At 42.9% G+C, this 72089-nt stretch overlaps 2 protein-coding genes across 2 annotated transcripts; one reads left to right on the top strand and one right to left on the bottom strand.

Moving 5' to 3' along the window:
- The first annotated feature begins 24394 nt into the window (after nt 1-24394).
- On the top strand, nt 24395-31590 carry TMEM179 (transmembrane protein 179). Its single transcript, XM_069016034.1, has 4 exons — nt 24395-24696; nt 28620-28757; nt 30279-30357; nt 31294-31590. The coding sequence occupies exons 1-4, from the start codon at nt 24395-24397 to the stop codon at nt 31471-31473; spliced, it is 699 nt and encodes a 232-aa protein (XP_068872135.1). The 3' UTR covers nt 31474-31590.
- A 10192-nt stretch (nt 31591-41782) lies between these two features.
- On the bottom strand, nt 41783-50933 carry C5H14orf180 (chromosome 5 C14orf180 homolog). Its single transcript, XM_069018412.1, is given in 5 exon segments — nt 41783-43639; nt 46383-46409; nt 48171-48297; nt 50617-50831; nt 50834-50933. Coding segments are annotated over 5 exon segments (657 nt in total). The 5' UTR covers nt 50919-50933; the 3' UTR covers nt 41783-43436.
- Between the last annotated feature and the right edge of the window lie 21156 nt (nt 50934-72089).

The following is a 72089-nucleotide window of genomic DNA, read 5'->3' as shown; positions in this document are numbered from 1 at the left end:
GCAGCATTTACTCCAAACTGCAGATTGTCCTTTAGGGTCATATTAGAGGCTGGCTCTTGCCCTTGCACAGATAACAAGAAATTTCATGTTTAGGATTATCAGATTTCCAGCTACTCTGCAGAAACAGCTGTCAGCAAATCTGTGACAGCAGATGCTGGGATGTTATTCAGTGTTCTGTGTGCTAATCTGCTGCTCTGCCCTCCCCAGTTACAGTCATTTTTAGCTATCACAGAAGGAAGCTTGGACAAATACTGTGATAAGAATGTGCATCAAAGTAGTCTGGGTCCTTCCAGACTGAGGAGCCTTAGGCAGATACTCACTTTTCCAGTCAATTGACTTTATTTAAAGAGTTCTGTCAAGACAATCCATGCTTTGCTTTCCCACTACTCCGTGGGCATTGTCAGGGTGGATTGCCTCAAAAGAATAGGAAAGAAACCTGGGGGGACAGGGACTTTTAAGAGGTGACAGCAAAAGGAACACACAGTTGAACTGCACTCCAGTAATCTTCAGCTACCTAGGCCTCCAGTTTGCAGGGAGATTGGTGTAAATTGTGGCAAAACTTGCAAATACCATATTTTTGTATGCAAGACATCTGTTATGCCTTTGGGTACATGTGAAAGGATCTGCCAGCCAATCTGCAGGGCTAGCTGCTGACGAAATCCTTTGACATCCCAGCTGGAATTTTAGCTACAGCAACTGTGAATGCTCAGCCATTAAAACTCAGACTCAGAAGAAGCACTTAATGTAGTCCAGTTTTGTGTGCCTCTCTCCACAGCAGTGCTGGTTTGAGCAGATCTCCTGTTTCAGGCTTTGAATTTTATAAAGTCACCATTTGTAAGAGCATCTTCTCTCTTTCATGTCTGGAAATATACAGAGCTGATCTTGCTAAGAGAAATTCACTGGTGGTCTTTGGGACTAACGCCCCCTTGGACATGGTGTCCCTTTGTTTCTCTGTTGGATGAATGTAACTCCTGAGTGAAATTGTACATGGACAAACCCAACACAATTTCTGCTTGCTGACCTGCTTGCTTGACCACATAATTGGACAGTCTGAATCTGAGAACAAACCATCTTAGAAACCTCAGATTATTTTTTTATGTCTGCATTTTTTGAATAAAAGCCAAAATGAGCAGAAAGAAAAGTAATAATGGATTTTTACTCAAATTAATGTCCTGTATTGTGGGAAACCCAGCCATTAGAGTACTGACAGGATAGATGTGAAATCAGAAGCAAAAATGAAGCTGTTTCCTGGATTTTCTCTGTCCAGTAAAGACTCTTAGAAAAAGTTGCCTGACACCTGGCCCGTAATGTCTATGTCTTCCTCAGAGCTGGTCATGCAAGGCCACAGTGAATAGAAAGAAGATATTTAAGACCAATATAATAATTGGTCATATAATCTATTTTAGAATGAGATGAGTGATGTCTTTAAAATGTTTCTGTGCCTGTAGACAGTGTCAAGGTTACTTGCTTAGATACAAAATTCACATTGCAGATTTTTTTGGTAAGAAAAATCCTAACTGGGTATAGAAAAGTACTGTAGCAAAAAAAAACAGAGAAGGAAAGTCTGTGTTCATATTGCACTGCATTTTGTGGTCAGTTATTATTAAAGGCAAATGCACACTTTGAAAAGCAACTCAGGTCTCTCAAACAAATCATCTGTGTGAGCTGACAGGAAAGGTTTACAAAGCAGCATTTCATCATGTTTTCATTGTGTCTGGTGAGGATGCTGTGCAAACTCATTGTTTGCCTTGATCTGGAAAGACCTGCCTCCGGAGAGGAAGAGGAGGAAGTAAGACACAATAACTATGGTTTCTGAGAAACTCTGCAAGGAAATTAAACAATAACAGAGTAGAGGGTTGACAAGTCCAGGTAAACAAAATGTCAATATGTTGATTTGACACATGGGAATTTTCATCTGTATATTATTAAACTCCCATGGCTAATGCTGTGATTTGTTTTCTCCTTTCAAAACAAGTTAAAGATTAGCTGTAGTCTGTAGAAGGGATTGATCAGAATTCCCATATTAAAAACAAAAAGATATGATTCTCATGGTGACATTCTGCATAGAAAGCCCATTTCTTTTCAATTTCTGTGTGTAAATATACCAACATGTTTTTTTGTTTCAGCAACACCTGGGATAAGTCTATACCACAGAGGAAAGACATTGGCTACCCCAAAATTAACTCCTTTGCTTGTTGGAGTAACTACTGCACTTCTGCTGACTCTTGCAGTTTTTTCCCACATTCACATTTTCCTTCATTCAAAAAGTTTTCAGCTCCAGTGGAAAACAAAAATCTATAGTTTCAGCTTCTACCCCCTCCCTGCTTTGTGATCATTGTGGCCAAAATGGTGATTTCCTGCTTGGTTTCTACCCCTGTAGAATTTAGGTCTAGAAAAATAGTTTTGCTGAGGCCATAAACAGATGTTGCTCTCTTGCATCATGGTTGTCATGGTCCTGACCACCTCCTGTTTCAGAGATGGGCATCGAGTTGCAATCCCATCTCTCAAGCTGCGAGCCTACAACAAATGACCATCACAGCCCATGAGTGCACAGAGTGCTCATAAAATCAGAGCTGGAATTCGTAAACTGGCCATAGGTGGTCCCCTGACTGTTGCAATGTGCTCATCTGTCTGACACCATGGATATACACCTTAAACCTCTCCCTCTCCCTTGGGCAGACAGTCACTTCTTCCAGGATCCACAGAGTAGCACTTACACTGAAATTTGTTCTATTTTATTCTGCTAAGCTCACTTGACGCTCTCTCTTGCACAGAATACGAGATTACCCTGAAGAATAAAATAAAGGAATTAATTGACATTTTAATTAATTGCAAGTTTTAATTAATATTCACCAGGGTGACAAGTGTTCTGGAATGCAAAACAGGAATAATTTCTGAGGAAAAGGGGGAAAGGCCCTGCAGTTTTTGTTCAGGTTAAATGAAGACCTTGTAGCTGAATATGTATCAGGTATCTGCTGACTCCATTCAACGCCTGAAGTTTCACTCATTTTGAAACAGCACAGACAGATCTTTATTAACAATATCGGGAGCTGTGAGTAGGGCTCAGGGATGGAGGTCACTGAGTAGAGAGCACGATCTATAACTTAATCAATTCCACGTTTAAAAACCTTGCTTGAGCTCAGGCACCACAGAGAGAGAAGTCAGGGGATGGACATGGCAGGTGCCTTCACCTTCTCCCACTTTTGGCAGCCTGTCTTCTCCCATGAGATGAAGTTGTTCCATGTAGGAACATGCTGGAGACTCATGGCCTGTCAATGACTCTGCAGGATCTGAGGCTGTTGTAAAGTGTTGCACGGATGTGCTGTGTTTTATTTGAATAGTGGGGATCCCTTTCCTCATTTGCTATAAAAACTTCCCTATAATTTTCTCCCGGGCATGAACTATAGCCTATGAGAAACCTGTGAAACACAGGCTCCTTTTTCTCACTGGTGGTAAAGAGGGAGGAGTGGAAATTATCCCTCTATATAATTTAATATTCATCTTTAGTGCAGTTTTTATGCTAACAATACTCCCCTGATTGCTAGGGATTTCGTGCCTACAGGTTGTGACCCTAAAGGATGGGACAGGGTTGTGCTACAGGGGGGATCAAGTGTTTGACAAAAGAAAGAAACCATTCTTTATCCCCCCCCCCCCCCCCTTCCCCCAGTGTTTAAGCAGCTATAGATCTTCCTGGAAAAAAGAGATGAACTAAGAGCAGTGAAGAGTTCCTGTTCTGCCTTTGCAGTATAAATATCTGTGTCTTTTGCAGAGATAACTACTGAAATGGAGTATTCCCCAAAATTATCTTACTGCCAAGAAATAGTTCTTAGTTCATTTGACTTCACAGTAGATTTGAAAGCATGAAGGTGGAAAAGACTTTGCATCCATTGGCTGTACTCTGAAACAGAAATTTCCCTTCCCCAATGGAAGGCATGATCACACAACACAGTCAAGCTGACCCAATTATTACTTTTCACTAAATAAAGAGCTCTCCCTTCTTCCTCTCTCTTCCTTTCCTCCTCATGCTTACCTGCACTCCAGCAGCAGACCTGGTCTGCCAGCCTGACCCTTGCATGAGTCAACACAACCTTTCCTGCTGCATTAATTTTCTGCCAGGTTGGTGAGTTCACTGAGTCCAGCAAGGACCAGGAAAGCCACCCCAGTCACAAAGAAGCAGGAACACACAGCTGGGAGAATGGTAAAAAGAAAGCAGGTAGGCTGCAGGGACAAGGACTGACCTCTCTCAATGCAGTGACCATTGGAGTCAAACTGAGGTACTGTAACATTTTATCTGGAAAAACTCTCCTGGGCTGCCAATGATCTGTTTCTGTACCAAAGCAGTCCTGGAAGAGGCTTGACTGGCTGCTTTGGAGAGTGTTGTTCAGTCATGCTCTTTCATTGGTGGTGGTGATAGCTTCCAAGATGCCTGTGAATTGTCTCAGTCCTCTGGTGACCTCCAGGTTATAAAAACAGAACCCTATTTGTTTAGAGTTATGTCTTCATTCATGTGCTTTGGAAATGGTTTGGATGAAGCTGGGGACCATTCTGGAGCCTCTGTGCTGTTGTTTGTGTGATGTTACAGTGCAGGAAGAATAGATGGAGTGGGACTTCTCTGTCCTTCTGGCAGCTAAGCTGTAGGTTATGCTCTGAGGCAAAGAAGACTTCTTGACTCCTACACTGGGAGGAAAAGAGGAAGCTGAAATCACTGAGGAAGTGAACAAGAAAAACAGTCACCAAACCTGATCTTTTGGCCACTACAGCACTCCAGAAATCAAGAAAACCAACTGACTTCAGGATGAAAATGGGGTTCCCTCTGTGCATCAGCTATGCAAAATCAGACCCTAAATAGCAAAAGAATTTACTGTAATCCCATCTTTGCCAATTAAGTGTCTTCTGCTTCTAAATGGAAAGAAACTTCAATGTTAATTTTAAAATATTGCTGGCATTTATCATAGCAATTACCTTAGCCGTGTAAAACTCCAGACACCATAAATACTGTTGATACTATGGATTAAATGCTCCCAAGGCACGTGTTACTGATGCTACAAAACACACATGGAAACAAGGGTATTCTCCAAGCTCAGCATTTGCTGGGCTCATGCAAAGCCATTTGAGCACACAGTTGCCTCATCAGATTTCTGAAAATGATTCATGTTCCTTGTCAAAAGCCATCTATCTTTATCAGTGACTGTAGTTTGGAGGAGCACACCTGGGCAAACGCACTCGCAAGCTCTGATATGGACACATGCTTCACTGCAATTATGTTTTCCAATCAGTAACTTTTAAAGATGGGAAAAGTTTATTTCAGGGACACTGAATTGCCATGATCTTCACTTTCCAAATTCTCAGACTCTGAAAATCAGATCTCTTTGATCTCTTACATATATTGTGGGTATATAACCCATAAATGAATGGGTTAGAATCAGCTTAGAAAATGTCTATTCTAGTCTACTTCTGTGGACCTCTCCACCAAAAAGCAATGAATGGTGTCTGTGTAGGTAGGAAAAAAGAGAGTAATGCCTGTCTGCATGTCTCTAGTAGACCAGCTTGGAAAGCTGGAGAGGGCAAGAAGTTAGGGATATCAGCAATCGGCTGGAATCTGGTACCATATCAAATTGTGAAGTAGTTGAAACCAGAAATTGTCCGACTTTACCCAGGTAAAGTGTGACGATTTTTGTAATAATGTGATGCCAGTATTATCTGTAATACTACTGATTACAGGCACATCTAACAGGGAAAGATATGCTGCCTTTCTGTGAACATTACTGAAGAGTAACGTCTCCAAAGAAGTGAAAGAGGTTTCTGTTAATTTGGCTCTGGTCTCTCCCTGCAGAGAGCCTGCCCCTTCACCTGGTGATGGCACTGACAAAGGGGTTTTGGGGTTGTGCTTTCAGCAGGTTTTCATGCTCACAGGAGGAGGCTGAGTAGAGCCTGCATGCAGCAAGAGCTGGCTGAGTCCTTGGAAGCCACAAGATACATGCACAGTGATGTGTATTGAGTAAAAGACACATTTATCACTCCATTGCTTTTTATTAATAGGAGGAAAGATACTAAAAAATAACTCAACCCCAAGACACAGAATGGAGATAAAGCTGTTTTATAGCATCTGAAAGCATGTGGAAAAATTGTTGCGTAGCTGGAACTTATTTGGCACTAGGGAAAATATTTGTTGAGCTGCCAGTAAAACTGTAGAAGAGGAAATGCTTATAAGAAGACATCCAAACAAGCACTGAGCTTCCTTCCCATGAAAATCAAGGTCAAATAGAGCATCTGAAATCATTAGAAACACGTGAAAAATGAGCTCATACTGTCACTGGGAATGACGCAGACAGCAGTTGGAAACACGTGTTTGTGAGGACCCAAAAGCTTCCTACCGCCCATGCAACTACCCAGGATTTATTTCTTGGGCATTCTGACTGGCATAGCTTGGGCAGAGTTCCCAAAATTCAGCTTGTGTGGCCTGAAGGGTGAGCTCTGCCTGCATTACTGTTGCTGTTGCTCATGTTTAACTCAAGGGAGGATTTTCTTGCCTGTCACCTTCCATCCAGGAGATGTGGCAGCATGCTCTGGGACAAACTTGGCCAGCTGCTGCAAGGCAGGACACTGAAAGACTGTATGGCTGAGCTGACTGCTTTAAAAGATACATCTTCTGCTGAAGAAAACTGCATCCAATTTGCTTTCATATGGAAGCATTAGCTTAACCTTAGTATTTTGTGTCCTGCGGCCACAGTGGCTTTGTCCTAAATACAATATACAAGTCTAGTTGCTTTTAACCTTGATATAGAAAATATTCAGTGCCAGTAAGAAATCCCAGGCAGTCAGCACACTAGAAAGTTTAGTGCTGTAGGCTTTTGATTTTCACTGGTGTTACATTGGGGTTTTTTCAGATGACAAGCTGACTTCAGGAACAGAAAAAAGCCCAGTATATTTTGGCATTATTTACAACCTTCTTTTACTTTGTATTGCACTTCGTACAAGAGAAATAAGAGTTTTCTTTCTTGTTTCCAAAACAAAATATGAATTTTGTTCTTTTTCTGTTTGCTCTAACTAAGAGTGTTCTGTGATCATCTTTTGCAGCCAGTGTAGTGCTGGTTTTTTAAGAACTTGTGGTCATTATGGAAGATAAATGACAGTCCTTGGAGCCCATGGCTGAAGCACACATTAGTCACTAGTAAATGATGTATAAAAAATATTCAGCTTGCAAAAAGATAATGGTGGTTCCTATTTGAAAATGCAGAAAAATGCACATATCTGGAGCACAAAAGTGTCTCATCAATATTTCTGTGGGTAGAAAACTAACCTGTCAAGAAGAAAATGTGGAAGAGATGGGGATATTTATGCACTTGCAGCACTGATGATAATGATCTAAAGACTATTAAAGCAAACTTAAAACATTAGATGCTGTAAGTAAACCACTTGATTGTTTTTTCCATGCAACCTAGGAATGCTCTAAAAAAATTCAGTAAGGAATTGCTCATTCCACATCTTTGACCTCCAGCAATCCTGCCTTTCTTCATTTCGTTGTTATCCGTAAATTTAATAGCCATTCCTGATTTGACCTTTTACTAATAGCAAAGTCCTTCACCCCCTCCAGTGCTGGAGCTGAGGACTGGGACTGGCAGGGAGGGAAGCCCAGATGTCAGAAGCCTGTCTGGGTGACTCTGGCCCCTGGCCAGGGCTGTAGCAGCACCCACAATTCAGGGCTGTGGTGGCCTCATGGCTGCACTGCCGTGTCCCTCTTCCCCCAGATGGCAACTCCCAGATGAGACATCAGCCCTGCATTACACAGAAAATCTCATTGCTTCCCCAGAAGAGGGCAATTCTACCTTTTCCCTGGCAGGGAAATTGGGTGCAGTTATCCCCCAGCAAGGCTCCAGCCCCCAGGCTAGGGTTGGCACCAGGCTTTGTTGAAGGAGTCACATCTCAGGGTCGGGCTGTTGGTGTGGGGTGGAAGAGGCAGCCACCTGCCAAGAGAGGGGAATCCACTTCTAGCCAGTGGCTTAAGTCCTTGTGGACCTAATTTTCTCACATTCCTGTCTCTGTCAGCCAACCTAGTGGAGAGCCTATTCTGTATGGGTTACCAATAGGGCTGAACTGGCTTGCTGTTGCTGCTGTTGCTGCTGCTGGCAGACCCAGAGCCTACTTGATCCACTCATCTAAAAACCCCCAAATATTGATGTATATCTATAAATTAACAGGCTTAATTTTCTGCTGGTTATGTGAGATCAGCAAGAGATCCTCCGTGGACCAGGGCAGCTCAGGCACAGGAAAGGAGCGATGGGGTGGACACTGCAGGACCTAAGTCAGTGAACCATTAAAGCAGCCCATCTGTGCCTTTGAACTATCGTTTACCCACTTGGAGGGCTGGGACTCAGAAAGAAAAGTCAGTTGATCAGGTTAATTTTAATTTTCTTTTTCATTAGTAACTACTAAATCTGCAGGAACAGAGAAAAATGGCAATACAAACTCCTTCACAGGAGGCCTTTCTGCATGTGCAATGCTCTCTTGTCACTCTGTGCCTCTACTGACTGATCTCAGAGATAAATATTCACATTTAGTTCCTTCCTGACACTCTTTGCTGTGAAAGAGGTGGTATGACACCAAACCCTGAAGGGTTATATATTTCTCCTTTTATAGGAAAAAGCCTGTAAGGTGCAAAAGAAAAATTGTTCTGTGGCTCTGGACATCAGTAAATGATGTATGTCAGTCAGTCAGATGCTGCCCAACTGCTCAAAACAGGACCTGGGGTCTTCAGCTGCTCTCAGCTGTGCTTGAACAGTCTGTCACAGCTGTCCTGTTGCAGCAGAGATAACACTGACCCTGAGTGCTTCTCTTCATCCTTTAAAGCTGTAAAGTCTCTTAGAGCTTTGAAATTTTGATCTTCAGTCCTTTTTCCAACTTTTATAACCCATGAAAATCAGGAGATATTTTGCATGAAGGGAAGCCTGGAGAATTCTCCTGCCCTCTGCCATATCTGGCCCATGTCATCTGTGCTTGTGGAGGTTGAAGGTTTAACCCCCTCATCATAACAGAAAGAAGCTCTCTGGCACTTGCACACCGAAACAACAAATTGAACCTGCCCACCCTCTGACCTGTTCAGCTCTGTTGTAATGAGAAGCAGTCAAATTCAGCATGCTGCAACTTTATTATCAGAAAAGAGAAAGAAATCTCTTTAGCAACACGTTATTTACTTCAGAAATAACCTTGAGTTGTCAGCTGGAGAGAAATATGCTCCCTTTCTGTATCCACTTCACATTTCCCTGGCTTCCAAGGTTCAAATCTGAGGTAGTTTCTGCTGCTGTGGGAGGAACAATAGCATGTGCTGAGTGCCTGGTGAAGGTATTTATAGGTGTACATTTAGAGTCAAAGAAAATGCTGTAGCATTATGTTTTCTAGACACAAAGAACAGCTCCGTGTTTTTGGCTAAAATGTTTTTTATTTGAAAGGAAGACAGCACCATAAAAAGTACAAAATCCAGCTCACACTGAGGAAACTTGCTGAGCATTTTTCTTATGAACCCTGCTGCAGGAACAATGAAAACAAAATTGTCTCTTTGCCTGGAGTACAGGAAGATACCTTAGAAACTCAGTCCCCGACTAGCAAAGATAGTTACCTCATAGCTGCTTATTAGAGCAGGTTGGGAAAGGGTACTTGCTTTCATTTGTGGCATTTCTATTCTGAAACAGTGGGTAACAAAGACCCTCAAGTTTTTGTTGAAAATGGGGAAGGTGGGGGGGATCCATCCTCTTGTTCATATCTCTTCCCGTCCTCTGCCTCCCAAATGGGGGTTTTTACTGCCACACTGCTGGGGTATCTGGGGTGGAAACAAGCTTCGAGGCTGTCTTACTTTGCATGAAAGGTTTTATATTTGTGCCCTGCATCCTATGGAGCAGGCAAGATTTATACAAAGAAAAAGTGAACAGAAAAACAACTAAATAGACTGGAACCTGCCTGGATTACCTTATATAAAACAAACAAAAGCCCCAGATGTGTCAATTGGAAATATTTTAAATTTAATACATCCTTGTGGTTTGAGTATTGTGGTCTCTTCCACAAGCAGTTGACTGTGGAGATTAAAAAACTTATAAAACACAAAGCTCGGCCAACAGAAATCATCACTGAAATTGTTTAAAATGTTTCATATGTGGGGCTGAAGTGCAGCTATGTACTGTTATGGGGAAAATAAAAACACAATGAGGCAGGATGCTAAGGGAAGTCTAGTATGATTTTATAGTTTTTGTCTATGGCCAATATGATTTTATGAGGCAAATTTTCTATTGCACATCTTGACGAGTTGGTCCTTAGCCACTGACAGTCCTTGTCACATATTTCTCTCTCTTTCCACTTTCTTCCCCTCTAAGGAAGAGAAAAAGTGACCTCTGAAAAGCTGATTTGAGAAGACATTTGGGATGCTGGGAGGCAGCCTTGTGGTGGAGTTGGTTTGATAGCCAAGGAAATACACTGGGAAAAGATGCTTTACTGAGGCTTGTGGCCCTTTCTGGTCATAGTGAATCTCTCCTGGAAGGGCTTGGAAGAGAAGAACAAACTGTGTCCTAAAGGAGCTCTATGGGACCCTGCCCAACTTCACTGGATACACTGGAGAAAAGTCAAAATTTCTGAGCTTAGGCAAATGGCTTCTAGCCTATGATCATTGCCTGGAAACATAAAGGTAACAAGACAGACAGTGGCTTATGAAAAATAATGTCCTCTAAAATACTAAAAACTGAAGTTAATTAAAGCTACACCATCCTTTGGGAATGGGTCATTTGTATGTTTGTTCCAAGACTAAATTTGGATTTTGGTGGATGTTTGCCAGCAGTGATGAGTAGGTTATATGTTTGTTTTAAAACATCTCTAGGATTACATCTTAGAAATAGAAATGGAGAAAAGAGGCAGACTTTTCTGGAATAAATAAAACCCTGCAGTCTAATCTGTCATTTGAATAAATTATATTCATTACATAATGTCTTGGATTTTTTTGTGCTGGGTTTTGACAGGGTTGGCCTCCAAATAATAACCTACACTGGAGAAGTTATCACTAGATTGAAAACCCTGAGTCACATCAGCAAAGCATCACTACTGGCATCACATTTTTGTTAATTTCTGTTGCAAAGTCAAACAAAGCAGTAAAATTGAAGCATGGCAGGGGAAAGAAAGGCAATGGGAACAGCCTCTGCAGTACTCACACTGACCATTTGTAAAAATACCACCAGGAAGGTGGGACGTGTTTACCATGCCAGGTAATTCTTCTCCCAGTGGTCAGGAATTAACACAACAGCAAAGAAATGCAGGGTGTTTTCATCCATTCAAACAGCTTCCCACTCAATGCTCTCAGCTTTCAGGCGTCCCATTCCTCCCTGCTCAGAGGCAGTATGGACTCTCCTGTGGGGTAGGTAATCCCACTGATGGCTGGGCATCCAACACCTCCCTCAGAGTGCCTGGATCACTGGAACGCTTTAGGTCCTTCTCTTGATTTCTTAAAAAAAAAGTATTGACAACCTGAAATCCTGAATCACTTTAGCAAAACAAGAAAGAAGGTGAGGCTGCTTTGGTTTGCAGCTGCTTTCCTGGTGCACTGAGGGAGCAGATGCCAATTCATGCAGGGAGAGCATCCTTACCCATGTAGCTCTCAAAGAGAGACTGAATTAGAGAATCCTAATTGCAAAGTGTCATCAAATATCCACTGAGGTGGACCTGTTTTATGCTTGCCATGTCTTAAGACCTTCCTGCCTCCAGACTGGCAGCAGAGGGGTGATGATGCTGAGAGCTGGCATGTGCTGGGAGACTGGCAGCCAGCTCTGGGAGTGGAGCTGGCGTCATCCCCATGCTCCAGGGTGACGAGACTGGAGGCCTTGTCATGGGATAATAAAATATTCACGTGTTTGAGAAATGTGTATTTCCCTCACACTTGGGCACTGAAGGCCAGAGCTTGTTCTCAGTGGCTGAGGCACAAATCCCAAATAGCTGCTTTGCCTGTGAATGTGTGTATGAGATTCTTTTTCCACCAGTGTGAGAGGTATCAGGGAATCTGATGCCTCCTACAAACTATTTGGAAGCTGTTGGTTCAGGAGGAGACTAGCATTGTCAGGCTTTAGAGATTGCTATTTATACATGTATTTTAAACAGCAGTTGTTCTTGGAAAATCTGATTTAAAAATAGCATTATGCCTTTGTACTCCTCTGATTGCCAGATGAGATGCTGTGTGCTCCCAAGGTTTTGTTTGGGTTTATTCCTCTCTAAGTGCCAGCACTAGAAATTCAATCTCAGTTCTGAGAACAAACAACATCCTTGTCTTCTCACATACCCTCACCAGTAATAAAAACCTGAAGATCAAAGCGTGCCCTTGGTGATACCTCTGCAACCTCTTTATTTGCCAGTGATCAGCCCTCAGCTGGAATCCTGTCAGCACTTCTGTCCTGGGTGCCTCAGAGGGCTGGACCCAGATTGCTCCTTGTATCGTGTCTTCCTCGACAGCAAAAGAAAACCAAGCACAAGACAATTTCAAAACGACAGGAACAGGGATGTGATTACATGTGCTATTACCTCGCTGTTACTAGATGTAATATTATATCAGTGCTTTTCACCTGCTGGGAGGGTGCTTATTTTGTCTTTAGGGACAAATTTTGCATTTCAGTGCACCTGGACTGACAAATGCCAAAGCTGCTGTTCCCAACAATTGTCTTTTAATCCCAGGGAGTAGAGGAAACTAACTCGGAAGCCTCTAATCCATGGCTTTAAACCTGAGGAATTTAAACTCCAGTGACACTCCCTCAGGCTGCAACTCATTTTTTCTCCTCACACCACTTTCCTGACCCCAAAAAGACATCTCCCCACAGAAAACAGGCTAAGACACCCCGTTACACAGACTGCTCAAGCAGCTCATGAGCATTTAAGACACGATGTATTCAAATTTAATAACTTTTTGTAACAGGTCCTATGGACATCCGGGTTGTGCTTTCTGCCCTGGAGGTGGCAGAGGGGGCTTGCAGTGCCCCGTGGTTCTGATCCATGCTTGGAGAACCTTGCAGCTCGCAGGGATGCCCATGCTGTGCTGGTTGCAGGTTCCAGCCCTCATCTTGCTGGCACCAAAGCTGTGCCCAGCCTTGGATGTAAATTTAATCTTGTTGGGAGCTAATGGAGTGAGGAATTTGACACACCTTTTCCTTCTCTGTAGATGGGAGCCATATGGCTCCCGACTCTTACAACGTTCCTCAATCTGAAGATGAATGAGTATTAACATATGTTCCCTGGAGTAATTAAAAATGTGATCATAAACAGAGTCTGACTCACTGAAGGCAGAATGTTGTTGTCAGGGGAAAATTGAAGTCAAGCCAGTGTTTGAGAGGTGAGCATCTACCTGGGGTCCCAGGTGCAGGTAGCAGTGCAGCAGTTTGCATTCAGCATCGGAAATGAGGACACTGGGAAGAAGGAAGGAGACGTGTTGGATATAAAATGCATTAGCTTAAAGCACTCTCAAGGAAATTGGAATTAAAACATTTCAAGGGGGTGGTGGGGACAGAAGTGGCTGCTGCAGCTTAGCTTAGTGAGGCAACTCAGGGGGCCAGAGGAACTCAGCCATGTGCCCGAGCCCTAAGAAATTCCAGTTGCTGAACTAGAGCTAAATTCAAGGGATGTTTGAGGATTTCCCTGGAAAGCACCTGAGGACTGGATAGCACTGGAGACAGAGAAGCAATCTCTAAAGCTGAGGGAAGAGGTTTTTTCTTTCCTTAAAAAAGCTGGATTCCACAGTCCGGCACTACTAGCAATAGAGAGACACAGTAATTCCTTAGGGAAGTCCAAGTAACCCATCATGGACAGCTCTGTGAAAAAGGAGGAAGTTTCCTGTTTCCCATCTCTCCTGAGAGGAAGAAGTGACTGGGTGTGTGTGTGAGAAACCAAAATGGTTGATGGCTTAAACATTGTTAAGATCATTGGAGGGCTTTAGAGCAGAGGACAGATTTTAGGAAACTAAACCATGAAAGGCTACTCTGAATCCCCAGGAGAGGTTTGGCAGTGCTGGGTTAATGGTTGGACTTCACAAATTTAGAGATCTTTTCCAACCTAAACTGTTCTATGATTCAGTAAAGCTGGTGGGAGAACTAATAATATCAAATGTAGGATAACTTCACCTCAGGAATTACAATATTAATAAGGGTATAGGGTATTTTAAAGGTTTCAACATGAAAATTTCCAGTTCTTAAAGTGATTCAAGGCTCTTCTTTCTTATGACTGGGAAATTATAGACAAGGTGTGTTGACTTCTCCAAATTAATATATATATTAATAGGGAAAAAAGAAAAAAAGAAAGAAAGAAGCTATTAAAACCAAGTTAACATCATTAAAATCCCCCCATGATCAAATACATGCCTTCAAATTCCATGTTTGGTCTGATGGCAGCAGCTACTTTAAGTTATTTTCTGTTTTAGAGAGCAGACATTTTTATTTAAATTACTTTTGTAGGGAATTTCCAAATGTATCATAGGTCAAAAGGCAAGCAGAATAAAAGGCAAATTTGATAGAAATCATTTATTGCAAATACTTTGCTTAGTGAACGATGAACCAGAATAACAGAACAGATTTAGATCTGCCCCTCTAGGTCATGATATATTACTGCCTGCAGGTCCTTTCCCATTCTTCACCCATTCATGTCTCCATAAAATGCCTTGAAAAAAAAGTGAGTAATATCCCAAGTCCTGTTGTCCAGGGACTGTCAAATGGATGGAGAAAAAATTGCATCAAATGTAAATGTAAACTCCACACTGCAATGTAATGGTAGGGCATAATTTGCATAAATATTGTTTGCAAAGAGCAATTAGCACTTCATTTACATTCAGTGAAGTAGCAATTTGCACATTTTCAAGAAACAATTTCTTTACCCATATGTGCAAATTTTGTGCACTGCAATTGACACGCTAATAAAAAGATGTTAATAGACCAATTTTTTTTAATTCTATATCACAGTGTTCTGAAATATTGATTCACTCTCCTGAAATATTGATTTGGGTGGGCTATTTGTAAAAACAGAAAAATGCAGATTTGAATTTTTAAAACTTGTCTTCTAAAAAAAAATCAGAATTAATTTCAGATGTCTGCAGTCTTCATGCTCCTTAAGTGGTATTTTAATGGGTATTTTTGTCAGAGAAATATAATAAGTATTATTAAAAAGCATTAGCAAATTCAGTCTCCTAATCTGCAATAACAATGAGTATATTTGCATATTGCAGTATGGAAATAATACAGTCCATTTCCTAGTGTCAATATCACACTACATTCTCCATTAAATGTTAATAAAAATATTTCACATTTATATACCATTTTCTCCAGAATGAAGAAACTTCCTAATTAAGAGACAAATTTCCTACTTACAGCAAGTACAGAGAATTTTTATAAACAACAAAAATTTACTTGGGAGGTGGGCAGGAAAAGAACAGCACAGTGAGTTCAGCCAGCTGTTGTCAGTGGACATTTCTGGCCTTTGCAGCAGGAGAAATTGATGCTAAGTGATTTGTTTAGACCTCCTGCAGCTCTGTCACTAACAGTTGCTCTGTTTGTTTAGTTTCCTTCACCGTTTTGTCACTTCTCCTGTGACATGCACGTGTGGGGAGAGGTAGGGATCAGAGTTCCCACAGAGGTTGGGTTGTACTGTGCTTGGTAGCTTTTGAAGGAGAGAAATCTTTTGGGTCAAGATTATTGGTATTTGGAACATTGCATTTTTCTGTTCTCAATCTGAGTTTCCTGGAAGGGGTTATTTTTGGAGGTTGTTCAGTTGCCCATGCTGGAAGGGTAAGCATTAGGGCACAGCAGCAAAGGATGCAGATATTTATCAATCTCTCTGCCAAGCAGGCTGGACACAGGCTGCCTCTGCTCTGCAAGCCATGTAACAACATATGCTGGCTAGTAGGTCCTAGCAGGAGACTCTCAAATGGAAATATTTGCTAAATTTGCCCTAGTTATGGCAAGTTCAGAGTGCAGGCAGTCAAATACTCAAAATTCTGCCTGTTACTGTTTAGTGGCAGTGCAAGTGAAACATCCAAACATCACAGGGCACCTCTGAAAACCTTCCTCATACTGTACATTTTAATAAAAGGCATTATTTATCAATTTTTGAACCATCACAAGGAAAATGAATACCAAATATGACAACAAACAGCAAAGCCCCCACTAAATCCCAGTTTTACATGCTTATTAAAGTAATTGTTACAATAACGATCTTGTATTCCTTGCCTTTTCATCTCTGTCACAAGAGAAGGTATCATTATGGTTGCACCCAGGAGTGTGACATTCAGATCTATTTTGATGTCTCGTTATTGTTGGTGTTGTCTTTTTACTTCACAAATCACATTTTTATATTTCATCTCCGACGTCAGGTATTCAAAGCTCTGCTTTGATCAGTGTAAATTGCATGTGCCCCTCACATAAGGTGGGACCTCTGTTTGAACCTACAAAGTAGTTAATTTTGAGATCTCATGTGAATCTCTGAGATAATCCTCATTGGTTTACTCTATTGTTATTTAACCCTTTTTAAATTCTTTTTCTGTTTTTTCTTCTTTTACTTCTTCCTCCTCTTTTTCTTCTTTTTCTTACTTTTTTTCCTAACATCCTACAGAGCTTCTGAGGCCTTTGGAAATATTGACCCCTAATACAGCTGTGTCCAAGGAATGCAGTAACTTCTGGGGTGCTCAGGATTTACCCAAGCAGTGGGTGTTTTCCTCCCTATACAAACCTTTAAACTAAAAGTCCACCACATCATTTTGTTCATTTCTGACAAATAATACCCTAATGAGAAGGGGAATAAATATCTGAACCTTTAATGTTTCTACACCCTCAGTGGGATCACATTTTGCAAATGCCTAGTAATGTTACAAGAGAGGCTAATGACAAGAAAGCACTAATGACATGAGATATTTAGGAGTCCTCTGACCTTCAGAAAGCCCATGGGTTTATTGTTTGCAAAACAAATAGATCTATCCACTTTTCTGCTGACTAACAATAACAAAATCCAGTGATAGCAACTGATCCATGTGCAGCATCCCTGAGCAGGAAAAACTGTGACCATGTGGGTTAGCTGGCAGGTCCTTTGAGCTGGCTTGGGCTGAAATATGGACACTGATCTCTGCAAAACCACCTGGGTCATGTGGTTTCATCTGTTGAGTTGCAAACTGCACCAAGCCAGGAATATGATGATCTGGGGCTCTTAAAGAAAAAAAAAAAAAAATTCCCCTTCTTTCTCAGTAACCTGGAGAGATGATGTACCAGGTCAGACCTCCTGCTGCCTAAAACTAGGTTGATACCAGCACCTTCAGCTGAGAAGCTGAGCTGAGGAGCATCTGTCTCTATCTCACATATGAGCAATGTGACTAACGAAGCCACAATACAAGGCAGAGCTGTTTGAGTGCCATACTGATCTAATTTCCCACTAAGTCTTCATATTTTTTGTTTTACTGGGGCTGGCTCTCAGCTTTCACAGCTACCTGCCCAATGTGCATTTTAGCGGCAGGACTGAAGTTGACAGCCTTTAGGATGCTGAGTGGGGGCTGTGACATCATTGTGGGATAAAGAAACCACAAGACCCTTGTACTTTACCCTTTATCTATGGCTCCACAATCAGTTTAAGTCTAGCTTTCATCATTACAACTTCACTGCCCCATCTACAGCCAATTGCAAAGCCATATCTTAACATTTTGAGTTTTTTCCTCGCCCCCTCATCAGAGGTAAACAGTCACTGTGAAGTTCCTCCTGTCTCCAGGAATTAAGGATGTGCTTCTGTCCTGATTTATTCACTTTTGAGGCAGAGTTTAATTTTGCAAAACGTCTCTCTCCTCAGTCTTTGCATTTATTTTTGGCAGGAGCAGTTGCCTGTGGCACGAGCACTGAAGACTGGTTCAGTGTTAATAGTTGTCAGAGAAAATGAAGAGGCTATTTCTCACACTAGAGTTTCACCCTGCATGACAAATGCTAGTATGAGCAGATTAAAAATCAGTGCATGGTACAATATGTCACACATAAAGCAACTCCATGTTATTAATTGGCATGCTACCCATTAGCTGCTCTCAGTATGTGCCTCTGTGAGTGGAACAGGAACTGATGAAGTCAGCTGGGTCAGAACCTCCTTTGGTATAAAGTTGTGCAGCAGTTATGGAATTAATTGAGATATGCTGATTGGTAGCACCCAGTTGCTTGGATAAGGGTTTGAGATGATTTTTTCCCCCCCTAAGGTGTGATTCAAAATGCATTTCTTTAGAATGAACAGCAGAGATACTCTGTGATATGTCTTCCCCTGTACCCTAGAACCTTTTTAATCACAATAGCTCATTTCAAACCATGATGTGATTTAGAGAGGTATTTTTCTTCTTTTCTGCTTTGTGACAGCAATTATTAACCTTGAAAATTTCCCAAGGAAATGACTTGATCTTAGGATACAAATTAGTTGCTGCACACAAAAATGGGTTTACAAAGAAAACCAAATCAGCAAAGGCTGAAGTTCATTTTCCAAGTCATATTAGAGCTGGGAATTGTTTCAGTAATCTTCAGGAAAAGAACAAACCCTGAACATCCCGTTCAACAGGTTCAGAGTTGGAGTAGCAGTGTTGCAAGTGCTGGGCATCTCCTACGCCAGACTCTGGGGCCAGACTCCCTTCTGCAAAGTGTCCATTACCAGTAAAGGTAATAAAACAGCTTGGAGGTCTTCCCCAAAATTGCTGCTAGATTTCTGCATGTCTTAGGAGTTACTCTAGTTAAACATGCTTTTCTGTGAGTGGCAGAAACAGAGAAGGGGACAGGAACAACCCAAGGCACTTTGTGGCTGGCGAGGCACAGCCTTTCCTGCCTGTTCTGCTCAGTGCCTCTCACGCCTCAGAGCAGGCAGGGACAATAGAAAGAGGCACAGCACAGCCCTTTTACCAAGGGAAGTAGTGCCTTCCAGTAATTGTACGGGTAGAAAAGAGCAGTTATAGAACACTGTAACAAACTTCGGTGCAGCACACAAGGGGCTTTTGGGTGTGAATGTCTGCAAGTACAGAGGGCACAAGCTCTGAGGAGTTTTAAGCAGACACAGGGCTGTTCAGAGACACAGGACCTCAGTGACTGCTTGACTTGTGGATATGGTGATATTGCAGTCTCTGGCAGTCACAGGTTAAGCTGCAGGTGTAAGATATTGATGTCATATGTAATGACCCCATTTAATCTAAAGTGGGGCAGTTACATTTACCCTCAGGCTGGGTTTTGATTGCTTGGACACTATGGGTTCCTAATTTGCTGATCTCTCTTCTGTCACCTTTTTCCCTCCCTTTCATTCTTCTTTTATTCTTTTAAGCAGTCTCCAACTCTCCCATGCTTTTTCTAACATCTCTTTGGTGCCAGAAAAAAATACACATTCACTCCCTAAGCCTGTTTTTCCTGTGCACTCTTCACCTATGCAGAACCTGGGATCAGAGCCTTACTAGAGTTTCTCCTACCCTTGGCATTACCTCTATCATCCTCAAGAGAGGACAGCAGAAGCAGCTGATCAACTAATGTGCCCTTTTGGGACCACATTCCTGCCAGCTGTTACAGCTCTTACAGGCTGTAAGGTGCTGTGGAGTCTGACATGTACATGTCACTCAGAGATTTGTGTTAATGATGCTCTGAAAAGCTCAAGAACCTTTTTCAAAATTACTATTTTTATTTTATTTTTAAAATTTATATCTGAGCCACAACCTGGGCTTGTTCAGTTCAGAATGTGAATATGTTTGAATATGTTTGTTTTTCCTTGGATATCAAAACAGAGAGGTTATTCTATCTGGACACATTAATGATATTCAGTTGCTTCCTGGTAACTGCTCCATTAATGTCTGTCAGCATGGCACCCTCTCTGCTCATAACCTCCTCACAGACCAGACAGCTTTCCTAGCAGAAAGGAGATACTTATAAAAAAATAAAAGGCAAAATGTCAGCATGTTCCCAGATGAGATGCCCTGAGAGATTCATGATTCAGTGGTAGCTGTGAAGAAATGCAGATGTGACAGGTGGCTGACAGTTTGGTACTTTGTCTATAATCCTTCTGAACTAGTGGCAGAGACTTTCTTAAATACAGTGATTACCATGAGAAACCTCTCCCAAAAAGTGTTATTTACATCATCTATCATAAGATGATATGTGACATGCCTGGGTCCTTTCCATTAGTTTCAGAAGACAAATACCATAGGTCAAGACTTTTGGAATAATAACAACTACAACAACAACGGATTAATATAACAATAAAACAGACCAGAGGGCCTGAATAAAATAGACTTCAAAGCCTGGGGAAAACAGCATTTGCTAAACCACTTGGTAAAATGGGCTGAGGCAGAGGTTTGAGTTAAAGTAAATCAGGGAGAAGTTGCCTTTGGGTGACTGAAGGGCTGGCTCAAAAGCAGCCATTTGGACTGCCCAGAATACAGACATATGGATGCCCTGGGCATCCCTCTGCAGAGGTACTGCTGTGACTCTGTGCCTTCTCTCCAGAAATAAGTAGTGCATTACTGGTAGCAAGGTGGTAGCCACCTTCTAGACATGCGGCTGCTATTTTTCTTGGACCACAGAAATGATATATCCAAGGTAGAATAAATATAAAAACAAATAAAACTGCTCCCCAAAATGTTTTTGTCTGAATAATTAATTCCTCAGCAAATTTTCTCATAATAAAACATGTCCTAATGAGCTATCAGGAGGAGAGGAAATTCATCACTTACCTCACAAATATCAACTTGAGAGCACTGCTCATGTCAGATGGCATAATTAATGACTTGAGAGGGAGCGTGGAGCAGCACAGCCAAAAACACCATCCCCATCAGTCATTCCACATCAGCCCAACTCATACATGTTACTTGATCTACAGAGGATTAGCCAGGCAGCTAGAAGGAGATATGGGGCTGAAGGGAATACAGGCAAATATGGTATATCTAATCTTGATTTATTCTGGTTGGTTTTCTGCTTATTACTGAGGTGCAATGGCAGTTGGTCATGCATCGTGTTTTATTTTTGTGGCTTTTCTTTATTTCACAGAGAAATAGAATTTACAAACTTTGAACTTCACCCTCCCTGATGCTGCGCAAGCCATCTTCAGTCCCATGTCAGAACATGGTCCTCTTGGGGGTTCAGTTCCTGTGCAGCAGACCTGGGTGGGTGCCCTGGAGAGGGTGAGACCCCTCTGTGCTGAGGAGACAAGGGGTGTTGTGGTCACAATGATGTTCATGGTGAGGCTGCAGTAGGAACACATCTGAACTGTTCTTCTTGTGGTGGCACCACCAGAGCTGTGGGAATGTGCAGCCTCCTCTCATCACATATCCATCTCTTCTCTCAGTGCTCTGAAGTTGCAAGAACTGACCCACTGGCTTCCTCCACTTGTCTGCTCCAGGGGTAATTCCCTCCTAAGGACGTTCACAGGAGCCAAGGCATGGGGAGAGCTTTGGAGGAAGAGCTCTCCCCACTTGGATGGGAAAGCTGAGACACCAGACTGGTGCTGCCAGCTGTTGTAATGAGGACCTGAAATGGCCAAAGTGGGTCAGTCCAAAAGGTCATCTCCCTGGGGATCCCATCTCCAAGGACAGCCAGGAGCAGGTGCTTGGTTTAGGGAAGAATAGAGGATTCTGGCAAATGATCACTCCACATTCCCAGCAACCTGCTGTGAGGGACTTCCTGAGCTGGAGGTTACTTCCCCAGCTCTGTATTTTGCAGGTCCTTATGGACTTCTTTTTCCCATTAATTTCTCTAATATCTTTTGGCATCAGCATTTATTTTTGGCCCCTGCTGTGTCCTGTGATGTGTGCCACAGAACAATTATGTGCTGTGCGAAATATGTGCATCTTTTCCTCTGTTTCAGAGCTTCTGCCTGGCCTGTATATTTGATGTCTTCCATTCCCTGTGATATGACAGTGAATGAATCATAATTCACCTTGCCTTTCTCCCCCAGTTTCACCATGTTGAGAAAAGTAAAGCTATCAAATTTACTCCCCTGAAACAACTCTATATTTCCGAGACCAAGTTCCAACCTAGCATGACTTTTTTTTAGGATTTACATGAGAGAAGAGCATGAGAAATCCAGGCAGCTGCCAAAGTGATGGCTGACAGATTTTATTTCTATCTCTTTGCTCACTCCAGTGTGTGGTCGCTGCATCTGACCAAGCCCTGTGCTTCAGTAGCTGTCAGCCTGCTAAGTGCAGCTGTTTTACATGTCTACTCACATTTGTAAATGCCTGCCTGTATTTTCTGAAACTCTCAAATAAATGCTCACTTGAGTTAGTTCATCAGCAAAGACAACTTTGTCTGCTCTACAAGTGACTCCCACGTTCATCACTGCAAAAACCCTCGTGCAACAGAGCCCTGTGATTGCTGCTGGTGAGATCTGAGCACTGGGCTTGCCCGAGGCAAAGCGCCCTTGGCACCTGCTGGCCCGTTCTGTGGGCTCCAGCGTAAGCAATAACTGGGGCTTTCATGTTGGTTCTGACCTCCCAAGTTAACTTTAGAAAACATTATCTGGCAAATCTGATGTGTAACATTTCAAAGAAAAGAGTTTTCCATCTCAATCCAGGTCTGATTTCTTTACAGATAGAGGACAAAACCCTTTGGGAACCAGCCACTTCTTGGAAGCAAGGTTAAGAGAAATAAACTTTCCTCACCAACAGACTGAACTATCAGCAAAATCTTTTCTGTTAGGAGCATGTGTCTATCCCCACAGGGTCAGGTCAGTGCTCTGTAACTCATCTTGCAAAACTGAAATACAAGTTTTGATGATCAGAGCTGAGTAAGGATCAGACTGGCCTTACACATTTCATTTATACTGACAAAAGTTTTTATTCAAGAAATACTTCCCCTGCATGGTTTCAAGGTAATATGCATCACAAATGATTTGCAATGAAGCTGAATTAATGTCTTCTCTGAGAATCCCCCCAGTGCCCACCTCAGGACTGTATCTGTAACCTCTTAACAGAATAGAAAAGTAATTGTTTGGTTGCCCAATGGAAACACCAGCCTGAATTCCCATGTGCTCTATATTTGAGGACCCTGTCCCTCATCTGCTGCTCTAAACACTGCCTGGGAAGTGGCATGGTGATAAAATGAGCGTAAACATCCCTGGGATTATGAAGTGATTTGAGACCTGCAGCTGATCTCAGACTGGATATGGTTAGGAAATTGGATTAGGAAATTACTTTACCTGGAACTGGACATTAATTGTGGTGTCTCATGCTGGAAACAGGATTCATGCTGAGATGGAAAAATGAAATTTGGATTATGGGGAAACTATAACTTGAGGTCAGTTTAATTTAGATTTCTGTGCCAGAGTGATCTGAGCACAACTCACATTCCTCTCTCCGATGCCTTTTGCTTTCTGGCATCCTGACCTTGCAGTTTGGGCACTACAGCTGAGGGGATGCTCTGATGTCTTCCCAAGCATGGTGTGAGGCAGGGAGCTGCTGGCTGGCAGAACAGAGCAGGGTGGATGCTCACCCCAAGGAATAAAATGCCATCTGCTCCTGCCAGGCGTGTACTGTTGCTGTGCTGGTCTGTTCTCAGCTTGATGTCCAGCAGGAGCTTGCTTAGGGCTATTTTCTTTCAGCCCCGCTCCACCTGCCAGCCAGGGGATGAGGCAGCTGATCCCAACCACGGGCAGCCCCTAAATGACACGAAGGCTCAAGTTATTCCACTTCTGGTGAGCCATTGCTCCCCTTGCAATATCTTGGTAGGGGGGTGACCACCTGGGCTAGGAACAAAACCACTGGGTCTGTAGGCCCCGGGGTGGCTGTGCACCCTGTCTCTTATTGCCACCATCTGAGGCTGGTGGCCAGATTTTCAGAAACTTGGGTCAAAATTTCTCTGGATCCAGGAGCCACGATGAAGTCAGTTTGCTGATTTTGGGTTTGTGTGTGTGTGTGTGTAATGGTCATCAACAGGGATGACATCGGTGTCCTGTGTCATCAGAGGGGATCCCCTCTGGCGGTACCCAGCCCTGCTGGAGAGGCACGGACTGATTTAACCCCCTGGGAGCCAGGGCGTAGTAGCAGCCAGATTTTCCCGAAGAGAGATACACCACAACAGCTCTTCCTCTTTCTGCTCCTCCCTTCCTCTACAGGCCCTGAAGCCATCCACAGGGACAGCTCAGGCTGCGGGAGAGGGAGCAGCCGTGTCCGGAGGAGGCATCGGACTGCACTGCATCGCATTGCATTGCACTGCGCATCCTCCCTCCCTCCCCACCGCCTACTGCTGCAGCCTTCCTCCCTCCATCCCTCCATCCTCCCCCCCTCCCACCCCACATCGCTCCCCCTGCCTCTTTCACTCCTGCATCCATCCCTCCTGCATTCCTCCCTCCTGCATCCCTCCTCCTGCATCCCTCCCTCCACCCCTCCCTCCTTCCCTCCCTCTGCCTGCGCAGCGCCGCGGACATGGCGCTCAGCAATTTCCTCTTCGCTCAGTGCATCTGCTATTTCCTGGCCTTTCTCTTCAGCTTCATCGTGGTGGTGCCACTCTCCGAGAATGGCAACGACTTCCACGGCCGGTGCCTGCTCTTCACCGAGGGCATGTGGCTCAACGCCAACCTGACGGTGGAGCGGCAGCGCTTCACGGTGCAGGAGTGGGGGCCCGAGGCCGCCTGCCGCTTTAGCATCTTCACCGGGCTCCTCTCCCTGCTGCTGGCCACAGTGCAGGCCTGGAGGACCCTCTTCTTCCTCTGCAAAGGGCACGAGGAGTAAGTATCCCTGGGGATAAGCCCGTCCCTCCCGCAGGCTGGGGCACGTGGGAGCAGTCTGGGGGTGAAGCACTGGGCTTTGCCCCATCCAGGTCATCCTGCTGCCCAGAGGGGTTTGGGGAGAGGTGGTGTGTTGCCCGTGTCTGTCTGCACACACACCATGCACTCCCCCAGCTGTGTCCAGGGCCCTCTCCGGAGGATGCTCCCATGCAGAGGTTTGGGGTGGGGGGATCAGATCCACTGCCACACACCCATTGCCCTTTGGCAGTCTTGGTGCAGCATGTGGCCACTCGGCTGCAGTGGGCGTGAAAGGATTTGGGGGCCATGGGCTGATGCTGGAGGCTGGGGCTCGCAGGTGCCTCTTGACCACGGTGCCACTACACATCCATGCCAAGGAAGGCCTTCCCCAGGTGTGCACTGGGCGTGTGAAAAACCCCGAAACAACACGGTTGCGCGTGGGGGGCCAGAAGGGAGAAGTTGGTGGCTGCCCTCTGTTTTTTGTGCTGCCTTTGTTGTGTACATGGCAGCTGTTGCAGACAACAACTATCGCTTGGTTACGGCATGAGAGCAATGCTGAGCGCTCCCTGCAGCGGCTCGGGGCGGCGCTGACAGCTGCTTCCTGTGCTCACACAAACCAAGGGGCATCTGACCACAGCAGGTGCAGTGAGAGGCTTGGTGGGCCAGGCAGCAACTGGGGTGTTCTGTGCTTGCCTCTCTGGTGGCCTGAGAGGGCAGAGAGCCTGGCATGGGTAACCCAGCCTCTGGGTGCTACGGGGCTGGAGGATGCACTGGTGCCTGTCAAAACTAGGTAAATATTTTTCTCATGGATTAGGAACTGTGCCAAGGGTAAATCACTCCTGCCCAGGTCTATTTGGACTAGAGGTCTCTTGAGTAAGGGGCTGTTACATCAGGGCTTGGCAATCCTGGAGACTGGGTAGCAGTTTTGTCTCTCTGGCTCTTTCCAACCACTCTCAAGCTGCCTAACGCTCAAACATGTTGTAGTAAGTATAGACCAGAAACTTATTCCACATTAAAACTTACCTTACACTAAATACAACCACATACTTCTTAGTATCTTTGAATTCAGCTTCCTCAGGTGATCTGTAGAGGGTTAACTGAATCTCAACGCTTTGCAGTTCAGAGCTAGCTAATTTTGATATGAAACCAGCAATAAAAACCCTGTAATGGTGACATTTGAATTAGATGTTTGGCCTGCTTCCAAAAGTGGCTATTAACTTCAAAACTGTTGGGCAGGCCCTTGAAAAGTGTCCCTTTAGGAGCTGCTTTCAGGCTCCTTTGGGAGTTGTATAACACTGTTCATAGCTGCTCCAGGCAAGAAAGGCAGAAGACTGTGGGGTGATGGGGAGCAAAGATGGAGCAAGTTGGGATGATGAGATAACCACAGAAGATCACAGAAGGGTAAAACATGGCAAGATGCTTGGGAACATCAGTTTCTTGGTAAGAAGGAAGGTCTGTCCTGTACCACATCAGTCACTCTATGAAAAGCAGGCAGAGCACACGCTGTCCTGATTTTAGACAGCCATTTTTTAATGCTTCAAATGGGTGCAAAAACATTTCTGTTTGGATGGAGAGATAAATGTGAGCTCCTCACTGTAAATGATAATTGTCTGTTCTCATTAGAGGTGGTTGAGGAAGAACCAGAATGTCATAACAGATGATCCTATTGAGGAGGATCACTGCAACTGCACCAGCTCCAGGGTGAGCCAGCAGAGGCAGTCAGGGTTAGTTAGCACCCTTTGCATCTTTCATGTGCAATGGCTTTGAATGACTGCTGACAGATAGTTATGACTGCTAAAAACACTTCTTAAAAGGGTCTCAGTACCCTATGCCTCAGGGGCCTGGGGCTCTTCAGCTCAGCTGAAGGGTAGAGGTATAACTCAGATACTTCATTGCTAGGATTGCAAAGCAACTTTAAGTGTAAACAGTTACTGTTAAAGGGCATTCACTCAATCTGCAATGCATAGCTTGAAGTTCTAATCTAAGGAGGGAAAATAAGGTGAGCTAGAGAGCCAAATGAGCAGTTTTCTGTCAGGATGCCCTGGCCTGAGGAATCCCAGCACAGGGTGATAGCTACTCTTGCCAGATGCAAATCAGGTGCAAGGCTGAACCCTGCTTTGTCTCTGGAAGGTCACAACCTGGACCATAGAACCTCTTTTGCTGCAGGGTAGGAAATAGAGGGAGGACTAGAGATCCCAGGCTGGTGATGACCCACCGAATAGTCCTGGTAACTGCTCCTTTTCTAGAGCTGTCACTAATTCTGGTGCCAAGTCGGTTTTATTCTGTGAAGAGCTCAAGTCTTTTCTGCCTCTTAGGCCAGCATACCGCTCTAAGGTGCACACAGAGGGTATGTTTTGACTTTAGCAACCCTTGGGATGAAATCCAGGTTAGGTGTGAAGTCATGGCAGGGAACATGCAAACACCTGGTATGCTCATAGCAGCTCTCTCTGTATGGGAGACCCCAGCACACAGCAGGGGTGAGCTGGTTTACTTCACCAAGTCCAGCTAAACCAAAGAGTAGGATTCAGCTTGTTGTTCACCCTGAAGTCAGGTGTCCTGGCACCCAGCACCCACTACAGTCTATAGAGGCACTTCTGGAAGGTGGTTTATTTCACTTCTTTTCAGTCTTGGGGTGGGACAACCGTCACTTTGGAGAGAGCCTAGGCAGCCCCTCTGAAGCCACATCCACCCAGGAACAAACATCCTAACTCTGCTGATAATTGCTTCCTCATATTATTTTAAGGAAGTCCTCCTGAGGTCACAAATGAATCATGTATAACCTGTAGAAATAAGGATTGTCCAGCTCAGAACCTTCCAGAACTCAAACACTCATTTTAAAAGCCTCTTGGATTTCATTTAATGAGCAACCAGGGGAAAAAAAGAGACTGAGGGTGTTTTTTGTTCTCTGGGGTGGGTAGCTTCCTTCTATCACTAGCATAATAAGTGGCACTGGTGAGAAATTTGTCATATTCATCTTTACCACATACTCTGAATAGGATGACCTGCCTCCTGGAGCTGCCAGTGTTTCTCCAACCTGGAGCAGATGTCCAGTTTTTAGATAATATGACATTCCAAGGTGTCCTATTCTAAACAGCCACTTAGAGCAGTTTCAAGTAGAGAAGGGCTTTGCCAGATGACTGGGATTAGAAAGTTTTCACAGCTAGAATTCAGTTGAGGACTTAAACAGTGAGACTGGAAAAATGAGTGAATGATTCCATGGCCTTATGGGAAGTCTGTAAGCATCCCACCCCATCCCACTCCAAACACAGCACGTGCCGAGGGCAGGCCCTGGTTGGGCAGACTTAATGGGGCTGAGGTAAATTGATATTCAGCTGGCAGACATAGCATACTGACACCAAAGCCACAGAAATCCCAGGAGAAGCTGGGCCTGCTCTGCAAATTGCCCATAAAACTGAGATTGGTGTCCTATGATGGCAGTACCTTGTGTTACATTGCTTAAAATGATTATAGCTATCAGTACAGTGTTTTTATTTTTAGTTTCCCTCTCCTTAGCAATTTTTGTCCCAATTATCACTTAAGTCACAAAATAATTTTAGCTCCAGTTACTACATAATTTGAGCTAATGACATTTATTTTAACAATGGTGATTTTCATCATTACAGCTAATGAAAGCCACACTGAGTATGAACAATCACCACTTAGTATATAAAGCCACATCCTCTTATGGTTAAAAAAGAAATCAAGATCAAAACCATTTGCAGACGAAGGTAGCGTGACTCAAAATCAAGTCCCTAGTGTTTTAGTGTATTAGGTGTTCTTAATTAAAGAAGATGTGTTTCAAATGGAAGCTGATATCTTTGTGCCCACTCTATGCTGCTTACAGAGACTGCTGATGTTGTGTTTCAGCTGTTTATGAGTTACATTTTTCTTCCTTTTTATTACAGCTCTTTCTTTTACGCCTTCCTGAATCTGCTGATCAGCGCCTTTGTGGTGTTCATCACATTTATTGCCAGCACTATAGTGAGTGTAGGATTTAACATGTGGTGTGATGCAATTACTGAAAAAGGAAGCATGCCAAATAGGTTAGTATTGAAGAATACATTTTCTTCCTTCTCTTTTTTTTCATATAGGCACAATTGAACTGTGGTGGTACAAAGTGTAGTTATTACACGCAAGGTGAGCAAGGGGGAGAAGGCATCTGTAATATGAAAATCCAGTTTTTTTCACGTGGAACAAAAAAAAGCAAATTGAACTTTTTTTTTGGTTTATTTAGAAGCCCACAAAGAAAAGTGTTTCCATTGTATTTTGTGGTCTCTGAATCATGATCATATGAAAAAGAAATCCATTATGTTAAAATTTTTTATTTCCAAAGGAATGCTGGATTTGAAGTTTTTCTAAGAATGGGGGGAATGTGGCCTTGTGAGCAGGGCAGGGGGCTGGGGGCCAGGGCTCCTGGCCTGCAGTCTGGGTTCTGCCCCCAACCCACTGTGTGACACCATGCAAGTCACTTATCCTGCCTGTGCCACAGCTCATCATCAGACAAAAAATTTGGGGTAGAGATCCTGGCCTTGTAGTGGTGCTGTGGATGCCCTGAGAGCCACAGAATGGAAAGCACTTTCTAAGTGCAAAGTACAGATGCCTGATGCTTTCTTACAGTCACAAAACTTACAGCTCCTAAAATGGCCCACTGTATCCCACAATGCTTATACTCCTTATAGGAAACATGATAAGCTGAGGAAGATTTGCTCCTATCAAACAAATAATGATGAAGAGAGAAGAAAAGGTGACATTTTATGTCATATGATATTGGATAAATGTACTACTTAAAGCATACATTTATGTTGCACATTGTCATATGTTGTAAAATGCCATAGTGAATGTTCTGTTTAGGGCTGCAACGATTAATCGAATTATTCGAATATTCGGTTAAAAATTCGATTACAAAAATCATCTAATCGAATATTCGGGTAAGAACCCAAGATGACCGACAGCACTGAAAAGGAGAGAGAAGAGGCTGCAGAAATCAACCAAGAGATAGAATGACAACCTCAAAATCCTGGGATTTTTTTCACACCAATAATGGTCCAAGTTATTTGTAAAATCTGTAGGCAGCCTCTATCTTACCATCAGAGTATCATCTCCTTGCTGGAGCATCCGAAACAAAAACACAATTCCTTCTTCTGAGGCTTTTCCTGATGAAGTCAAAAGGTAACAGAGGATCATACACTTTGTTTCATAACAAGCAACCTGGGGTGATGCCAGGGGCAAATCTGTGGGAGGTGAGGGGGTAGTGGGAAAGAGGGATTTAAGAATGCTGTGTTCATAGTAACTATTACAATTCCACTTATGGAAGATTTGTGTTATCACTTACATAATTACACTTTTTTCTTTTTTTGTAAAAGAAAGTAATTTTTGTCTTAGTTTTAGAGAAGATCAGCAAACAACCTGATTATCGCAATAACTTAAATATCCTTCAATAGAATTGCTATTGTGACTGTTCAAAATACGTTTAATATGTTGTTTCATTTTATATTTGGTTTACCTGGAATCTCTTAAATAATTTTCTTCTTTTGCTTTGCCCTTCCAAATGCCTTTCTGGGTAGCTGTGAAGAATTGCAGGATATAGATCTTGAGCTGAACTTGGAAAACTCTGCTTTCTATGACCAGTTTGCTATTGCACAGGTAGGTCAGACTAAGTCATGGTTCTATTCCAGTTCATTTGCCATTTGCTTATTGACCCGGGATTGCTGGAGCTGAACTACCATTCCTTGGAAATCAATGGGAATGTTTCCACTGACTTCATTAAGTGCTGAATCAGAATGATAGTGATGGGCACATTTGCATTTTAAGTTCAAAATAGACAGTTTTGAATACAGACATGTCAAAGCCTCACCCTGATCTTGTTAATCATGACAGAAAACTCATTGCTTATCCAAAGGATGAGGTCTGCAAAAGTTGCAGCACTCTGGTGTCCTGGTTCACTTCATTACTGTTCAAAATAATTTCTGACCTGCACCACATCATGGGGTTCCTAGTTTTGCCTTCCTTGAGTTCAGCTGGGATCAGTTGAGCTATATAAGTATCAGACCATTGGAAATAATCAAATATTAATTCATTTAGGTAGGGTTGTTTTCTGATGGATCCATGAAAATTAGACCTCTAAAGCTATCAGACCTTTCTGTTGAATATTCTAGCTTTAAGTCAATGATCAGAGTCAGTGAACACTGGGATGTGAGCACATACTAATTTTGCAGGGACAGTAGTCCCATCCCTGCAGGGCTGCACCCTTACAAAGGCTCATGTTGTCCCACATGGAAAGAGGCATTAGCCTGCCTGGAGCATTCTTTGAAGGTAACTCTGCCTCTTGGACATGAGCCAGTTTTGTGTCTTCCTTGCCGGCATTGGCATCTAGAAGCCCAGCTCAGGCATATCTGCATTTAGGAAAGCAATATGCCATAAAAGTGACTCCTTTATATGAAGAACTTAGGACCTCTCTGGGTTTAACTTGGTGTGACTCCATGGGTTTTGGTCCAGCTGAGGTTTTGATAATCACCCGGACAGCTGACTTTGTTTCTACAATACTGTACTGACCTCTTTATGATTTCTTTCCTTCTCTAGTTTGGTCTCTGGGCTGCCTGGCTGACTTGGCTGGCAATTACCATTCTGGCTTTCCTGAAGGTTTATCACAACTACAGACAGGAGGACCTGCTAGATAGCCTGATCCATGAGAAGGAGCTGTTGCTAGGAAGATCCCCTTCACGATCCTCTTTGCAAGATGACAAAAGTGGCATGATCTAAAATGTAAGAAAACTTCCAGGGCAGGATCTAGATTTTATTATTCAGTAGTGTGAGCTGAAGATGAGTCAGGGTATTGAGCGTGTGAGATATTTTCTTTTCCTGAGATGAAATGTACTTGTGAATCACTCACTTCCCCCATGAGAAATTGTTGGCAGAAATACTTATATTAGGATAAAGAGAATGAACTGCCCTATGTGCCTTTGGCACAGCAAACTTTCTGTCCTGTGCAGGCATGATCTGTAACCTGCCCTTGCCAGCAGAGCTCCCATGTGCCATTGCTGGCTTTTGGGACAGGGGCCATTTTTGAGGACTGAGCTGGCAAGACCAGGCTACAGCGTCCAGGCTATTTCTTCAAACTGTTCTTCAACAGGAATGGTAACTGGAGCTGCATTCAGTCCCTCTTCTCTTCCTCCTCCATTTTGCCAGTGAAGCTGCCCCTGTTCTGTGTTTGTCCTGGGAAGTTGCAGCTCTGGTTTGGGTGCAGGCTCTCGCTGTCTCTGCTTTCACTGTCAATGGCCGCAGTGCTGACAAATATGTTGCTCCTGCTCTGGTTTTATTTAGAACATACAGACCTGTGTTCCAGACTTGGTATTTAATATTGGACAGTGTTAATGAATTCCACAAAACCCGTATATTATTGCAGCATCTGTCAAAAACTGTGTATAATATAGGAGGATGGTGGAGACCTTTTGTGGTTTTATTTCTTCTTAGATTTTGGCATGACCAGCATTTATGATGACTCCTGAAGTGAAGTGTAGCTAGCAATTGCTGAAGCTTGCATACTAAGAAATTAAGCTGAATAGATAGTATTAATGCTTGTGCATTTATAAATGTAACTTGGTCCCTAACATTGTATACTATTCTGTTCTGAGTATTAGAATTTCTTTGTGATATTTATTTCATAACAGGTATGCAAAATTACTGTGAGCATTTGCAGTGTAGGTTTCTATATATAAACATAGTGAGGAGTTCAAGCAGCTGAGTTATTTTATAGGTAGTTCAGTGCTGAATGGGTCCATTCTCCCCTCTCACGGGCAGGAGTTCCAGGGCAGATGAATTTTGCTGTGAAAAGGAAGAAGAATTGCTATTTACACAAAGCTCACTGGTGACTGTGTTGTGCTTTCAGTTTTGCTTGGCCAGCGCTTCCACAAATCTAGTGGATGTTGAGATCAGAGGTAGATCTGATAATTAAGAAGAGTAACTCAGAGGAGGGGGATTTGCATGGCAGAGAAGTTGTACTAGAATTAAGCATTTATCCCCAGGTACACATTACACTGAAGACCCCAAATCGGCAGAAAACTTAAGCAAACAACTAAGTTTGGACTGAAGAAGATTTTTTTGGGAGTACAGTGACACTGCCTGCGGTACCTGTGTTTGAGTTGAGGCTGAATTTATTGCAACAGAAGTGCAAACTGCACACGATTATATGACCTGGTAAATCAGAATGAGGGGAGAGAAGACAGCAGGCTTCTACCATATCAGAGCTCAAGCCTGCAGTTAGCACAACCATGCAGATTTACTGTTGTCTTCTGGGGACTCTCTGATGCTTAGTTAAGTACCAGCTTAAGCATTTCATTGAAACAGAATTTGATGTCATGACAAATCCCCCAATTATTAAGCATTTTAGGGCATAAAATCTGACATTGTATTTAACTGCCAAAATGTTCTCATAGGTTTAGAGAAAAAACCCTCCATGGGCTATAAGCAGTGAGCCAGCCCTGTGAACATTGCTTATAACCCCAGCTGGCCACAGCTCTCTGGAGAGAGGTCTTGCTCTTCAGCATGATTTCTGCCCACAAGAGAATGCACTTGCTTTGAAAGCTTTGCAGCAGTGGCATTTTTGTAGTTGGGAGTTGACATCAGAGGAGGCTCCTGGAGAGGGAATCAGAGATCAAGTTAATTAATAACAATTTAAAATTCAGATATCAGGACTGTTGGAGTGCCTTTTTTTTTTAATTCATTCGGTCGAATAGTTTGGATATTAAGAAAAATCTCTTCACTGAAAGGGCTGTCAAGCACCGGAGAAGGCTGCCCAGGGAACCAGTGGAGTCACTGTCCCTGGATGTATTTAAAAGAAGTGGAGATGTGGCACTGAGCAACGTGGTTTAGTGGTGGCCTCGGCAGTGCCAGGGTAATGGTTTTACTGGATGATCCTAGTGGTCCTTTTCAATCTAAATTACTCTGTCTCTAGTCAGAGATACACTGTTGCAAGTACCTGAGCCCATTGCCAAGGAATGACCTTCTTCTTATTCTGAAGAGCTTGAGTCTTGTAAGTTAGCCTGTTTGCTATGTTTCTCCAGTTTCTCCAGCTGTAAAAAGCAGTCTCACTTTGACTCAGCAGTGATGTCTCTTCCCAAAAATTACTTCAGTGCATGCCTTACTCCTTGTATGGAACCATGCTGCTGCTTTGTATAATATATTTTATGTGTGTGCCAAATCAGGCTTAGGCTGAAGTAACATGTGGGTTGGGACCACTGTTCCTGCTGTTGCCTGAGGGTTTGAAGAACCTTGAGGCAGAAGATAACAAGTGTCTTGTGATTCTTGCTCTGAGGTACCAGGGCTTGAGCCTTGTCTCTGGTTCTGAAAGAGAGGATGCTGCTTACGGGCAAGGTTGTCTGGAGCTCATGCTCCCTTCTACCTCTCCTGTCTCAAGGTCTTTTTCCTCCTTTCCACCACCATGAGAAGCAGCAAACACTGGTCCTGGGGTTGGAGTTGCCATGCAAAATGAAAAGAGGCTGAAGCTCTTCTATGAGTCCCACATGACTCTCAGTCTGTTTTTCACGGCTTCCCTGCCTTGACCAGGTGGGGTGAGGCTGGTACCCACTTGCAAGAATCAGTGATGCTTGAAAGCAAAGCTGTTTTTGATGGAAGCCCCTGTGTGGGTCAGAAGGCAGAACATGTAGTGAGAAACTCTCTGGCTGACCTGAGGGGAGGAAGGCTATCCTGCAACTCCCAGTTATTGGACTCACTTGGTGTTTTTTATTTGACTGAGTTTTCTGCAACTTCTTCTAAAGCTTGGACACTCAGGCCAAGCTGGTGATGCCAGGCTGAATATGTGTTAGAATTGTGGTATAATTTATGCACACATACATACCTACCTATGCTCTCTCTCATGCACTTCTCTCTTTTGTACGTCTGATGTCTCCTTTTAGTCATCCATTGCCAGCCAGCACATTGTGGGGCTGAGTCAAATGTTGCATTTCTGTGACATTTCAATACTTTTAATTTGCCATGCCCAAAGGCAGGCCTCTAGGAACTCTCTGTCAAGAGTTGTATTCAAAGAACTAGAACACTGTGTGGTACTTATATTTGTATTTATTTATTGTCACATGGTGGAAGGGGAAAAAGTTTAGTGGCCTTTCCAGGGCACCAGGATGTTGCCACACAGTTATTCTGTTGTATCAAATATATTGCCTGGCTACCATCTGTGGTTAAATTCCCCACCAATTCCCTGCCAGCAGTCCTCATTGAGTTAGAAGAATCTAAGCTAAGAAGTGTTATCTGAGCTTTTAGATCAATGCTGTTTATTACCATTTTTTATAATGGGGAAACAATTGCAGCCACCTTTTGGAACAGAACTTCCTCATGAGTGCATTAATGCTCAAAACATCTTATCCCATTAACTCATGAAGCATCTTTCAGCTGGGAAATTTCAGTAAGAATCCCAAAAATAAGAGCATGATGATTTACTGTAAAGATTGAAGGACACATTCCTGCTATAGCAGCGATTCTATGGTCCCTTAAAAAAGGGGTTGTTAGAATAACCAGGGATGAATGACTGAGTGTACAGACCTTGTCATGAAGGCATTCTGTGTGTACAATGTACACAGGTAAGTGCCAGAAATAGTTCCACTGCTCTTCTGTGATGTGGATATAGGCTCTTATCTTAACAGGCAGCTTAGGCTGGAGTAGTTGTTCGGATGCCTTAAATTTCTACACTTCCTTTTACTTACTTAGCATTAGGACTTGTGCAATGACAATGGTTATGATTCCATATATGTGAGCAGAGTAGGAAAGCACCAGCCAGTGCAGAACCTCCCAAAGGCTGAGATGAGTTTCTGATGCAGGTTTGCGGGTGTTTTAATTCCTCCCCTATATCTGAGTAATGTCCTGCTGTTAGCCTAAATTAGTCCAGTTAGGAACAGAGTCAGATTTCCCTTCAAGGCTTCACTCCCAGTATGGAACACTGTTGATTTAACCTGTGTAGTGTTCAGGATGGAAGGAGAGTTGCAAGGAAGAGGAGCTCACACTTTACAGTCATGTTGCACACAAACCTGGTATTGGGTGTTTGTAGGTTTTGTCATCTCCATTCTCCAAAGCCTTCAGAAACATATTGCAGGTAAAATCATTCTTACCATTTAAATTTTAACTTTAATAAAAATCCAGACAGCAATTTAAACTGGAAAGACTGACACTATTTGTGAAAAACTAATCTGAATATGAGAAAACTTTTGTTTTTTCTTCTATACCGATGACCCGAGTATCTTTGAGCAAATGAGAATCCTGGCTGTGTTCAGATCCTAAATTTTTGCCTCAGACCGTTTCCTTTGTTGATGGAAATATCCCACTTTTATCTCTTGGAATGTTTGCTTTGGAGACCACAAATGTCCTGTCCTTTTGGTTGGCCAATCTGGGAGGAGAGGAAGGTTTCACCTGCTGTGACAAAATGCTCATGTAACTTCATAAGCACAGAAATTGTTTTAGAACTATTTCTGTTCATGGCACTAAAGCCTTGAAGTATATGCTTCTATTTCTGTCCTCCATAAGAAGGAGGAAAACTATCCTGAGTTGTATTTTAGTACTCACAGATACGCATCTAAATGGTATTTTTTTATGGTTTTTTTTAATGGCAAAATTTAACTCAGTGATTTATGAAGTTAAGAACTGCATAGAAGGCAGCACTTTGATGCTCTCCTGATGTAGCAGGGAGCTGCACTCTCTCAGAAAACTTAACATTTGATTCTCAGAGGTTAGAATAAAATGTACTCAATATATAGGAAGTGCTGCTTATTTCAGTGCAGGCACTTAATGAACAGTGTCTTTCCAATCGGTTGTCGGGAAGAGTATTAACAGCCATGCTTTCTCTTTAGTTTTTTTGTTCATGCCAAAGAGTGTAATTGAGCTGCTATTGCAAACATAGATTAATGTGAATGTATTCATCTGACTGCTTAAAGTTCTCTACCTCTCATAGCTACTATAACTGCTTATTGCACACAGTAGAGAAAAAAACCTGAATCCATGTGGGAGCCTAAATCCCATTTCCATAGACAGCTAAAGGATTTAGGATTTAATGCTTATTAGCTGCCTGTAAGATCCTCATTGCTGAAAAATGGGCATAAGTACCCAAGAAGTGCTGTGTGAATAGCCCTTTGCATTGATTGAATAATTATTTCATTTTGGTTTGGGATATTTTAATTTATTTTTTTCTCACCAAAATAAAAAGCCAACAACCGCAATTTGTTAGACATGAAAGGTTATCCTTGATCCCCCTCAAATCCTCCTGCTGGAGCTCTTCTACTTGGCTCAAAATTCCTAAATAACAATGATTTAGCGTGGTGGCTCTGGTGTTTATCAAGGAGATTAACTACTTGGAAGCAAGAGCTGCTCACTGAAATAGCTGGAATTATTTGTATGTGGTGGAAACCCAATGTGAGAAGGTTTTGTTCCCCCTTTCCACTCAACTGTGTTGTAAAGTGAGGGTTGAGACAACCTGCCAGGAGGTGAGAATGATGATTTGTAAGTACTGTTGATATCCTGGGTGATTTCTCACACAAGGGAGTAAACAGTCCCGAGACTAAACTGTTCTTCATCTCCTCCTTATTTTCCCCTTGTTTCCCCCCAGATTTGGGCAAGTTTGACTAGTGTGTATACAGGCTCTGAAGAGTATTTATGAATGTGAGGAAAATTGCAGTCTCTATGGCAAAATTTGTCCAAAATTAAGAAAAGCAGTCAAGGATTTTCCCTGTTCTCATTCAGCCTCTCTGGATCGTGACATTGAACCCTTCCCTTTACATAAGCCAGGCCTGATTTAGATGATGTGTTGCTCTGGGAGGTTTCCAAGGCTGGTGCCAGCAGTCTCTCCAGGAACCTGGTGGAGTTAGACAAGTGCAATGTTAAACCATAGATTTTAAGGCAGGGAAATGTTTGAAAACTGTCATGGTATCCCACATAACACAGTCCAGAACTCCTCACCCCATCTGTCCTGCAGCAGAGATAATTATTTTTCTCTGTTAATGGTGAAGTCCAACAGTCTGTGCCTGAAACACAGCACATCTTCCTGCAACACGCTGGATCTGGATTGCATCAGTTAATCCCTTCCCCTTTCTAGGCTGCTGCAACATTTTTAACCCTGGTTGTTGAAGCAGGGTCCAGCATTTGACTTCATAAGGTGCTGGCAGTCTCCTTATTAAACCAGTCCTTGGGAGCAGCAGGCAGTTCCTTTGCTCAGTGATGCTGAGCTCTGTACTGAACGGCATCCTTCCAGGGGGGGACCACTGCATTGGGGTCCACAGCCAGGGCAGACTGGTGGTATCAGAGCAATTCTGGTCAAACGCTCTCTGATTAAAACAGCCCAAGTTACACAACTGAGAAATCAATATATTGTGATCTGAAGTACACCCCCAAGAGGTTTTTGAGGGTTTATAAACAAAACAAAGCAACAATAACAAAAAAACCCCAACAGTTGCACTGAATCTCCTCCCTCTGGATTCTTTCATCTTCAAAAACATTCCTGCAAACTTCAGAGAGATTTTATTTCTATCAGGCTCATTGGGCCTTATTTCTCACATCTCTTCCTGCCAGAGACAAGGACAGCTGAGGTATGCAGGACAGTGGCATCAATCTGAACAGAAATAGATAATGAGGAGTTAGTGCATTTCCTGTGAAGGATTTCAGCTTTCAGGCTGTGATATGTGATGTGATTGACACCAATTTCAGCCTTTGCTTGGCCTGCTCACCCCCTACCTGCTCGTGTGGCCTCGCAAACTGCAGAGCATCCTCTTGAGGCATGTGCTGACCTAAAGCCAGCTTCTGGAGAGAGCCACCTGTGCCAGCTGTGCAGGTATCTGGTGCAAAGGTGCTGACATTGCCACCAGATTTAGAGGAAAGCAGATCCAGATATCCTACACTGGCCCTTTGTCCAGTGCAGGTCGTGACTTGCACGGGGAAGGACTGTTCCCAAATCTCTGTAGACTTGGTGTTTGTGAATGTAGCTCATAGTTTTAAAAGGTTTAGTGTTTTTGTGTGGTACTATTGCAAAGATCTGAATCAGACCTTTCTTGCTTGTAAGTCAGCACACAGCCTGAAAGCATTTCAGCCTCTCTGAAATATGTGTCCTCTGATGTATGTATTCATGAGCTACTGTCTCTTGTAGCCACCTGGGAAAAGCTTTATAAGAGTCTAGATTAGCTACCTTTTTTTTTTCATGCTGCTAAAGAGGTTCCTGCAATGGGTATTTGGGGAGAAAAAGGAACATTTTTCCTAATTTTTTTAACCACTGAAAGCAGCTGAGGAGCAGATCCCTCACCAGTGTGTATAGATTATCCTGTGAGCAGCCACACCAGTCCACACAAGCTGAGGATAGAGCCTGGCCTGTCTGGAATATTATCTCTGTTGATTTGTATGGTCTTTTGCAGTGTAATGACTGCTGATTTGGAGCTTTAATTGCATGGGTTTGACAAAACCAGAAAGGGAATGAAGTTTATTATTGTTTTGATACAGTCTCAAAAGGGAAGCTTTTTACTAGCATTTTAATACAGCCCTTTGTAAACAGCCAGCAGAGAAAAATGCTGAGTCCAATCCACCTACTAGTGGAGTCACTGAGTTTCCTCTGGCTTTAGTAGGAGCTGGGCTGGGTTCAGTGTACGTGGTACACTCCAGCAGTACTGATAATGAGTTAATGTGTTTTATATATTGATGCTTTTTGCTGAACAGTGCATCGGCTTTTTATGATTTGGTGAAATATTAAAATAAATTATTTGAAAAGTCAATATTTCTGTGCTTGTTCTTTGAAGGTGAGTTTAAATTGTTACAATGTAAGATAAAAAAAAAAGTTCTCAAAGTCAGTGGTAACATCTTTGTACTCATTCCTCAGCATCTCCATGCCACGATTTATATAGTCAAGGGTATGCCCAACCATCCTAAGCTGCCTGAGCCCTTTTGATACCATCTTCCAGCAGTTCACCCTAATGCCATTGGAGACAAGAAGAAAATGGTCCTGTGTCAACATGCAGCTGAAAGTCAGTTTGTTACCAAATGTAAGGGGGGACCACAGGCTGCATGGACAGGCTAAATTTCTAAATGCCAGCTGCTTAATTTTCTTCATGTAGCTTTCTCTTCAGAGGTGGGCCTAAAGGTTCCCAACAGCTATCTTGGAGCAAGGAGTTAATAAGAAACAAGTCCACACTATTATCTTAGAAGTTCCTGAGTTATTCCTTGAGGGCAGCTGGTAACATCCTTTTTATAGTCACAAGCTGCCAGCTCTTCTTCTTGCTTCTAAGTGGCAAAAGGCAGAAATGACAATTACAATTGCTGCTGTGGGCTCATTTCCAGACTGTCGGGGTTGGAGAGATGAAGGGAAGGAGGGGGACTCGAGGCAGTCGTTGGGACTGCTTTTTACTGCTGCTAATGCTGAGTGCATCAAAAGGTTAATGTAAAAACATCCAGTGTCATCTCACTATGTCCTTTTCTATCTCCTCTTATCATATGGGTATGGATACGCCTGCTGCTGCAATCAGGTGCTCTTGATGTGCCTGAAGAGGGTGTTGGCAGCTGCCCTCCATCCGTTCACACTGCAGGAATGTACTGAACGCTGTCAAAACAACACACCCTTCTGCTGTGGTCTGCTTATTTCTGTTGTGTATTGCTTACATACTCACTGCACTAGGGATTTTAAGCAGCACGTCTACCCTTAGGGACTGCCATTAGTCCTTTGTCATGCACAGACCTGCTACTGTCCCCTGGCCCTTTGTCTCCTGCCACCCAAGACACTGCTACTGGGAATCCCTCCTACCAACTGTCTGCTTCAAGGGTCCTGGGCTACATCCCTCTCTCTTTCAGTCCTTTATATCTAAAACATGGCCATTTCCAACTGGGTTAAATAATTGCCCAGAGCTGGTTGGCTGCAGCATTTTAGACTTCTGAAGCAATTCACCCAGCTGGCACCAGCATGAATTCAGGTGGGCATCTCCACTGTTCGCAATAAATGATGTAATCCCTCTTCTTTTTACCTCTATTGAGAAATTCTCAGGAGTTGCACTGAAGGGAAATATCACCCAGCATGGCCAGCAAGAGGATTATTATCTGACATAGATGACTTTTTGGAAATTTAGAGATCTGAACTCACAAAGCTGTCACACCCAGAAAAACACCTTTGAACAAGGAGAAGGATAAATCATATCCAGCTCACAGCAATGAGGATAAAGCTATGATGGCTAAAGAATGAAGGGGCAGGGAGGGAAAAGGGGTTATGTGCTTTTAAGCAGGATGCATGAATGGAAAAAGAGCTTCAGAAGGAAATAAAACAGGTAAGTCCACAGTGAAGTTGTACAGCAGTAAAGAAATGCAGGCCCAGGAGCTGGAATTTTTTCTCCTATTCCTGGTCATGTTATTGACCTACTTCATTCACTCCCACATGCAATGGCTTTCTTAGCTTCAGTTTCTTCACCTAAAAGATTCCACCACTCTGCCAGGAAGAAGTTTTAGCTTTTATTTATTTCAAACCTTCTGGCTTCAAGGCAAATTTAATTTGGCTTTCTGCAGCCTGCCAAGAATCTGACTGACCACAGTAAACAATCCTGACCCAGGAGACCTTGTAAAGCCGTGGTGAGACCTCAGCAGTGGTCTCAAGATAACTCAAGTGCTGCCTTTTCCCATGCCCAAAACAGTCCCAAACAGAGGCAACACAAAAGCCAAGAATAGCTGTTCCTCTGCTAAATATCCCTGACAGCCCAGATGCGATAGCAGTTCTCACTCACACCAATAAATTGGGCCCCAACAAGAGGAATGTGGACATTTTCCACTTAAAAGAGGCTCAGTGGAAAGGTGGTCCTGTGTCCATCTCCTCGGGAGCTGGGCAGGAAGGTGAGCACACATATGGTCTCCACACCACCTCCAGATTTTCCCTCCTAAGTCCTAAGAGGAGTCAGTCCAGAGCCAAAAAGGAACACCACTGATTTGCCAAAGAGTTTCGACACGGACATTAAAAAGATCATAAAAATTAAAAGATGCAGACAGAACTTGCAATGACCCCCTTGCCCCATGCAGGTACCAACCCAAAAATCTTTCCCCCAGAGATTCACCAGAACACAGGTTTAAAACCTTTCTCCTTTATTACCTAAACAGCAGGGCTGAGACAGTGGTGAGGGGAGGGAAGCAGTGGTGGGACTTACCCTCTGAGCTGGGGTACCTGGGTGGTTTGCACACAGACCCCTGAGCCAAACACTGCTCCTGCAGCACCCTCTGCTTCCCAGACCAGCTTGAGTCAAATGCAACACCTGTGCCTTTGGCAGCTTAGGAGGGGCATGAGAGTCGCCACTGAATGCACTTTTTTCTGTCTTGGGCTGCAATTTTTCTGGCTTGTTCTCAATCAAGTTGCTGCCCCCTCTTCTCCTGAGAGAAGGTTGCATGTTGTGCTTCGGTTTATCCTCTCCTGGTTAAAGTCCGTGGGCTGCTTGGGAGAAGGCTGCTGGGGCAGATGTATGGCCCTCTTTTTAAAAAATAACTAAAAACAAAGCACCGTTTTTTCTTTTTGATGGTTGCAATGGCAGGGGAATTCAAGCCAAGGTCTTGCAGACATCTCTTCATCTTCTCTGCAGTGGTTTTTTACCCCCTTTTTTTCTCTTTTTCTTTTACTTCAGCTCTTACAGGTTCTGATGTCAATCTTATCATACAAAATAACCCCAAGCACACATCAGGTGCTACCCGAGCAGAATCTAAGGTCTAAAAAGATGAATTTGCTGGTTCTTTGAAGCTCATGAACTTGGAGTCATTTGTTCTCCTCTCAGATACCCAGAGCACGGTTTCACATGATTTCCATTAAAAGGATTCCTTTCAGAGAAATGTGTAGCATGGTGAGACAATAGAGTGATAAAGGAACTATGCACCTCACACCTTCACAAGCAGTCCATATTGCCATGATATAAGGCCTTGAACACCCAGGCATAACACCTCTGTCTGAATACAAGCACTATCATAAATCTTGTATGTCAGCCTGTGGGGTTTATGGGCTGAATCAAACCCAGAGGACTAAACTACTGATTTGATGTTTAACCTGGGTTTCAGTGCTATTATTTATTATGTTAGGCAAATAAACTATTTTCTGTTTAAATGAGTTTCTGTGTTCTTTTTTACACCTGGGAGTCAAGGGAAGCATTAAGAAACAGCTTTTGCCCATGGAGGAAAAAAATGCATGAAGGGAAAGCCATTTGCTGGGAGTTTACTAATAATCATTTTAGGTGTATAAATATAGCAGCTTGCCAAGCCTTTGGCCACCAGAGCAGTGTCTGTGCAATAGCTCAGCTTTATTTTAACCTTTGCAGAGTAATTCTTAGGAGACTTGAGGAGAAAGGTGGTTTGATATCTAAAGCCTTGACCTGAGGCTCACGAGGCTCTTTCTTCAGAGCTTGCTGCTGCCTGCACAGATCAATGTCTTTCCCTCTCTGCTTTTGCTCCTCATATCAGCAGCTTATAAACTCTGGGGAACAAAACCCAGATACCTGTTTGCTGTTCAGGGTGATGGAGCACGAGTTTGGTGGGACCTCAAGGCATTAGTATGAATGTTCATTGATGTGAAAAAAAAACCGACAAAGAAGGGAAAAGGAGAACAAGTGTTTGCTGGATGGTGCACAGCGGGCGGGATTTTCTTGCTCTTTGAGGTGGAAGCTCATGTGTTCCTTGCATGTGGCTGCAGTAGACTGGGAGTTTTGCAGTGATGTTTCTTAGCAGTGTCAGGCTGGAGGACACTGCTACTGCCTCATAAACCAAGTCCAGCATCTCTGAGCAACGTGTCTTACATGAAGGAAGACGATAACAAGTCGGGATTGAAATTCCTCCAGGACTTTGACATCTTGCTTCATACTGGTGTAGTAGAGACTCACAGCAAGGATCAGCACTGCACAAAGCGAGAGCCACAGGAGCACAGGCAATCCAGATGATGACCTGTCATCTGCTGAACGGTGATGAGGAGAAAAAGAAAGCAGCATTATTTTAGTGCCATCTTAAACACTTCCCAAATTTGATCCCCTGCTGCTGCCTTTGTCCCAGTTTTCTGGGAACAGCAGGGTACACAGGGCTCTGGTGGTGAGCACTTCCGTAGGCATCAGTTAAGTGATAGTGAGTCCCACCTCCTGATGGAGGGTAGTGAGTATAAAAGATATCATCTAATGGAGCATTAAAAGAGTTTAATGATATACAATAAGAACTGGTTTAGCATAGCTAATGCATGATCTCAGCTTCCCCTCCAGCAATTATTTTTTATACCTTTACACTAAATGTTAAGTTGAATACTAGGAGAATATGAAGCTACTGGGTCTAATTATTTAATGTTCACAAATGCTCCATAAAAGAGAGAAGCTGTAGATTTCTGTCCTTTTCCCTGGTAACTCAGCTTGTTTGGGACTCCTGCTAACTATGGAAAGAACCCAAACATGGCTCCATTACCAAGAGGCACGTTCAGAAAGCTCTGGCAGTTTTAATCACTCTCTCAGTGCTCTGTGTGCTAATTACACCAGAACATCCTTTGCACTTGCTCTTCAGCAGGAGGATAGTGTAAACATTTTTCTTGCCTTCAAAATGTTTTTCAAATATGTTTAAAGTGCCACAGGTCAGGCACAGCACACATGTGGAAATCAGAGGGCTGCCTTCAGCTTGGTGACAGCTGTGTCCCAGTCCTTGCCTATGTGTATCCATCCCTGGGCCTTGGGGATCCAGTTTGATTCAGGTCTGGCTGCTCTGTCTGACTGCATGGCCATTGCACAGTCGGCACTATTTCATAAAGCACTTAGAGTATTAAACACACAGTATAAAGCCAAATTCATGCCTGAATAAAACCCATAGTGTGCAGCTATTTTCCTGCCATATGCACATAATCAATAAAGAGATAAAAATGTGGAGTGTATTATTATGGGTAAAGGGCCAACATTAGCTGTAACATATTTAAATTAGCTTCCATTCCAAGCCCTGGAATACACACCAGTCAATTAAACTGTCACACAGATGTACAGAGAGGAAGGTAAAAGTCATAAAATCAAGCCAGAAACACATAATAATGTATCAAAAAGTGTATGGGGAAAAGGTAAAATGTTAATAGGCAGTCATTTTATAGCTAACCAGAAACCAAATCAATGTCCCATAATAGATCTGAGTGAATTATTTGCAGCAAGTAATTTATTCATTTGAATTTAGCCCTTCTTTCTGTTTGCAAATTATCCATGTGCAGATTTCAGATTTTATAAATTTGTTTATTTGGCATTATTCTATGAATGGTTGATATGAAGGTGTTTAGCCAGGGAATTGCTCACCACTTTCTGGTTTTGCAGAGATTTGTGAGTTGGGAGTTGGTATTTCCCTTGTGAGATTTCCCACACCACAGGCCACAGCTCTTGACTGGGTGCCCACCTGCACTCCCAGCATGGGGCTCAGCTGATGAACACACATGGGAGCAGGGAAACCTTCCTGTGGAAGCTGAACAGCTTTCCACATCAACCCTTTTATATAAAGCTCTTTTAACCTGTTTCCATCTTGAAAAAAGTTACTTTCCACATGAAATTTCGTGGTGATCTCAAATTTATAACTGGGCTTTCCTTATATCCTTTCAGTTAGGAAATATGTTCAATCCATGAACAGAAAAAAATAAGGTGAAAGTGTAATTCCACCTGCAAAATGGTGATGAGCTATGCTCACAAGAGCTTCAACCCATCACTACAGTTACATGCTGAAATTCAAATTTGCTTTCCTAGATTACAATTATAAGTTTAATCCTTAAATTTGTTAGTTAAATTACTTGTTGGAAGAGCACACACAGCCACAGACATGCCCAGTCTCATTACAACCCATCTGAGAAAAGCACTGGATCTGGATACAGGAGATTTTGTTTCAGTTCCTGACTTGGATACACATTTCCACTGCTCCTTGAAGAATATCTGATCTTTGCTTTTCCACCAGGCCCTTTTCTGGGTATAGTACCTTGTTTCTAGCCCTAGCTGATGCTTCCATTGTCACGAGCATACAGCCCCTCTTCCTGGACAATAGCAATAGCTGAGGGATATGGGGACATCTGCCTGGGAGGCTCTTTGGCCTCCCAAAACTATAGGTGTGTATATGTACATGTATTTATGTACCCCTCTCCCTTCACTGCACTGCCTACAGAAGGGTCTGGATGTTGACCAGGGCCTCTAGAAATGATCACCATCATCAAAATATCCAGATCCAGACATTTTCTTGGGGGTCTCTGAGGCTGCCAGGCCTCAGACAAAAACCAGAAAAAACCAATTATTTTTATTATTTCTACCCTACTGTCAGCATATAAATGAATTGTCTCTTCCCCTCACACAAAACTCAGCAGGGAGAACTATTGTTTTGCTTAGGGTGCTTTCCCTGCATATCTTACTGAGAAATCTGTACCTATTCTATTGCCATAAAATATATTAATTATATGTAAATTAAAAATAGCTTCAGGGATTTAATTTTTGTTTCCACTATTTGTCTTACTAGACATCTTGTTTAAAATTGCACCAGACCTCATCAGCACCTTGTGCTGCTTATGCTGACAAGAAAACGCAACAACCACTGACTGCCCAAAGTGCTGTGTGTATGGAGGGTATGTTTGCACAGTGCATCACACCAGCTGCAAAAGCAAACTCAGGTTAATGCTATGGATGACTCACAGTTTTAATGTGAAAAATTCAACTTACCCACTACGTAGTCACAGCAGGAAATGACTAGAAAACAGAATGAAAATATTCTTACATGCCTGGAAATGTCTCCTGGTAGCGGGTGAAAAAGAGAAGCCAAAACCAAGCAGTGTGTCTGAAATTGCCTGTCATCTTGGAGGTGCTGGGCAACCTCTTACACCTCTTTTAGCTCTTGATGCGGACCTACCCACTCCATGCAAACATGCAGATGCAGGTGCACTTCAGGAAAGTGGGGAAAAGTTATTGTGTGGGAGAATTCAGAGGCAGGATTGCTGCTGTTGCAGGGAGGTCAGGAAACAGCTCCTGCTAAAATCCCTCCTATTCCACATAATTCCTGGAAAGGAAGGGATTTAGACCAACAAGCTGAGAGAATGAAAGTTAAGAAAGCACTGTCAGACTAACTTTCATCAACAACATCCTGGGAATGAATCTGCTTGGCAGCCAGGGCCCAGACACAATCCAGTATAAAAAGTCCATAGAACGGAAAAAATTCAGTGGTGCCAGAAACCTTCATTTTACCAGCCTTAATGATGATAATATTGTGTGGACAAACAGCAAATAATCTAAATCACAGACTGTTTGCAACACAGAATACTAATTATGGGTTGGAATATTTCTCACGTCTCCATGGAAAAGAGTCAGCATCTTCCCCATCCTTGCAGCTTCCTGCACATGTTCCAGCACATCTTTGCTGAAGTCAGAGCCAGTGGGAGACCAACCTGGTCCCCCTGGACTGGACTGACTGCAGGATTCCCAGTGCTGATGTGGGGCATGGACTCTGGCAGAGAGCTGGGGGAGTTATTAACTCCCACCAAAATCCTGCTCTTGAACAGTCAGATGAACTTTGAGGAATTTAGGGCGGACTTACTGAATCTTTCCAGGAGTTCAGGTTTGGTGGGAAAGCCCAGGCCATGTCAACAAGCTTATCAAGAAACAGCTTCCCCCTCCTGCATCAGGAGGCATTCCAAACAATGTATTGCCAAACAAATGAGAGTTCTGTTTATAAACACATCAGCAGATGCCAAGCCTTATTTTCAGAAGCTGGAGCAGTCCAAACAGGTGGCTGACATAGAAATTTTACCATTCTGCTGCCTGTGTTTTGACCAACTGACAAAACAAACCCATACAATTTTAGCTTTCTAACAATAAATACAATTTTCTTGTTCGGATGAGTTTGGGAAAGTCAGAAGGTAACACCAATTCTTATTTGGTATAGCATATGGCACAAGCAGAAGTGAAAACTGGATCCTTGTGCCAGACCTCTGCAGAAGGTCGCTCCCGGTTCCCTGACCTGCAACATTTTAGCTCATGAATGAAAAGGCCAGAGGTTTTGTTAGCTGTGTCAGTCCTTGGGTGCCTTCATTGGCACAGGTTATTACATCCTGGCTGCTAGGCTCAGACCTGTGCTATTGTATTCTGCGGCATCCTACTTACCCACACTGACATAATTATGTTTAAATTTGGTCTGAGTGGAAAGATTGTTCTGGGGAAGCCCTGGGGCTCAGCCAGGCCCATGGTCTACAATGATCCCTGTGGGGGCTGACTCGGGAGGTCACTGTGACCATAGCTGAGGGTGAGGCAGGAGCCTGTCTCCTCCCAGGGCAGGCAGGCAGGCAAATGGACCAGATGCAGTTCTGCAGAGCACAGAGCAAATATCATCCATTCTCTGCTCCATGCTGAGCTGAAAATCACAAATCACATTATCAGAGGAGGAAGCTGATGTAGACAGGCAGAGTGGATGTTAAAAGCTAGAAAGGTCATGCCAAAATTCTTAATCCTTCAGCATACCATGTTCAATGACTTCCTCAGGCTCACGAAATCGAACCCTTCTCTCTGCTCTCCGCTTTTCTCCCACAGCTTGGTCCACAGGTGGCCTTTTCCTCAGTATGGAAGGAGGATAGCTACTGTCATCTGTCTAAAGAGTTCATCAAAACACTAAACACGTGGCCATTCAAACAGGGATAAGGTATCTGGGTGAAGTTCTGATCTTTTGTGGATATGTTACCATGTCCCTCAAGGGACATGATGTGTAACGTGTCTGCTTGGACATAGTCAGACCACTGTAATATTCACAGCAAGACAATGGGGGTATTCCTACATTGCCATTGACCTGCAGTACTCTAAAGCTGTATTCTCAAGGTAAAGGTTAAAGTAATGGACAGCAAAGTGTTCAGAAAGGATTTCTCTAAATTGCAGCAAACATTTGCTGAAGGTGGCTGCTCAACAGCCTTGGGCTATTTTTAGAAGAACATAAATGTGATATGAAATATATGAACCATATCATTTGGAGCACCGTTGAAATGTTCTAAGCTGAGCATTTCCATTCAGAATGCAGTGTTGCCATTTCAACAACTGGGACTATGTAGCTGACTTGGGTTTGGACACTCCTGAGGGGTACAAGAAGGCAATTTATTTGCACTTTGATATCATAGTTATGCTGTTGCTCTGGTTTTTGCTTAGAAACCATATTTAGTGTTTGACAACAGAATCATAATGCTGTGGATTCTTTGAAATTACAAGAAACAGAGCTGCAATAACAGTAATAAGCTACTGTTCTGCACAGAAATGCTCCCACAGTCAACTGCCCAAAGTGAACCCAAAGCATCTTGGTTCAGAGATACCCACTGTCCTCTGGAAGTAGAGAGCAGATGGAAATTTTTCTACTTTTCAAAGATCTAAGTGAGGGGCATAGATTCTTCACATTTTAGTTTTAAGATTGAGGTAATCTTCTCCGTTTCCATCTCTTTCCAGCCCTTTCCACCTCTTCCCTCTGTTCCTTTGATAAATAAAGGTATTATTTCTTCTGGTCACTGTCCCTGCTCCCTTTTCCTCCCATTGTTTGTTGTTTCCCCACTCTATGATTACCTGCTGCTTAATCCATATTTTTCTCCTTGCTTTGATCTTTCTCCTCCTCAGTTATCCACCTTTGTCCTTTTTTAGACCCGAATACCCTTGCTTTGCCTTTTCTTTTTGGATGTTTTCCCCACACTCACCACTTCACACGCCCACTCCTTGGACTGCAAAAGCAGGATTAGGTCCCATTAACTACAGTCTGGGCATATCAGACCCCAAAATAAAGGGAATAAATAGGTTTTTTTATGCATCACATTCTGGATAACCTCAGAAAGATGTATTACATAGCCAGCAGGAACTGCCATGCGGTTGGGAACATCTTCAGCTTTGATTCCTTCTCCTGAGACATTCATGGAACCAATCTCATCACTGATAAGGACGCTTTCTCTGATCTTGGGGTCATACCACCTCTGTCTCATGGCTGTGGACAGTGTGTGTTGGAGTTCTATGTTTTCCATTCAGCAGCTCAGAAGCTGGAAGCCCCATTCAAGGTGTGGGAAACTTGGATTTAACTTCATTTTAAGTCCAAAGAAACACAAAGCTACATCTCTTATATACCTGCCCTCATCATCATAGTTATGGTGCACACATGCGAGCAGGGAATCTCAGTCTCTGCCACTGAAGCTGTCTTGTTTGGCCTTGAATAATTAAATATTCATTGAGCTAAAGGAAGAAAGAATGACTTTACAGCCTGGTGTTTGGGTGCTCCCTTGGGGGTGGCAGAAGTCTGCTCCTATCCTTGCTCCAATGAATACTTAATATGTAATACTTAAATATTCATTGGAGTGGTCACTGGGAACAGGGTCTCTCATCTGCCAGGTGAGTACCCCAATCACTCTGTGACAGCCACACAGACACACACACTTACTCACATAATGAATATTTGATTATTCTGTGTAAAATGAAACAGGTTTAGGGAGACACAGCCTAGCTCAAGCTAGGGGTGGTTATAGCTATGAGGGCTTCTCCTGTGGCACAACCAAGGAAACTGAACCTTATATTTGAAGAGATTTATAACTTCAAGTGCAGCTGTTGTCCATATGAGCTTTTCCAAACACTTAGCAGTGACATCACATAAGAAGAAAAAAACATTAAACAGCTAGCTGGTTGGATAGCACCTAGCCAAGGAAGACCTTAAAAAGGAAGTAATTTTACAATATTTACTAGACTTTAATAACTTATGGAAATCAAAGCTGCACAGTGTCAGAACAAACGAAGCACTGTGTCCTCAGACAAAAACCTGGTGTTAACATACTGTGACAAGGGCTGGAAACCTACCAAAGTGATAGCTGGGAAATGGTATGACCCTAAAAACAACCCATTTATAACAAGCTCGGACACTGGACACAGGGACTCCATCACTCATCAGAAGATTACTTACCAGCAGCTCCTTGGTGCTATGATCAGAAAGTGAGGCTGGACATATTTGGGACATGTACTCTGGATGCCAACATGAAGCCTCCCACATGAAGCTTTGGATGGAAAGCCTCTTGCCCAGGAAAATGAGAAGGACCAGGGAAAAGAGTCCAGAGACCCCTCTGCAGTGGGGATGGAGCCGGCAGTGGCACTGCGCAGACGGGAGCGGCAAGGGAGGGGAAAGAAGAGGTTCCGCCCTTCATACCAGGGCTGGCGTGGGCAGGATGACGCTACGTGAGATGCACTCAGGAGCCAAAAATAGCACATAGTGATAATACTGATTGTGCAGCTGGAAGCAGGGCTTTTTTGGCAGCAGGAGAGGGCCTCAATGGAGCAAGTCACAGACAAACACCTACTTATTTATTTTACATGAATGCGAAGTTGAGGATGGGTTTTTTTTCATAACAATTGCTTCATTTCTGTGGTTATGTTGGTTTCCTTTCCAGAATCCATTCCCAATCACAAAAATCTTGCAAGTGGGATTGCTTTTAATCCTTCATCCATTCAAAATACGTGGGTAAAGCCATCAGGAAATTATATAAATATAGTGGGATGACAGATATCTCCCTCCAGAACAGTTACGGCCTCACTTTATATGTTTTACAAATTAAATCCATTATTGTAGTAATAAAGAGGGATTTAAACATTTGACATTTCTACTGATATTATAATAATATTATTGATAGAAAGAGAGGTGATTTACTGTTCAAGAGGCTTTAAAAGCCCCCTATCAAATACTGAAGGCTCGGCATCATCAAATACACAATTTTTAGTCAGAAATACCTGCCATGACTGCTGAAATACACTGGTTTACTGTCCCTGCAAGCATAAGCTTGCCCTTTTTTTTTTTTTTTTTTTTTTTTTTATTCTTTTCCTGGAGCTATTTGTTTTCTGTGTTGCATGTAATGTACATGATTTGGTTTTTTAGCAGGTGGTTCAATGGATTCTCCCATGGCATGCTCAGGCTGGCCCTTGTTCTGCAGAGCAGTGAGGGTTGCAGGATGCTCATACAGGCTTCACTGCTTATTTAACCTTCCTTTCAGGGATATGGGGAATGGGTGAGTAAATGGAAAGGGTTGGGGTCCTCCCCCAGACAAAGCTGCACCAGAGCAGCAGAGGAGGCTTCTGTGGCTGATGTGAGGTCAGCAGAACCCTCAGGACTTGCTGCCCTCCTGCAGCTCCACCTCTGCATTGGTCCTCTGTCCTCAAACCTGCCCTTAGTCACGTCAGTGTCCACGTGGAGAAGAACAGATTTTGCTAGTCTAGGGCTCTCCACTGAATGCACCATATCTAAAAGCCCCTTGGAGAGAGTTACCTTACCTTCTCTTTCCTGTGCATTGGGGTGATAGAGGGCTTTTCCTCATGCTGAAACCAGCTCACAGCTGCAGGCCTTGTGAAACGCTCCACAAATCCCCTCTCTGCTGTGTCCTGCAAGTGTTACGCAGAAGTTATTTCAGAATATCTAGGGTGGCTTTTGGTGGGGAGAAGACATTCTTCAAAATTTTGTTCATAGTAGATCCTAGACAGAAAGGTGACAAAACCTGTCAAACTATGGTCCCTGGCTTCTCTGGCTCCTCCTTCCTCCTATTGTAATAATCACTTACTACTAATTCATGTAAGAAGGAATTTACCTGCCTGTTTTGGCCAGCAAAACTGATGGAGGTGGGAAGAAGGAAGTCAAACTCTAGTCCTCACCTCACTTTTTCTCCATGGGAATTGTCTCATTTATTTTTATTAATGTCACTCAGCAAGACACATAAGAAGGTCTTGTGCAGCCTCTTATTCCTGCAGACCGTGGCACTGAACTTGCCAACTTTTAGATCTGAGTGAAAAACCTTATTCCTGTTCTTTTCATGGAACCTGGCTTTGTTGAAAGGAAAGTTTCACAGTTTTCTAAGTATTTGGTCAAAGATATTTTGGTAATGCCTCTCAAAAAAAAAAAAAAAAAAAAAAAAATCAACCCCCAAAAAACCCAATGCAGAAGTTGATGGGATTTGTTGTATTGAAGAAATGGACATATGGAAACAACATTTATACTTTTTGCTGCCATTCCTTTTCAGTTCTAGATTCCCCTTAAATGCAAACAATTTTTTGTTCATTTGATTGAAAATAATTGGGCAGCTTATAAATGTTTTCATGAAAGATTGCTATCTAAATGCCAGGAATGATAATTTCATAGTGGCATTATCATTTTTATCTCAAGATGTGCTAATTATATTGGTAGTAATGATTGTAAATGCTTGAATAATTAGTAGTTACCTGGGCACTCAAGTTCCAGTGGATAAAGATGTCAGAAGTTCAAATGTCATAACAGGGACAGCTCCATTTGTACTAAGTGCTTTTGATTGTAGTTTAACAACCTAAAATTGGATATATGTTAGGAATAAAACACAGCCTAATGCTTAAAGCAAAAGAATCCAGGAAAATAACTTCTCTAGCCTCTGAAATCACTGGTAATAAGTAATAGTTACCATAGTGGGATGATTTCTGCATTAGAAGCTGGAAGAATTTCCTTTAATATTGCCTTTCTTCTTAAAGTAATTTTTCATCTAAGCTTTGATCCCATTTCATGCAAAATATGTCAGAAACAAAGCTGGAGAAATAATTCATAAATGAATTATTTAGCTTGTGAGTGTCACCTCTATTTCTTTCAGCTATATGTTCACAAATAGATAGTGACTTTTGTGAATGTATTCATTATTCAGATTTATTCAGTGGATAATTGCTGGGAGTAATTCTTTGTCTCTAGATTGCTTGGAAGCATTTTGCTGTGAACATTTAATAGTAAAAATCTATCCAGGCTTTCAATACAAGACAAACTAAAATTATCTATAACTACTGATGTAGTCCTTAAACACGAACGATATACTGCAATCTTAAAGAGCAACACCAACATTTTCATCAAGAAATCCACTACTTCCCTTGGTACATAGGAGGGAAAGCAAAAGCATTTCAACTCTCTGTGTAGCACTGACATTGAATGGTGTACATTGTATATGCAAATAAGTTTTTACAAGAAAAGGGTTGCTTAAGTGTTTGCTCAGCAGAAAAACAGAACAAGCCTGAACAAAACATGATTGACTTCCCAGAGAATAAATATGAACAGTCCACACAAAGGAATTAACTGCACTGCCAGTATTTTTTCTGCAATACCCCAGTGGAAGATGTCTAGGAAATAAACATAACATGATAAAACTATTTTACACTCAGAGGATAGCCATGTAACCATATGAACTGTTTTTCCATTTCCTTCTGTGGGAATAAATATTTTAGACAAGCAAAGTACTCTGTAAATGATGCCTTTGTGGGGATTCGTCTGGCCTGGTTCAATTATTCTGAAACCTAGCAATTTTCTCATATCATTGAATCTGCTTTTATTGCAAATAGGGTCATAGAAATAGTCACTCATTGCAATAATGGACTTCGTTTATCTTAACTATTAACACTTCCAGTAGGTTTACACACACGTATATATTCAATATTTATGGATATGCACAGTGCATATATATTAATAATGAAGTAACTTTATCTCCAACAATCTGAAAACAAAATCACGTAATACCATACAGTGTGGGGTGCAGTGGTAACTGGAAGCAGCATATCAGGATAACAGAACAGAAAAGGAATAAATAAATTAGAGGGGAGTCTTCCATATCTTCCTCAACTTCCAGAGTGTCAATTGAGCCTTTGTTCAATATTCCCCCTTTCGTGGTTCTGTGTACTCTTGATTAATAATTTAGAGATGCCCCTTTTGGAAGCAGAGCAAGTTTTGTGTTTGCCAAGAGTGATTTTCCACTAGTCAGGGAGTACATCAGGAAATAAAACAGCAAATTGCCCCACAGAGTATAATTAGCTGTTGCCTCCTTCCTTTTTCTGCCTCTGGAGAAACAGATTTACTGCTGAAAGTTGTGGGACACCCATGAGATGTCATACGGCACCATTTCCTCTCCTCAACCTTCCAGTAAAGAAAGCACTGTGTAAATCCCAGCCTCAAGACAAAAAAAGCTCTTTGAACTGCGTGTTTCCATTCCACATCCAGAAGGGTCATGATTAATCTGTTGTCTGGTGGTCACTCCAAAATGAGGCATTTTTGTGGAGTTGGGGAAAAAAAGATCAACAACAAAGCATAATGGAAACAGAGCTCTGAATGGGAAGATGATCTGGTAATGCTTGGTGTCTGTAGCCAGCCAGGATGAAAACAACCAGTTTTCCTTCCTGTATATCTCTTAGCTCCTGTGATGCCCAGAGAGCTGTGTATCCAGGTGTGTTTTTCCCCAAGGAAGGGCAGTTGTGGTCAGTGCAAGGTGCAGCACCAACAGTCCCTGTGGTGCTCCATGAAGGACCCACAGGATTATCCTTCTGGTGGGACCTCTTTGCCCTTTAGCTATTACTACCCTGTGCTGGAAGTTTTCATGCTCACACAGACCTGTAAGTACCCCTTGGATGCAGGTAGGCAGAACTGGGCTGCTCATCCAGGACCTGTTTTAAATTAGGGGTGGTATTACTGCATGTGGCCATCTGATCCATCACAACAGAATTCACTTCTGAAGGCAGAGCCATGGCTTTATTTGCAGATGTAGAATCACAGAATGATTTATGTTGGAAAAGATCTTCAAGGTCAGTGAGTCCAACACAGCACTGCCAAGGCCACCACTAGATCATGTCCCCAAGTGCCACATCTAAATGTTTTTTAAATACCTCCAGGGATGGTGACTCAGCGGCTTCCCTGGGCAGTCTGTTCCACTGCTGGACAAGCCTTTTGGTGAAGAAATTTTTCCTTATATCCAATCTAACCTCCCCTGGTGCAATCTGAGGTCATTTCCTCTTGCTCTTGTTTCTTGTTAATTGGGAGATGAGGCCAACACCCCCCATCTACAACCTTTGTTCAGGTAGTTTTAGGGAGTGATATGGTTTGCCCTGAGCCATATTTTTTCTGGTCTAAACAGGAGCTGCTTTCTCAGCTGCTTCTCATAAGACTTGTGCTCCAGAACCTTCCCCAGCTCCATTGCCCTTCTCTGGACTTGCTCCAGCACCTCAATGTCTTTCTTGTAGTGAGGGGCTTAAAACTGAAAACAGGACTCAAGGTGCAGCCTCACCAGCGCCGAGTACGTGGGGACCATGTTGCAGGTGGTGATCAAAGTGATGGTCATCTTCCTGGAGCTGTGGCACCAGTTTAAAATCCACAATGGGCACAGGTTTGTACTGGTTTTGAACTGGACTCTTTTCTAATGCAGAGATAGAAGCACTGAACAGAAGTGTTGTAGGGTTTTGCATTATGGTGAGAACATCCCTGCTGCAGGGCAGAGCAATCTCTGCTCTATTTGGACTGACTGGAAGTGATTTAACTCTGTTGAGGAATCTGGTCTCAATTCATCCCTGGCATGAGTCCATTGACTTATAAAAGGCATGGATCTGTCTCCATTTCTTAAAATTGCCTCTCTTATTCATGAGTCTTTCCGGGTAGATGTTACAAATAACCACAAAGGACTTGTGATGATATCTAGTAAACACAGAGAGAATTTCTGGCTGCTGAAATGAACTTTCTAAATAATTACAGAATGATTCCACGTCCATTTCATAATTAGACTCCTGATATTGCAGCCAAGTTATTATTTGTGATTCAACATGCATTTTTATTTTACAAATGTCCCATAGCCATTAGGTTTATTCTACCTGAGATTTTCTAATTTATTCTGATCATCCTGTCACAGGGACCTTAAATGTAAAGCATGTATTGATTGAATAAGAGTTAGCAAATGACCAAATGCTAATATCTGCTGTTGGCTCACTGATTCCAAGTCAGTCAGTCCTATTGATGTGGGATATGGGAGATGGACAGGGCTGGAACGAGTGAGGTCATTCTGAGTCATGCTCATTGTATTTTAGGAACAAAAAATAGTGGAACTGGAACCTCTGCCTAAAGCATTTGGGCTGCTGTTGATGGCAGGGATGCCATCAGCCATGAGATGAATGAGTAGAAACCCACTGCGAGCAGGAGGACATCTAAGCTGGTATAAAAGAGAAAAGGCATGCAAGAAAAACCCCTGAGAAACAGGGAAAGTGGAATTATCTTCAGGAGCTCTATTTTAGGAGTAATCACTCTCTGCTTGATGTTGTGTTCTTTGGGGCTTCCTGCCCGCTTTCCTAGGTGAGCATTGACCTGAGGAGAAATCCAGCTAGGCTGACCACAGGGTATAGCCTCAAAAGGGGATTAGTGGTCTTGTCTTAATCCCAGGTATCAAAAGATTCCAATTGACTTCGGTGAGCCTCCATCTGTACTGAAAAGATTTTAGAAACCTGGCAACCATTAATGCCAAACTGGCCCTAAGAGGGACAGCAAGCAGGGCTGACAGCAATGGGAAGGGAAGAAGCCAAGGGAATCACAAAGCACCTAGATACAGGCAACTACATAACATGATTTGAGGGCACTGATGTAAATGCTCTTGAGCTCCATTTGCAGTGTCACCTTGGAAGAGGATTAGATTAGATTAAGGACATGAAAGAAGAACAGAAAAATGGAGAGAAAAAAGCATATTGAAGTGTAACAAAAGCCCAAAGGAGTGAAAAAAAGCATGAATTAGAAAGCATTTGGATGATGATATTGGATGATAAAAATTATAAAAAGAAAGTGGCAAATCCCTCTGTCATTGGGAGATGCTTTATATTAATGTTAAGTCTATTAATGATGACCTTTGTTTTTCTAATTAGTATTAGTCTCTCTCCTCCACCTCTCCAAGCCCTGGAGACTGGTGATTTCAGAGAAAAACAAGCAGGTTTAACAAAAAAAGTAATTGGTACTAAATCCAAAACTGGCTGAGTGCTTCTGGAGCTTATATTCAATTTAATCTCAATTTAAGATGAGGTAAAGAAAATAAGCAAGGGAAAATTCAGGCAGAATATCAAAGTACCCTTGTTGGCATTAGGCTACACAGATAAGTCAGGTTGAAAGTCAGTCAGAGGCAAGCTGAATATTTAAGTTGTGCTTTCATTCCAAAGCAGAGCATCCTTTGGCATTCCTTCGAGAGAGTTGGAGGGTCCTGCTCACAATAAGACAATTTGTTTTACAATGAGGTAGCTGAGAGCAAGATGTGATTTTCAAGTAGAGTAGGAAACCAGGGTCTGGCTTTGACCCCTGGCAGGTTTGAATCAGAACCTTCTAGTGCAATGCCCCTAGGATGCACCTTCTTATTAGCTACCTTCTAACATCTCAGCTCTCTCTCTTTCTCCCCCATTCTCTCCTTCATTCTTATCAGAAATTTGGTCTGGGACCAGGAAACCGCTCAGCTTAAATTAATATGATGGTCAGAATCATCTCTGCTTCAACAAATGCATTTTTTTTCTGATGTGGAGCTTTTTCATTGGAATATTTTTCATCATCTCAAATGTATGAGCCTTTCAATCAGTCTCCTCAATGAAACAATGGAAATTATTTTGCCTTTTCTTTTAAAGCCAGAGAAATGCAAAGGCAAGGAATAAAGCTTCATGGGACAGACAGCTGTGGAGATGCTGAAATAGTGTCTGAGCGGAGGTGCATGGAAGTTGAGCTCTTGGTCTATTATGTGATTCTGACTACAGGGCTGTTCCTTGACAAAGACAAAACTTTTGGGTACACAGAGCTAGTTCAGTCTCTTGCATTCTCTCTTTCATGCATTAAACCCACTCTAGCAAGCATTTCTGGGAGAAATTTTGAGACTGGAGTGTTCCGATACTTCCTACCTATTGTTAGCCTTTCTCCCGATGTATTGGAAATCTGGAAAATATTAGAACCTTTCTGGAGCATACTGGGCCAAAAGGCTCTTTGCTCTAAAGATGATGGAAAAGTGGCACCACCACTCCTCCTTCCCAGAAGTGGTCTCCTGCCTCTGTGACACTTATGAGGCTGTAGCCCTGAAACACCTTTTCCTGACACTCCTGCTTTTGGCAAGCTTTGTCACTTGCTGTGTGGATAATGCCAGAACTGGGAAATAGTGTCAGCTTCTTCAGTGATATATTTGACAGCCCAGGCCAAAAGGTTATTAGCAATGGATGCTCCAGGAGCCCACTGTGTCATGTCTTCAAGAGGATCCAGTGTGAGCCAGCATCAGTGTCAGAGATGTAAACTAAGAAGTGCTAAGTTAATCAAAGCTGGTGGGTTTGCTCTCTTCTGTGCTCCCCGTTGTCATTTCAGAAAGGACACCTTCAGCTCCTTTGCCTTTATCAAACACAAATCAAATAACTGCTAGGCAGCAAAATGACACTGCTTCCTTTCTTTTTTTTTAAGTTTTTTTTTTTTCCCTGGGAATATGAAATATAAATAAAAAATACAGAGGAGGAAAAAGAGAATTTGGAGAATTTGGAGCAGGTGGCATTGGTAGCTGTCACCTTCACTTCTCAGTTCAGAGTTCAAATTTGGGTCAGCATTTGGTGGAAACAGGCTGGCACTGGAGAGGAGAAATTAGTGCTCCATGTACCAAACACCTCTCAGAACTCTCTACTTATCTCTTTTACAAAACCAAGGCTGAAGATGTCTTGGGGATGAATTCTCCCAAATCTTGGGCACTACCCCTGTTCATGCAGTGCTAGTTCTGGCCTTCCTATCTGAAATCTTTACTTTATTTGCTCCCCAAAAAGTAAAGTAGCTGCTCCAGGATGAAGATAGAGAACTTTTAAATTCAGGTATTTGTCAAAATCTTTTATTGCAAAACATTCCTGTCTGAATAATGACCTATTCACTCTAGGTGTTTTATCTGAGCAAAATAGAGTTTAATTCCCAGGTTTGGGAATGTCATTAGGAAGGGAACATGGAGCTTTCTTGATCCACACCACGTTAAGCAGATCAGACCTTCTTTCTGAGGGTAAAATGGGTTGTTTGGGATTTGAAATGTTGTTAATCTTGTTTTCAACATTCATGAAAAAATGGGCTTTAGGGGAACCAATTATCATATTGCTTTTATACTGATTCAATTCTAAAAAGTCTGATGAGGTAGTTTATTGCAGCTCCTAATAAGGGTTACTATTATTCATGAATATCATGCTCAAATTCATCAGTCTTGTTTAAGACCAGAGCTGCACAAGAGCTGCGGATACTGGCAAAGAGACTGTTCCCACTCTGCAGCCTGTATAAACAGAAGGAGCAATGCCACTTTACACCAGAAAAAAAAAAAGATTTGGCCCACAGTTTTCAGAGAGGCTGAATATAGAACATAAGGGAAAAGAAGCCAAGAAGCTGCAGTGTTTTGACAGAAACAGGTTAAGCAGTTTAACGACAGAGGCTCTCTCCACACTGGCCTATGTAGCCAAGAACACACAACCTTTTTTAGACATACCTGTTGGTCACGATGAAAAACGTAGGCAGCATCTCACACTGACATGTCTGGCTTGGGAGGCCTGCTCAGAAAAATCCCTCATCAGAGGAGCAGCTGTCTTCTTCCCCAGCGCAAATTCCTTTAAAGCTGTCAAAGATGCTGTAATCAGACTAGGTCATCAAAACCGGTCCTCCTGAGGACTGGAAATAAGATCCAGAGATGAGCATTCAGCTACATGGGCAAGGTCTAAAACACTAAAGTTTCCATTGAAATTAAATGAAGACACTGTAATTGCTGTGAAAGAAAAGAGAAGCAATCACTGGGAGAGCCCGAAAGCTTTCAAAGCACCTCCTGAAACGATGCTTGCTGGAAAGGAGGGATCTATGTACTGAATAACAGAATCTGAAACCAACTTCGATAACTACTGGAGCATTTGACTCTGTGGCTCCAGGAGAGGCAAATATAATTGAGATTTCACCCCACAGCTGAGTAGTTTTATTACCAGGTTAAATGAAAAAGGTTAAAAAAGTAATAAAAATAGATTCTTTGCATTCTTGATTTCAAAACATGGAGCTGTGGTCAATATGCTTAATAGTTTGTAAGTAGAGTGAAAAAAGCACAAATAGCCATGGTGACCATGGAGAGGGGACTGCTATGAACTTGTACTCTCCCTTGCAATTCTGCTTGCATTAGCAGTTTTGCTGTTTCCATAGGGTAAGGTAAAGCAAATGAACTGAGTTCCTCTCTGGTCCAATGTTTACTGCTGTTACTGGAGTTACATCTGGGGTAAATTTGGCTTGGATTTGACTAAACCCTGTCTTGGATAAAATGAAAGAGTATTAGTGTATTTGATTTTAGCTGTATTTACTGTAAATTGTTTATAGTGTCTCTGATTTTAAGGGGTTGATCCCTGCCTGAGGAACAGTATCAGAGTATACAGATCAAAACTTGTCCTTAGTGCTTCTCCAATACTCTGTCATTACACCAGATATTGGTTGCCAGCGCTTTCCTACTTTTAAATAAAAAAAAAAAAAAAATCACCACCATACATGATGTGAATGTTCACATAACTAGAGAAAAAATGGGAAATAACCTCTCTTCTAGTAGGAATAGCTGGGGGAAATCACTGACTGAGCTACTCATGGTAGGGCAGGCAGTGCCCTGGCTGCTGTGGTGGGCACAGGAGAGGGGATGGGGAGCTGCCTAAGCTGAAGTAATTAACAGGAGGAATCCCTGGAGGAGGGGAGAAGGAAAATGGAGGTAATATGCTCCACTAAGCTCGTGAAAAAAGATAGTTGGAGGAGAGGTTGCTGAAGCACAGGAGAGGTGGAGGTGTGTCATGGAGGCATGAGGATCTCTGAAATGGGGAGACCCTGGAACAGCAAGGCATGGGGAAAGCTGGTGCACACAAGAAGCAGGCAGCAGTCCCAGGAGGTGGATTGTGAGTGATATCGAGGGATCTATTTGCCATTTCTGATTGCTGTGTTGGTCAAAGTGTCCAAGAATATTTTACTCAACTGGCTCTGTACTGCTTTTCCTACCTACCAGGATGGGAAGTGGAGGCACCAGGTTGCAAAGTGACTCGCCCTCTCATAAATGAAAGAGCAGAGCTGAGTGCTGGGGTCAATTTATTGCTCATCCTACCTCCTAAAATTTGCCTGCTACCAAGGGCAGGTGACTGCTCTGAGATGCTTCAAGCAAAGGCTTCTGCAGGCTGTGAAGTGCACAACTATCCAGGGAAAGCATCCTAAGAATAATCAGGTCATAAAACCTGTGGGAAATGCTGCCATAAATCCCATAACACCAAAGAGCAGCCCTGTGAAAGTTTTGCAGTGAGGCAGAGCAGAGTGTGGAGCAGGTAGCAGAGAGGAGTAGTGCAATACATATAAAGCCTTGTACTTGCCTGAGCACCCACCAAAGGCTCTGTGTGTGAGTGAGCAGCAGGGCTTCCTCGGCTGTTTATGTGCTGAAGGATATTTAACCACCCAGTCAACTGCCTGGAGCTCAGCTGGAAACACACAGTGCCAAAAGCACAGGAGATGGAGCCAGTGCGATAAACACAAGGCTGCCTTGATTTTTTTTCCTCTGTCTAATTATATATATATGTTCAGTATTCCTGGGACTGAATTATAACCTTAAATTTGCTGCTCCTTCCTCAAAGGCTTTGTCCCTGAGTTAAGCAACCAAGAACAAAACAACAAGTGTCTTTGCTCTGCAATTCCCTTGTTGCATTATTTCCATATCGAACCTGGCAGATTCCAGCCTTCCCAACACTATAATTAGAGCATCTCCAGCTATTGAAATAGTACTGACCCTGGCCACAGTGCTGACCTGCCTGCTTTGCAGCTCTCATCTGTCATGCACAACAGCTCCTTGCCCATACAAAGTAAGTGCATGGAGGGGACGGGGCATTTTGCATTTTGGCTGTGCCTGGCCAGCAGCCTGAGTCTGCACATCACCCCAGCTCCTGCACACCCTGCCCTGTGCTAAGGAAAGCTGACTGTGCCCCAGTTTGCCACTGGAACAGGAGAGCTGGAGGAAGGGAGACACTTAAATTTGACATCTCTTCAACCAAGCTTCTTCTTGAATTAGTGCATGAAATTCAGCTCTTCCATCAACATTTCATTCTCATTTGATATATAGGAACATGCAAGCAGGCTGTGGCTGGTTGTACAGATTGCTGATTTAGGGAGAGCTGAGCCCCCAGGATAAATTAACACAGCCAGGTTTTCTTCAGTCTGTTCTGTTTGCTGGGCTTCCAGCTCCAGACACCCCTCACTGAGACCTGCAAAGGCCCCCTCACCTCCCAGACTCCCTGCAAGGTCTGGGATAAGAGGAAGGAACAGAGGGTTTCCCCATCAACGATTGCCGTCTTGTGGGTGGACGGGCTAAATTTGCCCTCAGTCTGCTTTCTGCAGGGGGTGTTTGAAATGCTCTCAGTATTTTGCTGAGTTTCGTTTAGAGGCGTTTATCCTCCTCAGCAGATGGAATTATCAGCCAGGAGAGGTGCAGGCAGTCACAGAAAGCACCATCCTCATCCCATTCCAAGAGCTCTAAAACAGATGAGCTGATAAGCCATTTCCTGGGGTAGGGGGGGAGCTAATTGCTTTCTGCAGGGAGCCACGATGCCTGCCTTAGGTCAGATATCTGAGTTCTGTGTAGCTGAGGAGACACACGGACTGGGTTCCACTCGGGGTGGGAATGGGTCAGTGCAGGAGCCAGTGTCAGTGGTTTCACTGCTGCACACAGGTCATGCTCAGCTGCCTTGGGAACTGCAGGCTGTGAGGGTTCACATGCTCTGTCTGGAAATCAGGCATGGGCCAGGACTTCTCTATATTTCCCTCAATGCTTATGACACATGAGCTCTCATGTTCTAAGTGCAGCATCCCCTTCCTTTCTCTCCTGCTTCTTCCCATGCTCACCAGCATAAACTGGAAAAGATGCAAAAAGGTTCAGCTCCTTTTCATATCAGCCAGTTGGCAAATCCTTGCTCATCTGGATGGAGTAAAAAAACGAGCACTTGCACCCTGTGTAGGATTTCCCCCATCCCAGAAAATACTTTCTCTCAGTTACTGCAAAGTCAGGATTCAGCTGCTCAGATATCTGCTACCAGGCAGGTGCCTCACAGCTCAGAACATCACCCCAGGCCCCCACTACAGTCAAGGGAGACAAACAAGGGCTTTTAGGGCAATTCATCTACCCTAATTTAAAGCCCTAAAATTAAATAAGCTGCAGGTGAACCCTATCCTGTCGGTGCCTTTTCCTCTTTTCGCAGCAGGAGGGACTGGTACTGATGCAGATGTCTCCACCCAGATGGGTGGATTACACCTACCCTACTCTAAGGCAGAGAAAATTGCTTTTTCTGAAGGCCAGAATGACATTTTAATAGATATTTCTGGGAAGCAGAGGAGGGGGAGATGTCTCTGGGGTGACCTTGCACTGAGTGCGAGTTCTTTGTGGTGAGTTTGCTGGGCTGCAAGGGGAAAGGCAAGAAGGGGTTACCAAAGGGACAACTGACCCCCTATTGAAGCCTCAGTGTAGAACTACCCAGGTGAGCTGCATGAGCCCTGCATCAGCACATCTTTACACATCTCTCTCTGTTACTGTGTTTCAGAGTGTTAACTAAGGCTTTTCCCCCTGTTCTGAAGTCTCTCTTTGTTTATCAGAGCATAACTTACATTTTCTTTTAGTTTTATGGGAGGTTTGCATTTCCATGTGTGTCAGCAGTGCACGGAACCAACATCTGAGTGGGTGAAGGGGAATTTTGATTTATTGGAGAAGAGTGAATTATCAGTAAATTCAAGAGATTAAAGCTGCCATGGAGAGGGCTTCTTTTGTTTCCATCACCAAGTCAAACATTATATCCTGTCAAACATCCCAGGGGGCACTTTTGCTTCAGGCATCAGAGGCAATAACTCAGCTCAGAAATGTATGCTCTATGCTGAACCCTTCATCTCACCAAGCATTCAACTCTTGTTCAAACGCAGGACACAAGTGAAAGAGAATAAAAGTAGGAATTAATCCTTAGCCTTACCAGCCCTATGACAGCTCTGGTTTTTTTCAGTGCAGACTGTGAAGTTCTTCATCTGAACTTCTTCTGGTATAATCCCATGGCTGAGGGTGGTGTTGTGTGATGAAATTTTTATGTTTGGGTGCACTGTCACAGCATTGCAGGCATCAGCTGGCAATGTCCTATCACTACTATGATGGCCTTGTCACCTTCCAGGCCTCAGAGTAGCTATAATGCTTGTTATGAAAAGATGGATGGATTCTCCTTCTTGTTTTTATCCCCTTGCCTGGTGGTTATGCAATGGAGAGGTGGCCTCTTGCTCTCGGGCACCCTGGCACTGCTCCTGGTGCATGGGCTCAGCACGGTGCCCTTGCACAGAGGGAGGCTGTGCTCAGACACCCTGTCCCAGCCCCTGACACCACTGTGGCTGCATCACTGACACCATCCAGGGCACTTACTCCTAATGTTCAATATGCTTAAATCTGCCCAGCTCTGGTGGCATCTGTGGAGAGCCACCAGCTCACCTCTGCAACTCATCTGTTCCTTTACCAGAATGTTCATTTGCCTAAAGCCTCCCTTTTTGTTTTTGTTTTTTTTTTTTTTTTTTTAAAGAAGCCAATGGGACCTGTGGTGCAGGAAATTACCTCAGATAACAGCATTTTGCAGCATGCAATAAACACACTGGAGTTTTAGCCTTTCTGCTTCTTCTGATGCCCTGTGGAGGTCTTCTGCTCTTGACAGAGGTCTGGTGATCAACTGCAACATTTAGTGACTGAATTTTAACCCTATTTCAGGCTTCACAGGTCACTGAGACATAGGCTTGGGCTGGAAGAGACCTTAAAGCCTATATTATTTCTACCTCCCCACCATGGGTAGTGGCCCCTTCTGCCAACCTTCTAGGTTGCTCAAAGCCCCATCCAACCTGGCCTTACACACTTCCAGGGCTCGGGCATTGGCAGCTTCCCTGGGCAATCTGTTCAACTGTCTCACCACCCTTTGAATAAAGAACTTCTTCCTAAAATCTAATCTAAATAGCGACCCAGTGTTGGTCACTGAATGAAGCTCACAGCAGCTCATACAGGGAATGTTTGGTGCAAATTGACTGAAGAAATATACGGTTTAGTGAGTTCCACAAAGCAGAGGGAGACTCACTGAACAGCCAGCTATTTATGAATAAATATATCTATTCAGAGGGGGAATCACATAAAACAATGGGCTGGCAGTGGCTGGTAATTTAAAATGCAGCAGGCAGACTGTTGCTCACATTAGTAACCTACAAGACACATCGCTTAAATAGCACAATCAGCACCAACCAGCTCCTGGGGAATTACTGAACCATTTGTGGTTCTGTGCCTCTACTTATTCTTATAGAAACTTGCTCTTAAGTCTCTACTGAATCTGTTTTCTTTATTTGCATAAACTTGCTAACTTTATGTGGCTATGGTTTCCTTTAAACCATATGCTATTTTTTACAGAAAGACACATATAGTCAACCCTCAGTATTACTTACTTTGGGTTCTTGGTAGGGTAATAATATTTAACAGTACAGTACTACTCAATTTGTTTATTTTTGTCATTTCTTTTCATCTCTGTTGCAGACCAGATTCTTCTCACCTCTAAATTTGGGGCTAAACTTTCTGCATTTCCCATGCATTGATTGTGCCTTTTTCTAATCGTTTTGTGCTTATATCATTCCCTTAATTTTTGCAAATACCATCTGTTGTACCACAGACACAGTAATGATGGGCTGTGTTTATGTGGTGGCCTTTTTTCTACCGAAGGGCTATAAGGAAAATGGAGGGAAGGTTGTATGTTTGATGTAAGAGGTGGATTTTTGAGAAGCAGTCTGGTAGGTCCTCACCTGGTCTCAAGTACAAATGGAAGTAGCTTTGTTAAATGCAATGAAAGGTGCTGATTTAGCCCAACTTGGCCAAATATAAACTTAAGTAAGATCATAAAGCAGAATAATCATTGTTGGGATCACCATCAGTGATGTTGGTCCTTCTCAGCCTTTCTTTCCATTAATTGTTCACTCACACTTTTTCCATCAGCTATACCAGGCTGAGCTGAGCTGAAAAATAGCAGCATCAACAATAACAAGGCAGAGCTTCATCCAAGTGAAATGAAAATGAGCAAAAAGCCTGTTTTATTGCTGGTCTTCAAACGTTTTAGTGACCTTTTTTTCTCTGGCATGGTTTGACCAGACAGGATATTGACATCATTAGCAGAGATTGTATTGTCTCAAAATGACAGTCCTTAAAATCAACAATGAAGAAATTATTTTGGAGACTTGCTAAATACTGGCAGAGAAGAAAAAAGATGCAGTAGGCATTAAATCCAGTCCCCTATTACAAGCAATCATATCATACAATTTCATTTCTAAATGTCATAGACTTCACACAGTGAAGCATCTCTCTGTGCCCAGAGTCCTCCAGAGCCTTTTCCAGACTTTCCTGCATTCTCATCATCATGTTTAAAGATATTGATGGCTAGTTTATAGTAATTTATTCTCATGGCAACATCCTTTAGCTTCCACAACACCTTCACAGAAGAAACTGCAGTGCCATTTTACTTTAATTTTTAATTATTCACATTAAAAATAATGCTGTTGAATGCTAAAGATCAGGATGGGACCTAATATGTAGCTGTGAAGGGGGAAATCATTCCCAGATATCCTGCTGAGCCCATATGGTGATTTAATGTTTGGATATGCCTGTAAATGTCTGATTCAGCATCAAGGGGGAGTGACAAAGTGGTGAGGGAACAAGAGAAAAGATATTGCTGAAGACATTTTCCCTCCCTCCCTCCCTCCCTCCTCATGCCTCTCCTACTCTAAATGGTGAGCCTCTTGCACGCAATCCTTCAGGATTAATTTCTGGAATTGAGATTTTTGATCCCCTGAGGCATCATTTCAGAAAGTCCCTTTGCTGCTTTCTGGGCAGCCCCTGTGATGTGCCAGCAGACTATGATGCTGTGGCAACTCTTGCTCATGAGCACAGCTCCATCCCAGCCCATACCAGAAGCTGAGACAGAAGCTGATTTTACTGCTTCTTCCACATCCAATTTCATCTCACTCTTGTGAGTGACAAGGTTTAGGATATGTTCATTATGCAAAACTGCATTTGCACTCCAACCAGCTTTTCGGAGAGGGCTTGGCCAATACAATGTCTTTGTGGTCCAGGAATTTTCACATTGGCTCTCTTATTCCACACAAGGCTGCTGTAAATGACTATTCCTCAATTTCACTTTCCTCAGTAAACGGACGCTTAGATATTTAATTAGGAAGCAAACCATATAATCAACCTTCTGCAGATAGAGCTGCACACTGTAATCAGTCCCGTTCAGCTTCTTTGCATGCTGCTGGAGTGCCAGCAACTCCTGAATTTATCAACACCGTGGCTTGAGTGGCAATTTGCCCAAGGATTTCTCAATTAATAAATATGAAGCAGCAGGCAGTCCAAGCACTACACAGGCTATGCTGCACATCTAACATTGTGATTTCATTCTATTTTTGCTGGGAAAAACAGCTCCAAAAAAAATCAGACAGAAACAGAAGTTACATAATAGCAAACTACATTTATCTTTTTGTGGTATTTTTTTTTTTTTGGTACTATTTTATCTTCCATTTTCCTCAAAGAGCTCTAAGTTATCTAAGTTATCCCAGCTGGCATTCAAGGCTGTCACATTCTTGGTGAATGGTCCAGAGCCCACCTGCCAGGCAGGTAAAGACATGGTAAACAAGAGGAGGATGCACAGCCCACATCAGACATGCAGCAGAGATACAGAGATGCCCCTATCAAACACAGCTCACGGTTCCTCAGCTCTTTGACTAAGGAATGAAAAGAGGGAGGTCTGGGTCAGAGCTGATGCTGGATGGAAGTAGGATTCCTGTGAGGGTGGTGAACTGGAGGGAACAGGAATGGATGAGCATTTCTGCATTCTCAGAGTGGAAATTTCTGTTTCTGGTGCTCCCCATGTAAGCATGGAAGGAAAGGGTTGAATTCAGAGGGTGAGTTGCATTGAATTGAATTGAATTGAGGGTGTCTTCTGAATAAAACCTTCCTTCCCCTTCATCAGCTAAGGGAGTCAAGGAATACTGACCTCTAGCAAGTGTCTATGGTGGGTCTCTGTTAGCTCCCAGCAAAAGTGTCCAAACTTACAACCTGTGACTGTCCAGATATAGTCCAGTGAGAGTGCAGATGCTTCAACAGTGGGATAGTCTGGATTCTCATGCTGAAGGCCACTGAGTCACTGATACCCACCACACCTGGGTCCTGCTAAGGTCCAAAACTGCATAAGAAGTGTTCTGTGTTCATATGTTCAGCCCCATTCCTTTTGCTTGCAATGGTGGAATGGCAGAAATGTCTCTGATCTGACCAAATCAGCTGGTTTTGAATAAAATTTCTGCGGGATCCATCCCAAATCTCCTCCTGGTCCCAAGCCAGAGAGGTTGTTGCAGAGGAGCCTGCTCTCCACTGTTCGTTGCAATTAGTGAGGAGCTGCACATCTGTCAAAGCGATGCATCAGGAGCGCCTTCAGAGACACTTTCTTGTTATTTTGGTTTTGGCAGCCCTCAGTCCCTTCATGCCACAATCATTTTAACCACTGACACAGTAATCCTTTTTGACACTTCCACTTCTTTCTGCAGTCAAGCTCCAATGAAACATGAAGTGCCTCATAGGCTTCCACCTCAGCCTGCTCAGAAGCATTTGCCTGGTGTCCTGGAGGAGGCAGAGCTGTTACAGGCCTGCTTGGGAATTCTCTGCATGTGGGCTTCATACACCTGTGTGACACCAGCCTAAGCAGCAGTGGGACAAACTGGAACAACCTCCTAGCCACCCAAGAGATTTTTGGTGCAGGAAACCAAGGGCAGTAGATGATGTGAGGGGCTCAGACAAGCCATGCAACTCTGGCAGTTGAGCAAGTGACTGCATGTCAGCAGAGCAACCTGGGGCTCATGTGTGCTCACACTGATCGTGGCAAATGGGTGGGATTCAATTTATCACAGAATCTAAGAAAGGTGTGTGTTGTAAGGGGCTTTAAAGACCATCTAGTTCCAACCTCCCTGCCATGGTCAGGGACACCTTCCATCCAGACCAGCTTGTTCAAAGCCCCATCCAGCCTGGCCTTGAACACTTCCAAGGATGGAGCATCCCAAACTTCTCTGGACAGCCTGTGCCATGCTCTCATCACCCTCACAGTAAAGACTTCTTCCTAACATCTAAATCTCTCCTCTTTTAATTTAAAACAGTTTTCCCTTGTCCTGTCACTCTCTACCCATGTGAAATGTCACTCTCCTACTGCATGCTGCTCTGAGAGGTCCACACTAGGTCACACTATTGTCCTTTCTTTGCAAGTTAGGAACACTTATTTTAAGCTGCTACCAGAGTGCCCCTGATGTGCAGTAGGTCTTTTAGATGTCATCGAAGTGCACATATGTCTGTGTAGCTCTAGGATACAGAAAGATTAATCAAGTGTACATGTTCTATGGAAGAAAGGGTTGGAGACTGACTTTAAAAGAAGGCAAACTACACTCTGAAAAGTGTGCATTGAATTAGATGTCCAGGGCTATGTCTGAGCACTCACAATGACATGAGTTTTCCAGCCAGATGACATTCAGGCTATGTAATAAGCCAAAAATGTTTTTTTTTTTTGGCTTTGACTCAGAAATGGAGGCTTAGAGATTGATAGATTTTTTTAGCCCAGAAAGATTCATATTATTTGATTACCTCCATAACACTGACTCACACTGAGCAAATATGTAGTGTTTGACCAAAACATGATTTCCCAAATGGTGCCTGTACATCATTTGCAACAGAAAATAATTGAAAAGTCCCAAGGCCCAATTCCCCACTGCTATGTAATTACTGATGCCTGTGTAATACACTATTGATTTGCCCGTGTTTTCCTACACTCATTTTGCAGTTGCTAATGCCTTACAAAACATAAAATATTGGAGAAACAACCCCAAAGTCTTAACAATAGTAAACCACAGTTCAGAGGTCCTTAATTCCCTTATCTCCACATTTTTGTGGGGTCTACGTCCCCCACCAGTCACCTGGAGGTTTAAATGACCTGAGTGTGGTAATATTTAAGTCCTTTCACCTGCAAGTATAACCCCACACACTTCCTTGCTGCCTTTTGCACTACTTGCTGCCAGCAGTTTTCCCACTGTTTTTGTGGATCAGAAGCAACAAACAATGTCTGCTGCTCTGGAGATCAGGAATGCAGTGATTCTTTACAACTGCACAGCCCTTTTAAGGATCCTAGTGGTCCTGCCAATCAATGTTTACTTTTAATGAGCCCAATTAGGTGCATCTCTCTGGTGCAGGATTATGAGGATTTGAAAAGGGTCAATTTGTAATGGTTCTTGTGGTGGTCACTGGTACCCACCACATTAATGAAGATTTATTAAATTAACAACACATGTTTTTTCAGCAAAGTTCACACACACAGAGTTAATTAGGGTTGGATTCTATACATGCAACAACCTGGTGAGCTGCTTGTGTCTTATCTGTGCAGAATTGATTAGCTCTGGTCTTGGAATATACATCCAGAACTTTGCTATACCTATTTATCATTTGTTTTGTTCCTCAGAATTTTTAGAAACCCACTGGAGTGCTGCCTGTATTTTAACCAGAGACTCCCACAAAATGTTTTTTTCTCAGCATGTTGTAGAGTCCTCAGAGTAGGTAAGGTTGCTGCAGAAAGGCCTGGATGGGAAATTGATTTCTTTTTTAAACATTTTTTTCCCCCCTCAAATCTCAAATTAATGCATAAGACAATACTCAACAACTTCAACAAAATCACTGAGGCATTAAGAGAAGAAATGTCACCATAATACTTCAGGGAGGAATATTCATGTAACCAACCAGCCCATTAATTTTTTGCTCACATTTTATCACCTTAAACAATATAGCTCAGTCAAGGAGACCTAAGTGTTTTTGTGTCATTCAGGGTTAGCTTCAAGGGAAATGTTCAGGCCAGATGTGTGATCTGGATGCAATATCTAGTAAATATTTAATCACTAAAGATCAGCCTTCGTTCAGCAAGGAGAATTGAAACATCTGACACAACAGTTTTGAGCTTCTTATGTCCAACTGGAAATGGATAGGAGTTTGTCTAGTTCTTCTGAGGTGCAAGAGATGTCCAGGTATTTTGGAAGCTTTGAGAACTATTCTCCAATTTACTGAAAATTTCACTTCTGTCCTGGGCAAACTACTGTTTCCATTCAGCCAGAAGTGGATTAAGGTTGTGTAAATAGTTTTAATCTGGTTTGGGTGGCCACAGCAGAACGGGCTGTACTAATCACATGCCTGCTGGAAAGGAGACTCTTCCAACGTCTATCCAACTAAGATATTTCCATGCTTCTCGCATTACTGGCATTACATCCAAGCATAAATCTTAATGTATTTTCCACCTGGAGTACTGGGTAGGCTTTCAATAAATAAAATAGTTCACCACTGAAACTATAGTTATAAGTGTCTGGTTTAGAAAATTCAAACTTGCTTGTGTGTTGAATCAATTGCTGGGGACATACTCTCAATATCTTTTATCCTTGGTGCTCCTTCCCATGAAACAAGGCATAGTTAAACTCTTAACCTGGTTTATATATGGACAAACACATGAAAGATCATGAGGCTT

Source organism: Aphelocoma coerulescens, chromosome 5 (assembly GCF_041296385.1).
Source record: "Aphelocoma coerulescens isolate FSJ_1873_10779 chromosome 5, UR_Acoe_1.0, whole genome shotgun sequence".
In the NCBI taxonomy this organism is placed as follows: domain Eukaryota; kingdom Metazoa; phylum Chordata; class Aves; order Passeriformes; family Corvidae; genus Aphelocoma; species Aphelocoma coerulescens.
This window is presented reverse-complemented; position numbering and strand designations above follow the sequence as displayed.

Coding starts and splice junctions, on each gene's coding strand:
- TMEM179 (XM_069016034.1), top strand. CDS start 24,395: ATGGCGCTCAGCAATTTCCTCTTCGCTCAGTGCATCTGCTATTTCCTG. Junction 24,697..28,619: donor CTCTGCAAAGGGCACGAGGA/GTAAGTATCCCT, acceptor TTTTTATTACAG/CTCTTTCTTTTACGCCTTCC. Junction 30,358..31,293: donor ACCAGTTTGCTATTGCACAG/GTAGGTCAGACT, acceptor TTCCTTCTCTAG/TTTGGTCTCTGGGCTGCCTG.